Source organism: Saccopteryx leptura, chromosome 4 (genome assembly GCF_036850995.1).
Source record: "Saccopteryx leptura isolate mSacLep1 chromosome 4, mSacLep1_pri_phased_curated, whole genome shotgun sequence".
Taxonomy (NCBI): Eukaryota; Metazoa; Chordata; class Mammalia; order Chiroptera; family Emballonuridae; genus Saccopteryx; species Saccopteryx leptura.
This window is the reverse complement of record NC_089506.1, coordinates 133999146-134071234: the sequence shown is the minus strand read 5'-3', so window position 1 is coordinate 134071234 and position 72089 is coordinate 133999146. Positions and strand designations below refer to the sequence as shown.

General features: G+C 41.9%; 1 protein-coding gene and 1 long non-coding RNA gene across 2 annotated transcripts; both read right to left on the bottom strand.

The window, feature by feature from the left end:
• Positions 1 to 50137: 50137 nt before the first annotated feature.
• LOC136404464 (uncharacterized) lies at positions 50138 to 62063 on the bottom strand. The gene is made up of 3 exons (XR_010751255.1): positions 62035 to 62063; positions 51655 to 51885; positions 50138 to 50488 (listed from the first exon to the last, which is right to left on the bottom strand). It is a non-coding gene; the product is annotated as an uncharacterized lncRNA (long non-coding RNA).
• On the bottom strand, positions 53447 to 54073 carry LOC136403328 (factor in the germline alpha-like). The gene has a single exon (XM_066381966.1). The coding sequence runs from the start codon at positions 54071 to 54073 to the stop codon at positions 53447 to 53449; it is 627 nt and encodes a 208-aa protein (XP_066238063.1).
• Positions 62064 to 72089: the final 10026 nt, after the last annotated feature.

Sequence of the window (72089 nt, the reverse complement as noted above, 5' to 3'; positions counted from 1 at the left end):
CTGGACACACTGAAGACTCACTACCCTGAGGGTAAGGTACAGCAGAGAGTGGACTATGCAGAGGCTACCATAAGAAATTTGCTATATTTACAATGATTACCCTCTATTGCTCCTTCTCTGACACTGGACAAACTGGGGACTCAATTCTCTGAGAGTAAGGTACTTACTGAGGGTAAACCACGCAGAGGCTAGCATAGAGAATTCACTATATCTACCATCATTACTCTCTCTTGATCCCGCTATGACTCTGGGACACATTGGGAACTCACTTCCCTGAGAGTAAGGTACATACTGAGGGTGTATCATGCAGAGGCTAGCAAAAGGAATTCACTATATCTACAATGAATATCCACTCTTGATCCCGCTCTGACTCTGGGACACTCTGGGAACTCACTACCGTGAAAGTAAAGTACTTACTGAGGGTGGACCATGCAGAGGCTAGCTCAAAAAATTCACAATATTTACAAAAATTACCCTTTATTGATCTTGCTCTTATTCTAGGACACACTGGGGACTCACCTCCCAAGAGTAAGGTATTTATTGAGGGTGGAACACACAGTGGCTAGCATGGAAGTTCACTATATCTAAAATGATTAACCTCTCTTGATCGCTCTTTGACACTGTGACATACTGGGGACACACTTTCCTTTGAGTAAGGTACTTACTGATGGTGGACCATGCAGAGGCTAACATGGGGAAATCAGATACATCTACAATGATTACCCAATCTTGATCACGCACTGATTCTGGACACACTGGGGACTCACTTCCCTGAGAGTAAGGTACTACTGAGGCTGGACCATGCAGAGGCTAGCATAGGGAATTCACTATATTTACAATGATTACCCTCTATTGATCCAGATCTGATGCTGAAACACACTGGGACTCACCTCCCTTTGAGTAAGGTACTTACTGAGGGTGGACCATGCAGAGGCTAGCATGAAGAATTCAGTTACATCTACAATGATTCCTTTCTCTTGATCCTGTTTTGACTCTTGGATACTCTGGGTTCTCACTTTTGTGAGAGTAAGGTACCTCCTGAGAATGGACCAGTCAGAGCCTAGCCCAAGAAATTCAACTGAATCTACAATGAATACCCTCTCTTGATCCCGCTCTAAATCTGTGAAACTTTAGAGACTCACTTTTCTGAGAGTAATGTACTTACTCAGGGTGGACCATGAGGAGGGTAGCACAAGGAATTTAGTTGTACCTACAATGATTACCCTCTATTGATCCCGCTCTGATTGTGGGACACACTGGGAACACACTTCCCTGAGAGTAAGGTACTTACTGACTATGGACCATGCAGAGTCTAGCAAGGGGAATTCAACTACATCTACAATGATTCCCCACTCTTTGTCCCACTCTGACTCTGGGCACATTGGGGACTCACTTTCGTGAGAGTAAGGTACCTACTGAGGGTGGACCATGTAGAGGATAGCATGGGGAATTCAGCTACATCTAAAATGATTACCCATCCTTGATCCCACTCTGACTCTATGACACACTGGGTACTCACTTTCCTGAGATTAATGTACATACTGCTTGTGGACTATGCAGAGTCTAGATAGGGGAATTCACTATATCTTCAAAGATTGCCCTCTCTGGATCCTGCTCTGACTCTGGGACTCACTGGGTACTCCCTTCCCTGAGAGTAAGGTCCATCCTCAGGGAGGACTATGCAGAGGCTAGATTGGGGAATTCACTATAACTACAATGATTACTCTTTCTTAATCCCGCTCTGACTCTGTACACAATGGGGACTCACTTCTCTGAGAATAAGGTACTAAGTAAGAGTGGACCTTGCAGAGGCTAGCACGGGGAATTCAGCTGTATCTAAAATGATTACATTTTCTTGATCCTTATCTGACTCTGGGACAATCTGGAAGCTCACTTCTCGAAGAGTAAGGTACTTATTGAGGGTGGACCATGCAGTGGATAGCATGGGGAATTCAGTATATTTACAATGAATACCTTCTCTTGGACCTGCTCTGACTCTTGCATGCACTGGTGACTCACCTCCCTGAGAGTAAGGTACTTACTGAGGGTAGACTTTGCAGAAGCTAGAACGGGTAATTCAGCTACATTTACAAAGATCCCATCTTTTGATCATGCTGTGAATTTGGGACACACTGGGGACTCAATTGCCTGAGAGTACAGTACTTCCTGAGGGTGAAGCATGCATGCAGAGGCTGGCATGGTGAATTCAGTATATCTTCAATGATTCCCCTCTCTTGATGCCACTCTGAACCTGGGACACACTGTGAACTCACTTCCCTGACAGTAAGTTACTTAGTGAGGGTGGACCATGCAGAGTTTAGCATGAGAAATTCAGCTACATGTAAAATGATTACCCACTCTTGATCCCGCTCTGACTCTGTGACACTCTGGACACACACTTCCATGAGAGTACTTACTGAGGGTTTACTTTCATGCACAGGGTTGCATGAAGAATTCACTATATATACAATCGTTACCCTCTCTTGATTCCGCACTGAGTCTGGGACACACTAAGGACTCACTTCCTTGCGAGTAAGATACTTACTGAGTGTGGACCATACAGAGGCTAGAAGAAGGAAATCAGCTACATCTACAATGATTACCCTTTCTAGATTTTGCTCTCACTCTGGGACACACAGGGGACTAACTTCTCTGAGAGTAAGGTACTTACAGAGGGTTGACCACGCAGAGGATATCATGGGGAATTCAGCTACATCTACAATGATTATCCACTCTTGATCCCTACTCTGAATTTGGGACACACTGGGGACTCACTTCCCTGACAGAATGGTACTTCCTGACGGTAGACCATGCAGAGGCTAGCATAGGAAATTCACTATATCTAAAATGGTCACTCTCTCTTGATCGTGATCTGACTCTGGGACAACTGGAAACTCACCTGCCAGATAGTAAGGTACTTAATGAGAGTGGACCTTACAAAGGCTAGCATGAAGAATTTACTATATGTGCAAGGATACATTTTCTTGATCCAGCTCTGACTCTAGGAAACTCTGGACACTCACTTCTATGAGAGTAAGGTACTTACTGAGGGTGGACCATGCAGAGGGTTTCATGAAGAATTCACTATATATACAATAGTTACTTTCTCTTGATTCTGCCCTGAGTCTGGGATACACTGGTGACTCACTTCCTTGCGAGTAAGATACTTACTGAATGTGGACCATGCAGAGGCTAGAATAAGGAAATCAGCTACATCTATAATGATTACCATTTCTAGATTTTTCTCTCACTCTGGAACACACAGGAGACAAACTTCTCTGACAGTAAGGTACTTACTGAGGGTGGACCATACAAAGGCTATCATGTGGAACTCACTTACATCTACAATGATTGCCCTATCTTGATCTTGCTCTCACTCTATGACACACTGGCAACTCACTTCCCTGAGAGGGATGTACTTACTTAGGGTTGACATTGCAGAATCTAGCATGGGGAATTCACTATATCTAAAATGATTACCCTCTCTTGATTCTGCTAAGACTCTGGGACACTCTGGGGACTCACTTCCCTAACAGTAAGGTACTTACTGAGGGTGGGCAATGGAAAGGCTAGCATGGGAAACTCAGCTACATTTACAATGATCACCCTCTCTTGATCCCGCTCTGATTATGAAACACACTTGGGATTCACTTTTCTGAGAGCAAGGTACTTACTGAGTGTGGACCATGCAGAACCTGGCATGAGGAATTCACTATATCTACAATGATTTCCCTCTTTTTATCCCGCATTTACTCTGGGACACACTGGAAACTAACTTCCTCAGAGTAAGGTACACACTGAGGGTAAATCATGAGAAAACTAGTATGGAAAATTTACTATATATACAATGTTTACCCACTTTATCCTGCTCTGAATCTGGGAAACACTGGGGACTCACTTTTCCGAGAGTAATGTACATACTGAGGGTGGACCATGCAGAGGATAGCACGCGAATTCACTATATCTACAATGATTACCCTGTTTTGAACCCGCTCTGACCCTGGGACACACAGGGGACTCACTTTCCTGAGAGTAAGGTACATACTGAGGGTGGGCCATGCAGAGGCTATCATTGGGTATTCACTATATCTACAATCTTTACACTCTGTTGATCCTGCTCTGTCTCTGGAACACAATGGGGACTCACTTTTCTGAGAGTAAGATATTTACTGAGGGTGGACCATTTAGAGGCTAGCATGAGGAATTCAGGTACATCTACAATGATTACCCTCTCTTGTTTTTGGTCTCATTTAGGGACACAATGGCGACTCTGATCCCTGAGAGTAAGGTACATACTACAGTGTAACATGCAGAAGCTCTCATGTAGAATTCAGCTACATCTAAAATGATTACCCACCCTTTATCCTGCTCTGATTCTGGGACACACTAGGTACTCACTTCCCTGAGAGTAATGTACATCCTGAGGGTGGACTACGCAGAGGCTAGATGGGGAATTCACTATATCTACAATGATTACCCTCTCTTGATCTTGCTCTGACTCTGGGACACAATGGGAACTCAATTCCCTGAGAGTAAGGTACATACTCTGGGTGGACTATGCAGAGGCTAGATTGAGGAATACACTATATCTACAATGATTAACCTATTTTGATCCTGCTCTGACTCTGGACACACTGGGGACTCACTTCTCTGAGAATAAGGTACTTTCTGAGGGTGGACCTTGCAGAGGCTAGCACGAGGAATTCAGCTGTATCTACAATAATTACCCTTTCTTTATCTAGATCTGACACTGGGACAATCTGAGGACTCACTTCCCGAAGAGTAATGTACTTACTGAGGGTGGACAATGCAAAGGCTTGCATGGGTAATTCAAGTACATCTACAATTATTTGTCTCTTATGATCTGGCTCTGACTTTGGGACACACTGAAAACTCACCTCTCTGAGAGTATGGTACTTACAGAGGGTGGACCACACAGAGGCTATTATGGGGAATTCAGCTACATCTACAATGATTACCCACTCTTCATCCCGCTGTCAATCTGGGACACACTGGGGACTCACATCCCTGACAGTAACGTACTTCCTGAAGGTGGACAATGTAGAGCTAGCATGGGGAATTCACTATATCTACAATGATTACACTCTCTTGATCCCGTTTTGAATATGGGACACACTGGAAACTCACTTCCCTTAGAGTAAGGTACTTACTGAGGGTGGACCATGCAGAGGCTAGCACAAGATATTCAGCTGTATTTACAATGATTACTGTCTCTTGATCCTGCTCTGAATCTGGGACACTCCTAGAGACTCACTTTCTGAGACTAAGTTACTTACTGAAGGTGGACCATGCAGAAGCTAGCACAAAGAATTTAACTCTATCTAAAAAGAATGCCCTCACTTGATTCTGCTCTGACTGTGGGACACACTGGGGACTCACCTCCACAAGAGTAACGTACTTATTTAGGTGTACCATACAGAGTCTAGCATGGGGAATTCACTATATCTACAATGATAATCCTCTCTTGATCCCGCTCTGACTCTGGGACACACTCAGGACCCATTTCCCTGGAAAAGGTACTTACTGAAGTAGGACAATGCATAGGCTAACATGGGTAATTCAGCTACATCTACAAAGATTACACTCCCTTCATCTCACTCTAACTCTGGAAAATACTTGGGAATCACTTTACTTAGAGTTAGTTACTTACTGATGTGGACCCTGCAGAGGCTAGCATGAGGAATTCCCTATATCTACAATGGTTCCTCTCTCTTGATTCTGCTATGACTCTGGGACACACTTCGGACTCACTTCCTTGATAGTAATGTACATAATGAGGTGGACCATGCAGAGGCTAGCATGAGGAATTCAGTATATCTAAAATGACTACATTCTCTTGATCCCGATCTGAATCTGGGACACTCTCGAAACTCATTTCCATGAGATTAAGGTACTTACTTAGGGTGACACATGCAGAAGCATGCATGGGGAATTCACTATATCTATAATCATTACCCTCTCTTAATCCCGCTCTGACTCTGGGACACACTTGGGACTCAGTTTTCTGAGAGTAAGGTACTTACTGAGGGTGGACCGTGCAGAAGCTAGCACAAAGAATTCAGCTCTGTCTACAAGGAATACCCTTTCTTGATCCCGCTCTGACTCTGGGATGCACTGGGGACTCACCTTTAGGAGAGTATCGTACTTACTGAGGGTGGACCATGCAGAGGCTAGGATGGGAAATTCACTATATCTGCAATGATAACCCTCTCTTGATCCTGCTCTGACTCTGGGACACATTCAGGACTCACTTCCCTGGGAGTAAGGTACTTACTGAGGTTGGACCATCCATAGGCTAACACGGGTAATTCAGCTCCATCTACAAAGATTACATTCTCTTCATCTCGCTCTAATTCTGGGAAACACTGGTGAATTACTTTCTTAACAGTAAGTTACTTACTGATGTGGACCCTGCAGAGGCTTGCATGAGGAATTCAGTTACATCTACAAAAATTAAACTCTCTTGATCCCGCTCTGACTCTGGGAAACCCTGGGAACTCACTTCCCTGAAAGTAAGATACTTACTGAGGGTGGACCATGCAAAGGCTAGCATGGGGAATTCACTATATCTACAATGATTACCCTCTCTTGATCCTGCTTGGATTCAGAGATACACTGAGGACTTACATCCCTGCGTCTAAGGTACTTACTCAGTGTGGACCATGCAGAGGTTTACATGAGGAAATCTGCTACATCTACAATGATTACCTTCTCTTGATCTTGCTCTCACTCTGGGACACAGTTGGGACTCACTTCTCTGAAAGTAAGGTACTTACTAAGGGTGGACAATGCAAAGGCTAGCATGGAGAATTCAGCTACATCTATAGTGTTTACCTCTCTTGATTTTGACCTGACACTGGGACACATTGGGGACTCAATTCTCTGAGATTAAGGTACTTACTGAGAGTGTACCATGCAGAGGATAGCATGGGGAATTTAGCTACATCTTAAATGATTACCCACAATTGATCCCTCTCTGATTCTGGCACACACTGGGTACTCACTTCCTTGAGATTAAGGTACATCCTGCGGGTGGACTACGCAGAGGCTAGAATGAGGAATTCACTATATCTTCAATGATTACCCTCTCTTAATCCCGCTCTTACTCTGGGACACACTGGGTACTCACTTCCCTGAGAGTAAGGTACTTACTGAGGGTTTACCATGCAGAGGGTTGCATGAAGAATTCACTATATATACAATCATTACCCTCTGGATTCCATACTGAGTCTGGGACACACTGGTGACTCACTTCCCTGTGAGTAAGATACTTAATGAGTGTGGACCATACAGAGGCTAGTATATGGAAATCAGCTACATCTACAATGTTTACCCTCTCTTCATTTTGCCCTGACACTGGTACACACTGAGGACTCACTTGTCTGAAAGTAAGATACTTACTGATGGTGGACCATGCAGAGGAATGCATGGGGAATTCAGCTACATCTAAAATGATTACCCATCCTTGATCCCGCTCTGACTCTGGGATACACTGTGTACTCATTTCCCTGAGAGTAATGTACATCCTGAGTGTGAACTATGCAGAGTCTAGATTGGGGAATTCACTATATCTTCAATGATTACCCTCTCTTGATCCTGTTCTGACTCTGGGACACACTTGTTACTCACTTTTTTGAGAGTAAGGTACATCCTGATGATGGACTATGCAAAGGCTAGATTGGGGAATTCAATATAACTACAATGATTACCCTCTCTTGATCCCGTTCTTTATCTGGACACAATGGGGACTCAATTCTCTGAGAATAAGGTACTTACTGAGGGTGGACCCTAGCATGGGGAATTCAGTATATTTACAAAGAATACCCTCTCTTGGTCCCGCTCTGACTCTTGCATGCACTGGTGACTCACCTTCCTGAGAGTAAGGTACTTACTGAGGGTGGAAGTTGCAGAGGCTGGCACAATGAATGCAGTATATCTTCAATGATTACCCTCTCTTGATCCTGCTCTGACACTGGGACACACTAGGAACTCACTTCTGTGAGAGTAAGGTAGTTACTGATGGGTAGAACATGCAGAGACTAGCACGGGGAATTCACTATATCTACAATGATTACCCACTTTTAATCCTGCTCTGACTCTGAGACACACTGGGGACTCACTTCCCTGAGAGTAAGGTACTTGCTGAGCGTGGACCATGCAGAGGCTAGTACGGGGAATTTACTATATCTACAATGATTACCCTGTTTTGAACCCGCTCTGACCCTGGGACACACTGGGGACTCACTTTCCTGAGAGTAAGGTACTTACTGAGGGTGTACCATGCAGAGGTTTGCATGAGGAATTCACTATATTTACAATGATAACATTCTCTTGATCCCGCTCTGACTCTGGGACACTCTGATAACTCACTTACATTAGTTTAAGGTACATACTGAGGGTGGACCATGCAGAGGCTATCATTGGGTATTCACTATATTTACAATCTTTACCCTCTCTTGATCCCTCTCTGTTTCTGGAACACAATGGGGATTCACTTTCCTGAGAGTAAGATACTTACTGAGGGTGGACCATTTAGAGGCTAGCATGAGGAATTCAGGTACATCTACAATGATTACCCTCTCTTTTTTTTTTTTGGTCTCATTTAGGGACACACTAGCGACTCCCATCCCTGAGAGTAAGGTACTTCCTACGGTGGAACATGCAGAGCCTAGCATAAGGAATTCAGCTACATCTATAATGATTACCCTCTCTTGTTTTTGGTCTCATTTTGGGACATACTGGCGACTCATATTGCTGAGAGTTAGGTTCTTACAAGGGTGTACCATGCAGAGGCTAGCATGTAGAATTTAGCTAAATCTAAATTGATTACTCAGCCTTGATCCCGCTCTGACTCTGGGACACAATGGGAACTCAATTCCCTGAGAGTAAGGTACAACCTGAGGGTGGACTATGCAGAGGCTAGATTGAGGAATACATTATATCTACAATGATTAATCTATTTTGATCCTGCTCTGACTCTGGACACACTGGGGACTCACTTCTCTGAGAGTAAGGTACTTGCTGAGGGTGGACCATGCAGAGGCTAGTATGGGAAATTTACTATATCTACAATGATTACCATGTTTTGAACACACTCTACCCTGGGAAACACTGTGTACTCACTTTCCTGAGAGTAAGGTATTTACGGAAGGTGGACCATGTAGAGGCCATCATGAGGAATTCACTGTATCTACAATGATTACATTCTCTTGATCCCGCTCTGACTCTGGGACACTCTGAAAACTCACTTACATGATTTTAAGGTACATACTTAGGGTGAACCATGCAGAGGCTATCATTGTGTATTCACCATATCTACAATCTTTGCCCTCTCTTGATCCCACTCTGTCTCTGGAACACACTGAGAAATCACTTTTCTGAGAGTAAGATACTTACTGAGGGTGGACCATTTAGATGCGAGCATGAGGAATTCAGCTACATCTACAATGCTTACCCTCTCTTGATCCCGCTCTGACTCTGGGACAAAATGGGGACTCACTTCCCTGAGAGTTAGGTACTTACAGAGGGTGGACCATGCAGCGGCTAGCATGGAAAATTCATTTTATATACAATGATTACCCTCTCGTAATCCCACTCTGACTGTGGAACACACTGGGAACTCATTTTTCTTAGAGTAATGTATTTACTGAGGGTGGACCATGCAGAGGCTAGCACGGGGAATTCACTATATCTACAATTATTACCCTCTCGTGATCCCTCTATGACTCATGAACACACTGGGGACTCACTTCCCTGAGGGTTATGTACTTATTGAGTGTGGACCATGCAAAGTTTAGCATGGGGAAATCAGTCAATTTACAATGATTACCCTCTCTTGGTCCTGCTCTGTCTCTGGGACACACTGGGGACTCACCACCCTTAGAGTATGGTAATTACTGAGGGTGGCCTATGCAAAGACTAGCACGGTGAATTCACTATATCTACAATGATTACCCTTTCTTTATCCCACTTTTACTCTGGGAAAAACTGGGGACTTACTTCCCTGAGTGTAAGGTACTTAATGAGGGTGGATGATTCAGAGGCTAGCACAGGTAATTCAGCTCCATCTACAATGATTACACTCTCTTGATCTCTCTCTCACTCTGTGAAACACTGGACAATCACTTTCCTGACAATAAGGTATTACTGAGGGTTGAGCCTGCAGATGCTAGCCTGGGGAGTTCATTTAACTCTACAATGATTATCCTTTTTTGATTCCTCTCTGATGCTGTGACACACTAGGGATTTACTTCCCTGAGAGAAAGGTACTAACTAAGAGTTTATCATGAAGAGGCTAGCATGGGGAATTCACTATATCTACAATGATTACCTTCTTTTGAACCTGCTCTGACCATGGGAAACTTTGGGGACTCACTTTCATGAGAGTAAGGTACTTACTGAGAGTGGACCATGCAGAGGTTAGAATGGTGAATTCAATATATCTACAATCATTACACTCTCTTCATCATGCTCTGATTCTGGGACACACTGGGGACTCACTTACCTGAGAGTAAAATACTTACTGAGGGTGGACCATGCAGAGGCCTGAACGGGGAATTCAGCTACATCTACAATGATTACCCTTTCTTGATCCTGCTTGGACTCTGGGACACACTGGGGACTTACTTCCCTTAGAGTAAGGTAATTATTGAGTGCGGACAATGCAAAGGCTAGCATAGGGAATTCAGCTACATCTACAATGCTTACGCTCTCTTGTCTTGCTCTCACTATGGGACACACTGAGGACTCACATCCCAGAGAGTAAGGTACTTACTGAGCATGGACCATGCAGAGTCTAGCATGGGGAATTAACCTACATCTACAATGATTACCCTCTCTTTATCCTGCTCTGACTCTGGGACACTCTGGAAACTCACTACCCTGAGAGTCAGGAACTTACTGAGGGTTGAACATGAAGAGGCTTCAAGGGGGAATTCACTATATCTACAATGATTACCCTCTCTTTATTCCGCTCTGACTCTGGGACTCACTGGAGATTTACTTTTTTGAGAGTAATATACTTACTGAGAGTCGACCATTCAGAAGGTAGCACGTGTAATTCAGCTATATCTACAAAGATTACACACTTTTGATCTCGCTCTCACTCTGGGACACCCTGTTAACACACCCTTCTGAGAATAAGGTACTAACTGAGAGTGGACCATGCATAGGCTAACAAGGGAAATTCAGCTACATTTACAATGATTCCCCTGTCTTATTCCTGCTCTTTTTTTGGGACACACTGGGACTTACATCCCTGAGAGTAAGGTATTTCCTGAAGGTGGTCCAGGCAGAGGCTAGCACGGTGAATGCACCATATCTTCAATGATAACCTTCTTTTTTTCTTTTTTTTTTTCACTTATAAGTGGATTCTTTTTTTTGGGGGGGGGGTTTATTAAATTTAATGCAGTGATAAATCAGGATACATATGTTGAGAGAAAATATCTCTAGATTATTTTGACATTTGATTGTGCTGTATACCCCTCCCGCAAAGTTAAATTGTCTTCTGTCACCTTCTATCTGGTTTTCTTTGTGCCCCTCCCCTTCTTTTGATCCCTCTCTGACACTGAGACACTCTGGGGACTCACTACCCTGAGAGTAAGGTACTTACTGAGGACCATGCAAAAACTAACACGAGGAATTCCATATATCTGCAATCATTACACACTATTGATCCTGCTCTGACTCTGGGACACACCCTCCGAGTAAGATACTTACTGATTGTGGACCATGCAAAGACTAGCATGGGAAATTCAGCTACATTTACAATGATTACCCTCTCTCGATCTTGCTCTCATATTGGGACACACTGGGGACTCACTTTTATAAGAGTAGGGTTCTTACTGAGGGTGAACCATGCAGAGGCTAGCACAAGAAATTCACTATGTCTACAATAATTACCCTCTCTTGATCCTGATCTGACTCTGGGACACACTGTGGAAACACCTCACTGAGAGTAACTTACATACTGAGAGTGGACCACGCAGAGGCTATTATGGGTAATTCAGCTACATCTACAATTCAGCTACATCTACATCTACAACCACTCTTCAACCCATTCTGAATCTGAGTCACACTGGGGACTCACTGCCCTTAGAGTAAGGTACTTACTGAGGGTGGACCATGCAGAGGCTAGCACAAGATATTCAGCTGTATTTAAAATGAATACTCTCTCTTGATTCCGCTCTGAATCTGGGACACTCTAGAGACTCACTTTTCTGAGACTAAGTTACTTACTGAAGGTGGACCATGCAGAGGCTAGCACAAAGAATTTAACTCTATACAAAGAATAACCTCTCTTGATCCCGCTCTGACTCTGGGACACACTGGGGACTCACCACCACGAGAGTAACATACTTATTTAGGGTGGACCATGCAGAGGCTAGCATGGGGAATTCACTATATCTACAATGATAACCCTCTCTTGATCCCGCTCTGACTCTGGGACACACTTGGGACTCACTTCCCTGGGAGTAAGGTACTTACTGAGGTTGGACAATGCATAGGCTAGCACGGGTAATTCAGCTACATCTACAAAGACTACACTCTCTTCATCTCACTCTAACTCTGGGAAATACTGGGGAATCTCTTCCCTTACAGTAAGTTACTTACTGATGTGGACCCTGCAGAGGCTAGCATGAGGAATTCACTATATCTACAATGGTTACACACTCTTGATCCTGCTCTGACTCTGGGACACACTTGGGACTCACCTCCCAGACAGTAATGTACTTAATGAGGTAGACCATGCAGAGGATAGCATGAGGAATTTAAAATATAGACAATGATTACATTCTCTTGATCCCGATCTGAATCTGGAACACTATGAAAACTCATTTCCATGAGATTAAGGTACTTACTTAGGGTGACACATGCAGAGGCATGTATATAGGGGAATTCACTATATCTACAATAATTTTTTTCTCTTGATCCTGCTTTTACTCTGGGACACAATGGGAACTTACTTCCCTTAGAGTAAGGTACTTACTGAGGGTGGACTATGCAGAGGCTAGCACAAGATATTCAGCTGTTTTTACAATGATTATTTTCTCTTGATTCCACTCTGAATCTGGGACACTCACTTTTCTGAGACTCAGTTAACTACTGAGAGTGGACCATGCAGAGGCTAGCACAAGAATTCAGCTCTATCTACAAAGAATACCCTCTCTTGATCCCTCTCTGACTACGGGATGCACTGGAAACTCACCTTTAAGAGAGTAACGTACTTACTGAGGGTGGACCATGCAGAGGCTAGCACGGGAAATTCACTATATCTACAATGATAACCCTCCCTTGACCCCGCTCTGACTCTGGGACACACTCGGGACTCACTTCCCTAGGAGCAAGGTACTTACTCAGGTTGGATCATGCAGAGGCTAGCACGGGTAATTCAGCTACATCTACAAAGATTACACTGTCTTCATCTAGCTCTAACTCTGGGAAACACTGGGGAATCACTTCCTTGACAGTAAGTTACTTACTGATGTGGACCCTGCAGAGGCTTGCATGAGGAATTCAGTTACATCTACAATAAATAAACTCTCTTGATCCCACTCTGACTCTGAGAAACCCTGGGAACTCAATTCCTGAGAGTCAGATACTTACTGAGGGTTTACCATGCAAAAGCTAGCACGGGGAATTCACTATAACTACAATGATTACATTCTCTTGATCCCTATCTGAATCTGGGACACTCTGAAAACTCATTTCCATGAAAGCAAGTTACTTACTGAGGGTGACTCATGCAGAGGCTTCCATGGGGAATTCACTATATCTATAATCATTACCCTCACTTGATCCCGCTCTGACTCTGGGACACACTTGGGACTCAGTTTCCTGAGAGCAAGGTACTTACTGAGGGTGAACCATGCAGAGGCCATCACAGGGAATTCAGCTACATCTACAATGATTACCCTATCTTGATCCCGCTCTGATTCAGGGACACACTGAGGACTTACATCCCTGCGTCTAAGGTACTTACTCAGTGTGGACCATACAGAGCTTTACATGAGGAATTCTGCTACATCTATAATGATTACCTTCTTTTGATCTTGCTCTCACTCGGGAACACAGTTGGGACTCACTTTTCTGAAAAAAAGGTACTTACTGAGGGTGGACAATGCAAAGGCTAGCATGGAGAATTCAGCTACATCTACAGTGTTTACCTCTCTTGATTGCACCCTGACTCTGGTACACACTGGGGACTCACTTCTCTGAGATTAAGGTAGTTACTGAGAGTGTACCATGTAAAGGATAGCAAGGGGAATTCACTATATCTACAATGATTACCCATTTTAATCTCGCTCTGACTCTGAGACACACTGGAGACTCACTTTCCTGAGAGTAAGGTACTTGCTGTGGGTGGACCATGCAGAGGCTAGTATGGGTAATTTACTGTTTCCCGCTCTACACTGGGAAACACTGTGGACTCACTTCTCTGAGAATAAGGTACTAACTAAGGGTGAACCTTGCAGAAGCTAGCATGGGGAATTCAGCTGTATCTACAATGATTACATTTTCTTGATCTTGATATGACTCTGGGACAATCTGGGGACTCACTTCTCGAAGAGTAAGGTACTTATTGAGGGTGGACCATGCAGTGGCTAGCATGGGGAATTCAGTATATTTACAATGAATACCCTCTCTAGGACCCGCTCTGACTCTTGCATGCACTGGTGACTCACCTTCCTGAGAGTAAAGTACTTACTGAGGGTGGACCTTGAAGAAGCTAGCATGGGTAATTCAGCTACATTTACAAAGATCTCATCTTTTTATCCTGCTGTGACTTTGGGACACACTGGGGACTCACTTCCCTGAGAGTACGGTACTTCCTGAATGTGAACCATGCAGAGGCTGGCACGGTGAATTCAGTATATTTTCAATGATTACCCTCTCTTGATCCCGCTCTGAACCTGGGACACACTGGGAACTCACTCCCTGACAGTAAGTTACTTAGTGAGGGTGGTCCATGCAGAGTTTAGCATGAGGAATTCAACTACATGTAAAATGATTACCCACCCTTGATCCCACTCTGACTTTGGGACACTCTGGACACTCACTTCCATGAGAGTAAGGTACTTACTGAGGGTGGACCATGCAGAGGGTTGCATGAAGAATTAACTATATATACAATCATTACCCTCTCTTGATTCTGCACTGAGTCTGGGAAACACTGGGGACTCACTTCCCTGTGAGTAAGATACTTACTGAGTGTGGACCATACAGAGGCTAGAATAAGGAAATCAGCTACATCTACAATGATTACCCTTTCTAGATTTTGTTCTCACTCTGGGACACACAGGGGACTCGCTTCTCTGACAGTAAGGTACTTACTGAGGGTGGACCATGCAGAGGCTCTCATGGGGAACTCACATCTACAATTATTACCCTCTCTTGATCCTGCTCTCACTCTCTGACACACTGGCAACTCACTTCCCTGAGAGTGAGGTACATACTGAGGGTTGCCATTGCAGAGTCTAGCATGGGGAATACACTATATCTAAAATGATTACCCTCTCTTGATCCTGCTAAGTCTCTGGGACACTCTGGGAACTCACTTCCCTAAGAGTAAGATACTTACTGAGGGTGGACCATGGAAAGGCTAGCATGAGGATTTCAACTACATTTACAATGATCACCCTCTCTTGATCCTGCTCTGAATATGAACACACTTGGGATTCACTTCTGAGAGCAAGGTACTTAATGAGTGTGGACCATGCAGAAACTAGCATGGGGAGTTCACTATATCTACAATGATTACCCTCTTTTTATCCTGCTCTTACTCTGGGACACACTGGAAACTAACTTCCTCAGAGTAAGGTACTTACTGAGGGTAAATCATGAAAAGACTAGCATGAAAAATTTACTATATATACAATGATTACCCACTTTTATCCCGCTCTGAATCTGGGAAACACTGGGGACTCACTTTTCCGAGAGTAATGTACATACTTAGGGTGGACCATTCAGAGGATAGCACAGGGAATTCACTATATCTACAATGATTACCCACTTTTATTCCTGCTCTGACTCAGAGACACACTGGGGATGCACTTCCCTGAGAGTAAGGTACTGGATGATGGTGGACCATGTAGAGTCTTGCATGAGGAGTTCACTATATCTACAATGATTATATTCTCTTGATCCCGCTCTGACTCTGGGACACTCTGATAACTCACTTACATGAGATTAAGGTACATACTGAGGGTGAACCATGCAGAGGCTCTCATTGGGTATTCACTATGTCTACAATCTTTACCCTCTCTTGATCCCTCTCTGTCTCTGGAACACACTGGGGAATCACTTTTCTGAGAGTAAGATATTTACTGAGGGTGGCCCATTTAGAGCAGTGTTTCCCAACCTTCTTTTTGCCATGCCCCACCTTAACCTTTCTAAAATTTTTATGTCCCCCCCTATGTAACATACATAATTTTTAACATTAAAAAATTGATTTGTTCACTTAATAAACATAAATGATAAGTTCTAGGAAGAAATCACTATGAAATTGTTAACAAAACACAGTAAGTAAAATTTCAAAACATATAATGAAAAACAGAAATTTAAATTCCAAATAATTTTAATACAGATTTTTCTATATTAATTTATTATTTTAATTTAGTGCGATCCTTGCACTTGATGCTTGCTACACAGAGATTTTATATTAGGTTCCAATTTGGTTAGCTTTAGTCTCAAGTCTTCACGTTGTGTTATATCCAGCCGATTTCTTTTTTTTACCAGTAAATCATTTACAGCACTAAATCCACATTCAGCTAAAAATGAAGATGGAAACAGTAGCAATAGTTTTCTTGCACATTTGTTTGAATTTGGGTATTTGATTTCTCTTTCCTCACAAAGCCATGCCATCGCTCCTTTGATATTAAATAAAACTTTAACTGACTCATTATTTTGCAATTCTGCAAGTTCTTCTTGATACTGCATATTTGATATATTAGACAAATCCACTAACATTGGCTGCATCATCCATGTTGGGAAATCAATTTGTTTTAAATTATAAAATCTTTCTTTTAAATCAGCTGATAGAATATTCAAATGATTGACAATAACAAGTAAAGCGGTATCAGTTACTTCACATTTTTGGAGCCAATGAAACTGTTTAAAGTTTTTGTTGTTAATATGTTTCTGACATAACTCCATATTGGTAATGAAACCAAATATCTTTGCTTTTGCATCGACAAGAGTTTTATTTGTTCCTTGAAGTTGCTTATTTAATATATTTAGTTTTTCAAAGATATCGGCTAAATAACTCACAAATGCTTTACCATCTATTGTTAACAGATAGTTCATTTCAGGTTTGTCGCTTAAAAAATCACTAAGAGTATCCAACAGTTCCATAAATCTTTTCAAACAGTTTCCTTTAGATAGCCATCTTACTTCAGTATGAAGTAAAAGTCTCACATGGTCTTCATTTTGTTCTTTACAAAATAGCTTGAAAAGACACTCACATTTGGCACTAGCTTTAATAGCATTAACACACTTTATTACTGTATGTAATACTTCATTCAGAACAGGCGAGATGTTTTTAGCTACCAAGTTTTCCCAATGAATAACACAATGCACAAGAATCATTTCTGGATTCAAAACTTTTATCAATTTTAAGCAGCCATTTTTCTTGCCCATCATATTGAGAGCACCATCTGCAGCACAAGATGTTATATTTTTCATTGGTGTATCATTGACATCTAAGTAGTTTTTTTAGCTTATTATATATATTTTTGGAGGTAGTGGTGCTTTCTAATCTTTTACAGAACAACATTTCTTCAGCAAAATGTCCTTTATCAATATATCTTACATAAGTTACCAATACTGCCTCACTGTCTCTCAAAGTTGATTCACCCATTTGCAAGGAGAATTTTCGTGTTTTCAGCTTTTCAATAAGTTGTTTTTCAATATCCTCACTCATTTCGTCTATTCTTCTGCTAACAGGATTGTTACTGAGTGGCATAGCTTTTACATCTTTGTCAACTTTTTCAAGAACCATTTTAAGAAATGCTGATATTGACGGTTTTATTAAATTCTCTCCTATAGTGTGATTTTCTCCAATTTTAGTGATGAATAAAGAAATTTGATAACTAGCCTCAAGAACACGATTATTAGTTGAAGTATGAGCAGTAAATAGAGACTTTAATGTTGTTCTTTTTTCAAAATTTTTCTTTAAAGTTTTAAAGTAACTCAAATCTGAATTAATATGAGCACTATGTTTTGCCTTCAAATGCGCCTCAAGATGACCTCGTTTCATTGATTCGTTGGTCAAGCTTTGCTGGCATAAAAGACAAAAAGGAATCTGCTCATCGTGAACAGCGGGTATGAACCCAAATTTTAAATATTCCTCTGAATATTGACGAGTTTTTTTCTTGCTTGCACCACTCATTTTACTATGGGCTATAATAAAAATAAGAGCAATTAAAAACTAATATTAAAATATGTGTTAAAATATATTCAATGTGACATAGAGTAAACGTATACTAAAAATTCATATTTATTTAAAAGTATATAACACATTTACTACACTACCGCCACAAATCAAAAGGTATCTATATTTTTTCCACTTGACAAAATTTTCTGGAAAGTTATGCTTCTAAAATTAAAATTGTAGTGCATGCACTATTATAGCCCCAATAATATTTATAAAATATTATTGCTTTCTAGCCCCGATGCAAGAATTACTTAATAAAGAGTTTAATATTGATAAAAATAAAATCAAATACTTACCAATTATATCTATACAATATATATATATGTATATTCATTAAATCAATGAGCTTTTACAACAGTTTTGACTGACACTTATTTCAAATTAACACCAACTGAATGATGTGAAACACTACAGAAGTTGTGATGGGCCAATTAGGTGAGAATAACTGCGTTGTTTAGCGAGTTTTTAAAACATCCGGGGTTCCCCGCGGCAGACGGCACGCTCCGCCATGAACCCAGGACGAAGTTTACTTGATGACACCAATCACCCAGTTGATATTTTGGTCTTGTCAAACGAAATTATACTTAATAATTATTTACCGCAATTATTTAAGAATTGCATTTTTTGTTCAATTTGATACCGATACCTAGCATTGCATTTAAATGGCCCGGGGCGAAAGAGTTAAAGTTGTGTCAAGTCCATTTTCAAATTGCCCCCCTTAACTATTGAATTGCCCCCCTGTGGGGTGTGGGCCCCACATTGGGAAACACCGATTTAGAGGCTAGCATGAGGAATTCAGCTACATCTACAATGATTACCCTCTCTAATTTTTGGTCTCATTTTTGGACACACTGGCGACTCACATCCCTGAAAGTAAGGTACATACTAGGGTGGACCATGCAGAGCCTAGCATGGGGAATTCAGCTACATCTAAAATAATTACCCACTCTTGATCCTGCTCTGAATCTGGGGCATAACGGGGACTCACCTTTCTGAGAGTAAGGTACTTCTTGACGGTGGACCATTCAGAGGGTAGCATGGGTAATTCAATATGTTTACAATGATTACATTCTCTTGATCCCGATCTGACTCTGGGACACTCTGGAAACTCATTTCCATGAGAGTAAGGTACTTACTGAGGGTGGACCATGCAGAAGCCATCACTGGAAATTCAGCTACATCTACAATGATTAGCCTCTCTTGATCCCGCTTTGATGCTGGGACACACTGGAGACTCACCTCCCTGCAGGTAAGGTAGTTACTCAATATGGACCATACAGAGGATAGCATGTGGAATTCTGCTACATCTACAATGAATACCCTCTTCTGATCTTGCTCTGACTCTGTGACACACTTTGGACTCACCTTCCTGAGAGTAAGGTACATACTGCGGATGGACCATGCAGAGGCTAGCATGGGGAATTCACTATATCTTCAATGAATACCCTGTCTTGATCCCACTCTGAGTAGGGGAAACTCTGGGGACTCATTTCCCTTAAAGTAAGGTACTTGTTTATGGTGAACCATGCAGTGGTTAGTGTGGGAAATTCAGCTACATTTACAATGATTGCCCTCTCTTGATCCCACTCTAACACTGGGACACACTGGGGAATCACTTCTCTGAGAGTAAGGTACTTACAGAGGGTGTAACATGCAGAGAGTAACAAAAGGATTTCAGCTGTATCTACAATGATTACCCTCTCTTGATCCCGCTCTGACTCTGGGACACACTGAGGACTCACCTCCTTGAGAGTAAGGTACTTACTAAGGGTGGACCATGCAAAGGCTAGCACGAGGAATTCACTATATCTACAATGACTACCCTCTCTTGATCTCGCTCTGAATCTGGACACACTGGGGACTCACTTCTCTGAGAGTAATGTACTTACTGAGGGTTGACCATGCATAGGGTAGCATGGGGAATTCAGCCACATCTACAATGATATCCCTCTTTTGATATTGCTCTGACTCTGGGACACAGTTGAAACTAACTTCCTCAGAGTAAGTACTTACTGAGGGTAAATCATGGAAAGACTAGCATGAAAAATTTACTATATATACAATGATTACCAACTCTAGATCCCGCTCTGATTCTGGGAAATACTGGGGACTCACATCTCGGAGACTAAGGTACTTACTGAGGGTGGACCATGCAAAGGATAGCACAAGGAATTCACTATATCTACAATGATTACCCACTTTTAATCTCGCTCTGACTCTGAGACACACTGGGGACTCACTTCCCTGAGAGTAAGGTACCATGCAGAGCCTAGTACGGGGAATTTACTATATCTACAATGATTACCCTGTTTTGAACACGCTCTACCCTGGGAAACACTGTGGAATCACTTTCCTGAGAGTAACGTACTTACAGAGGGTGGACCATGTAGAGGATAGCATGATTAATTCACTATATCTACAATGAATAAATCCTGATCCCGCTCTGACTCTGGGACACTCTGATAACTCACTTACATGAGATTAAGGTACATTCTAAGGGTGAACCATGCAGAGGCTATCATTGGGTTTTCACTATATCTACAATTTTTACCCTCTCTTGATCCTGCTCTGTCTCTGGAACACACTGGGAAATCACTTTTCTGAGAGTAAGATACTTACTGAGGGTGGACCATTTAGAGGCTAGCATGAGGAATTCAGCTACATCTACAATGATTACCCTCTTTATTTTTTGGTCTCATTTTTGGACACACTGGCGACTCACATCCCTGAGAGTAAGGTACTTACTAAGGTGGACCATGCAGAGTGTAGCATGGGGTATTCAGCTATATCTACAATGATTCCCCTCTCTTGATCTCACTCTGACTCTGGGGCACACTATGTACTCACTTACCTGAGAGTAAAGAACATTCTGAGGGTGGACAATGCAGAGGCTAGATTGGGGAATTCACTATATCTACAATGATTACCCTCTCTTGATCCCGCTCTGACTCTGAAATACTCTGATAACTCAATTAAATGAGAATAAGGTTCATACTAAGGGTGGACTATGCAGAGGCTATCATTGGGTATTCACTATATCTACAATCTTTACCCTCTCTTGATCCCACTCTGTCTCTGGATCACACTGGGGACTCACATAAAACCTGTAAGTAATGCTATTGAGAACAGAGCATATCAAACTTTGGATACATTTCCCAGTTTTGTCTATATTTAAATAAAAAACAAGTATATAGGTCTGGTTTTGTCTTGCAAAACAATTATTATTATTATTATTACTATGTTGTGTTTTTCTGAAGTTAGAAGCCGGGAGGCAGACAGACTCCCACATGCGCCCGATCGGGACCCACCCAGCATGCCCACCAGGGGGTGATGCTCTGCCCATCTGGGGGGTTGCTCCATTGCTGTGGAGCCATCCTCAGTGCCCAGGCCAACTTTGCCTCAACGGAGTCTTGGCTGCAGGAGGACAAGAAAGAGATAGAGAGAAAGGAGAAGGAGAAGGGTGGAGAAGCAGATGGGCACCTATCCTGTGTGCCCTGGCTGGGAATCAAACCCAGGACCTTCACACACTGGGATGATGCTCTATCACTGAGCCAACCAGCCAGAGCTCAATCAATATTATTTTAGAGATGAATGAAACTTTATTACTTACTTCAATATGAGGACTTTAATTTCAGAAGTAACTATTTTATTGACGCATACTGACACAGAAAGTTTGTAGCATTTAACTAAAACTATGAAATATGAAAACTGGGTCTACCACATTTAATATACTATAAAGGATAATTTAAATTTTTAAAATCTCATTAATATGGTTCAAATGTAAATTGACACAGAAAAACTAAAAGTTTAAGTGCAGTTTAATGGTGCTGAGAAAGCACCATAATTCATTTGAGAAGAAACATCAGAGCACAAATGTTGATCAGGACCTAATGACCTTACACAGTAAACTAAGTATTCATTATCATGAGCAGTGAGTACATATTTAGGAGGTAGCTGGTAAATATATAAGAATGTAAGTCTGGTAAGTAGACCAATTGATAGGCATGAGCTATAGGACTGTGTAAATTTAGCCATGGACTCATGATTAATATAACATAGTAATAAACAGTGTCTTTCATCATTTAAAAACAAATTATTTAGCTTTCAATTATGAAGAAAAATAAATGGATTAAGAAAGTTCAATAATTTTAAATAAGTTGAAGTCTATGCTAAAACTTAGAACACACTCATGCCCTGTACACTGAGAAATGCAGGGCAAGGAAGATAGTCAAGTAAACAGATTTCCACCAGACAGGTGGTGGGCGCAGTGGAAAAGTGTCCACCTGGAATGCTGAAGTCCCAGGTCTGAACCCTGAGGTCGTTGGCTTGAGCAAGGGGTCACTGGCTCAGCTGGAGCCCCCCGGGTCAAGGCACACATGAGAAGCAATCAATGAAAAACTAAGGTGACACAACTATGAGTTGATGCTTCTCATCTCTCTCCCTTCCTGTCTGTCTCTCTCAATCTCTCTCTCTTTCTCTCATTAGCTAAAAAAAGAGGTACAGATATTTCCCACTGCAGAATGAACTAAAAGTGTCACATAAGAAATTCAACTGGACTTTGGAAAACTTACAAGATCACCAAATACACGAACAAGAGAAGGTGAACGCTTCCCTTTCTATGTGTTCTGAAAAACATCATGTGTCCCAAGGCTACTGTTTTATTTTATCTCAAAAAGGATAGTTGGATTAGGGGATAAAAAAAGTTCTCATTCAGATTCCCTGTTTCTTTAGTTCTGTATCTAAGAAAGTAAGTGTGACATGAGCAGTGAGCTCAGACTGGCCAGCCATGGAGGCTCTGAGTGCTGCAGCAGCCGGAGGTGGAGAGCGGCTGTGCTTCCTGCAGGGAGTCAGCCCTGACCAGGGTAAGGACGTGGGTCAGAAAGCAGAAGTCTTCCCAGTCCATGGGAAACCAGCTGAACCTGGAATTTCTCCAAGGACCTGGACAGCCGGTCCAGGGCCAGCCCAGGGAGGCTCTCCGGGTCAAGCGTCCAGGCAATGGAACGTTATCTCTAGACACTGTATCTGAGCTACTAACCATAGGCAAGTTAAAATAACAATATCAACAACCAGTTTTAATTGACTAACACTTGTGTGGAAAATGCCAGGGAGGACTTTTTAGGAAAAAGTCAGCTAGACTACTTCCTCTCCTCCTGCTGGTATTTTTCTCCCACAGAAACAGAAGTGTCTGGTGTCTTTACAGGTTCTGGTGAGACTGTATTTAGAAAAAAATACTGCTGTATTTAGAAAAAAATACAACAAATTTCAAATTCCAGTCACCACCCAAACATCTTCACACCTTTACTGGTAGCGTGAACATGGAGGAGAATGGGACACCAGGGCACAAATGTGGTCAGCGTCCTCACTGACTGCTTGCCCGGTGTCACCAAGTGCAACAGTGGCCTCTGTCCCCATCAGGGCCCATCCTGAATGCACACCATTCTCCAACAGCAGCTACCCGGCCCTGAAGTGACCACTTACTTTGACACTTCGAGGAGAAAGTCATTCAATTTCGTCTGCTTGGCAAGGCCCCGGCACAGATAATGGCGATGGATTATAACAGGGTTTTGCTTATTTAAAACTAAAACTTCCAGAATCCTTTTGACCTTATTTTATTTTAAAAGGTATAATACAATCACTTGGTTTATAATGTGATAACAGTCTCAGTGACAATCCATTTTTTCTTGCATGCTTAGATGTGCAGAGTGCTTCCCATGCACTGCCTGGCACTGACTGGCACACAGGGCAGGTGTGGGCCTGGCTTTTAGACCTGAGGCACAAGGATGTTCAGAGCCTCACTCGGGACCATCTGGGGGGGTACACTCCCCTGAACCTGATGGATTGCTACTGAAGCTCAGGCCAGATTGGCTGTTGCCACCTAAGAAAAGAGGGTGATACATTTTCATGAGCCACACACAGACATTCCACCAAGGACTTGCGCATAAGCGTGCACGAAAAACTTTCTGAGGTCACTGCACTTTTGAATATTTTGCCAAACAAAAGCATTAAATGTGGACAAGATTTCTCTTTTACATTCCTCCTTCCTTACAATGGACTGGAATGCTTCCTTGTTCCTCTTAATTTTGGATGCGAAGGAAAATAAGTGGATTAAAAAATTTCAAGTCCAGTGATTTTAACATAAATTATTTTTAGTTTAATAAAGGCCACTCTAAAATGATGAACCATTTCTAAAACTTTGCAGACAACTTCTCAAACTGTTAACTATTCTCCTTTTCTGTTATCCGTTCACTGAGTAAACATTAGCTGGGTGCCTGCCAGGTGCCAGGTGACTCTGGGCATGACATGCATCACCACTGAGGGCAGGGACAGAGACAGGGGAGAGAGAAAGGGAGGAGGACGTGGGTGGGCTGGTGGCAGTTCTTGAGAAAAGGGGAGCAGAGAGGAAAGAGGACACTGGACAGGAGTTGCTCAGGACGGCCTCACTGACAGGGCCACCTTCTAGGGCCCCAACATGTGGTGGCTGGAGGTGGGGAGGACGAGAACGAGCACAGCACATGGGTGAGCAGCCTGGATCAGGGTCCCATGTGGCTGGATGAAAAAGAGGAAGAGTAAAAAATGCCTCTATTTCCAGTGTAATCAGTCCTCTCTCTAAAAAAACTGCAAAACAAACACCCCAGAATAGTTTTTAATCATTGGTGTAAGTATCAAACATTGTTAAGCTGACGTGGTTTTAAACATCCACTCGTGTTCACTGAAGTGTATGACCAGCATCTCCCATGGGCTGGCTTTCACCTCCTGGTGGCTCAGGAAGAAGGTGTCCTTGCCCCAGTGCTGGTCCAGCTCCAGGATGCTGACCAGGTCCCCAATTGCAGTGACGATCGGCAAACAGAGGACAGACAGTATTCGCGTCCCCGACTCCAGCTTAGTGCCTCTGGGAAACCGCTTATCCTAAAAAGTAAAATGGAAAAAAAGATACAAATTTGGAAAAGGAAATGAAATAGTGAAACTACAATTTTTTTCCTGTAAGAAATCACTTAGTACTTGTAAGCAATAATGAGCAGTCTTCTCGAGGAAAAATGAAATGACCATGGCCACTGGGAACACGGTTTAAGAAAATGTTTATCTTGAGTGACACAGAACCTGTGGGCTGGTCCTGCTCAGACTGCTACCTTTGTAAGGCAAGGTTTCATCAATTCATTTATGTTTATTTCATGTGATAATAAAAGTAATTATGATGGCTAGTATAATTATTCATCGCCTGCTACTGTGCCTGAACTTTGATAAGGGCTTTGCAAGTACAACATCACAAGGGAAAATTACTCCAAATGTAGGGACTATATGAAGGAAATTACATGTAAAATGTTTCTTTTCTATTTTGAATGTTAGAATAACACAAAAGTGGGTGTTAATGATAGCCATTCTAACTGAACCTCAAAGACTCATATCAAATATACAAATCATCCAACAGTTATCAATTTTTTTATCATAAGAAATAAAATTGGTTCTTTGACTTTAATTATTTCTAGCTTAGCAAATGCTCTAAGAAGAATACAGGGAAATCAAATGAATCAATATCAAAATACCAATTCTATTTATTCAGTTTTTGCTGTCTGTGGGATGCTTTTCATGAACCTGAAATAGCACAAATCTATACTTACAATTTACAAATCCTTTGAAAGTTTGCATAGACGATAGTACACTTTCAAATGACAACTTATATGTCACCTGCCTTTAACACTTGCTTTTTAACAATGAAGTATCTGTGACACATAGCACTGTCTTGGCTCAGAGTTACAGACAGCACAATGTGGGATCTGACATAGTTGTCCACTGTGATGTGACTGTGACCACATGCTCTGTTTATTAGCCTCTGTCACATCACATACTTGTCTTTTCTCTTTGTGGTGGGAATAAGTAAGATCTGGGATCTTAACAAGTTTAAAATTATGTCACGTATCATTGCCTATATTCATACTATACAACATTTACTTTAAACACTTTTCCTTTCTTAAATAAATTAACTAGCTACCTGATTTGTTCAAGGTCATACAGATCATCAGAGGCAGAACCAAACTTAAAACCCACATTTTATGATTCTAGTTTAGTAATTTTTCAGAACACACATGGGGAGCTGAGGTCATCCGAGACCAGCCAGCTCCGACCTGGTGGCCTGTGCACATCAGACTAGTGTAAGCTGCCCGGCCAAACACAGCCCAGACCACAGACGAGTCGGGCCCATACACTCGGGCTCAGCAGGGGGGCTGCAGTGTAACACTGACATTCAGGGCATCTGTCACATGGCAATGGCTGGCTACTCACTCATCTGCATCCTGTTAGAATTTATGAAATATAAGAAGTTAGTTTGCAGGAAGATGAATATATATATTTTATGCTTAATTGTATGGGCATACATTCTACTAAAAACTACTTAATCTAGCTCTCGGGTATAGAAAGTATGGTATTCTGAGTACAAAGGAGCTTGTTTACATACAAATTTATTTATCAAACTGTATCTTGCTTTAATAAAATGGCTACATTACAACATCAGAATAAGTGGTCTTTCTAACGAAACACTTCAGGGTACACATAGCACAGCGAGTGGAAAGCCATGTACCTCAAGGATGTTCTCCACCGGCAGTGTCTTCCTGGACTTGGTCACATAGGCCGAGGTGATGGTGCCCTGGGCAATGGGACCCGCGGGGACCAGTCGTGGCTTCCCTTCCTTGACCCCAGGGGGGGGTGAACATGCACAGGCTCTGGCAAGAAGAAGGGGACACATGTCAAGGGCTGACCTGCGTGCAGCAGAGACTTCTGGGGATTGCCTGGCAGGCCCCCGAGGTCTGGGTGCTGGGGGAGAGCCCAGGACAAGAGGTGCAGGTACTTTGTGATGTGGAGACTGAGTGTCTGAGGAGAAACTCACACATTTCCCGCGCTCACAAGACACAGAACTTCAGTGAACATCTGTGCACAGGAGGGCTCTGAAAATAGCTTCCTATCTGTTCCGTACGAAACACTAAATTAAATTTAAAAAATGTAAGTGATCTTTAAGCTGAAGACAGTGCCACACTGGAACCAAACACAAGAGGCCCAAGCTTTCCACAGACTTGGCCCATGGCTCTGAAGACAGGACGGTTGCTATAGTTAAAGGGGTTTGGTTATACTTTTAATTTTCATCCAGAATCTTTCTTTCTGAAAACATTTTCTTATCTTGCAACCCAGTCATTCCCTCCCTTAACCTGGACCACCTGCAAAATATCTAGGGGTGGGGTAGAGTTCTGACATGATCTCTAAGTAAACATTTTAAAAATATGATCAGTTATTTTGACTAAATCAAATTCTATTTTTAAATAACTACCTACTAAATCAGAACTGCTTCTCTAAACAAATAATCTAGAGATCGAGGGCAACATTCTGACCTAAACTGTATTACAATTATCTACTCAATTTGAAACTGACCAGGATTCAGGTGAAGTCTCCCAGCAGCACATTTACCTCACACTGGACTGCTTTACATTAAAGGCTGAAGACCTTCAGAGGCAATTAAGCATTAGACAATCCCCTTAAGCTAAACATGTCCCTATTAACTCTCATCATTAATAAACTAATTCTAAGTGAAGACAGTGAGTTGGAGGTATTTGTGAACCTATCACTTGAGTAGTTTTCAAGCTCTGTAATGTCAAAGACCCTTTCTTTCAAATGAATTCTTACTCAACACAAGAAAGTGTGCCTTATAGCCCAGAGCTCCATCAGTCGGCTGAGAACAGGGGCCAGGAAAATGGTGTTGCCCACCTCCCACCCCTGCCACTTTAAATAAATCACCCTTTCTAGGGTAGTAACTTTGCTCCAAATATGTTTATCCACACTGCCTCTACACCAAGAATGTCGTTAAGTAGTATTTCCTGATAAGTACATGCCTGTAAAAATATATTCTAAATGGTTATTTTTTTAAATGTTCAAATACAAGTCAGGCACTTTAAAAGGATTTTAAGCATTTAACTATATATGTGATAAATGACAATGTCACCTTATTTAGTTTGAAAGAGACCAGAAATCAGAATTTCTCTTCCAAAATGCTGTGATTCTATGTACTCTGCACTGATTCCCACATTGAGTGGCTGAGGTGAGACCTCTGTTAGACATAGGATCTCACTGCCCCAACACAACTCCCGGTGCAGTAAGACCAAGGGAAAAGTAGAAAAACAAATTAAGAACAGGAAGAGAGATGATTCCAGGACAGATGTAAAGGATGTGGTGTATTTAACTTGAAGATGAGACAGAAGTGAGGATTTTCCCAAACTCCGAGCAGTTCATCACAAGGATGCCACCGGGCACGTGAGCACTGGTCCTCTCTGCACCGGAGAGGACGTGCAGGAAGTGAATTCTGGCTGAACTAAGTGTGAGGCAGCTCTGAGAGCCCCCAGGCAGGGGGGAAGGAAACCCCAGAGCACACCCCAGCCTGGCTCCTCCTCTTGCTGTTAGTACAGTTGCTGACCTTGTTGTTTGAAGGCATATGACACACACCTATTCTGGATGACACTGCTCTATGCCCATTACAGCTGGATTTAGCATCTTCAAGTTATATACTTTGCACCATAATGCAATAATGATAATATAGCTTATATATTGCTCTATTAGATCATTTAATATCATAAAACACATTGCAGGCCCTGGCCGGTTGGCTCAGTGGTAAAGCATTGGCCTGGCGTACAGGAGTCCTGGGTTTGATTCCCGACAGGGGCACACAGGAGAGGCACCCATCTGCTTTTCCACTCCTCCCCCTCTCCTTCCTCTCTGTCTCTCTCTTCCCCTCCCGCAGCCAAGGCTCCATTGGAGCAAAGTTGGCCCGGGCGCTGAGGATGGCTCTGTGGCCTCTGCCTCAGGCGCTAGAATGGCTCTGGTTGCAACACAGCGGCGCCCCAGATGGGCAGAGCATCGCCCCCTGGTGGGCATGCCGGGTGGATCCCAGATGGGCACATGTGGGGGTCTGACTGCCTCCCTGTTTCCAGCTTCAGAAAAATACAAAAAAACAAAAACAAAAAAAACCCCCACTTATTGCCTCACTACAGGGTTTCTATATAAAGAAACAGATAAGCAAATACTGGACTAGCGTATATGGAAAACTATTCTATTACACTTGCTGGAAATAAATGGTTTACAAGCCTTTTAATTACTTGACTGAATCTGAAAAACCTCTCTTTACGGATAAATAATTATCAAAAACTTAAATAACTCTTTACATTGGGAACTTTATACTTGTTTTAGTCACTAGCCCACAATTTTTTTTATTATATTTACCAAACAAAAATAAAATGAGAGCTAAGGGCAGGAGCTGACAAAACATTAGGCCATGTCACACTGGCACATGCAGGCCAGAGCCCAGGCAGGAGCATAAAATGGGGACCACTGTTAGACAGGCACCTGTCTCTGTATTTCACAGCCTCACATACTGTCATCTGCACTAACAGTTTCCTATACTATTAGAAGATTTTAAGTTTTGGAGTTTTTTTCTTTTTTTTAAGATTTTATTTATTCACTTGAGAGGAGACAGAGAGACAGAGAGAGGGAAAGAGAGAAGTGGGGAAGGAGCAAGAAGCATCAACTTCCACATGTGCCTTGACTGGGTAAGCTCAGAGATTTGAACCTGCAACCTCAGCATTCCAGGTCGAGGCTTCATTCCCTGTGTCACCACAGGTCAGGCTTTTATTTTCCACTCATAAAATCCACCTATGTAAAAGCTCCCCCCTTAGCATCTACTGCTGACTGAAGGTCAGCCACTGGTCTGAGCTGTGAGGTTTCTAACTCATGTTCACTATACTCTCTGGTTGATAGGATGACAGGCAGCTATTCCTGCAAACAGAAAAAGTCAGTAACAAACTCTGACTTTTGTGTGTGTTACAGGATGAGGAAAAAGTTGTTAAAGCTACCTTTGTTCCCTGGTACTAACCAAACAGACAGCTATGTCCTGAAAAGCCTTCTTTCTCCCGCTGCTCTAACTTCCACCGCCATCGCCATTGTATGCTGAGTCCCCAGAACACCCGCGTCTGCCTCTGAGCACCGTGCGGTCCCCTTGGGTGGCATGTCAGCCACACTGCTTTAATTCCTGTAACTTCAGAGTACTATTTCCTCTGGCAAGACAAGTCTCGCTTTGGTTCATGATTTATTTTTAGTAGACACATCCTGTGTTTTTGGTTGGCGAGGGGACGGCACTAATTTGTTAACAAACAATGGGTGCAAATTACATTCTAAAGAGGCTTTTAAAGAAAACAAGGGCCTTATTTCTCAAACTCAATAGTGACTTTTGACATAGGATTTCACTGAGGTGTTCAGATTAATAAGATAAAAACATTATACTCACTGTTTTCATAAAAAATGAATGAAAACTGCTCTTCATAAAAAAACACACAATATTTTAAAGTGTGTTAAGACTTCTCAGCAAACATTTACAGAATCTAATTTGCCCATGAAATTCAGTGTTGGACTGAGTCTTTAAAACTGATCACTGCTCTAATGTAGTATACAGACAGCTATAAAAACTTCTGTTAGCACAACCAACAATAAACTGAAAGAGAAATTAAGGACACAATCCCCTTAAATATTCCAACAAAAAGAATAAATTACCTAGGAGTAAATTTAACCAAGGAGGTAAAGGACATATACTCCAAAAATTGTAAGACATTATAAAAAGAAATCAAGGAGGATACAAGCAAGTGGAAGCATATACTGTGTTCATGGATAGGAAGAATAAAATCATTAAAATGTCTATATTACCCAGAGAATTCTATAAGTTTAATGCAATTCCTATTGAAATACCAATGGCATACTTCAAAGATACAGAACAAATATTCCAAAAATATATATGGAACCAAAAAGAACACGAATAGCCTCAGCAATCTTGAAAAGGAAGAATAAAGTGGGAGATAACACACTTCCTGATATCAAGTTATACTACAAAGCTATTGTACTCAAAACAGCTTGGTATTGGCATAAGAACAGGCATATAGATCAATGGAACAGAACAGAGAACCCAGAAATAAACCCACATCTTTATGGTCAATTGATATTTGACAAAGGAGGTAAGAGCATACAATGGAGTATAGACAGTCTCTTTAATAAATGGTGTTGGGAAAATTGAACAGGTACACACACAAAAATAAAACTAGACCACCAACTTATACCATTCACAAAAATAAACTCAAAGTGGATAAAAGACTTAAATTTAAGTTATGAAACCATAAACATCTTGAAAGAAAACATAAGGAGTAAGCTCTACAATATCTCTCATAGGAATGTTTTTTTTCCCACAGGCAAGTGAAATAAAGGACAGAATGAACAAATGGTACTATATCAAACTAAAAAGCTTTTGCACAGCGAAAGACACCATTAACAAAATAAAAAGACAACCCACACAATGGGAGAATATATTCACCAATATGTCTGATAAGGAGTTAATAACCAAAATTTATAAAGAACTTCTGAAACTCAACACCAGGAAGGTAAACAACCCAATTAAAAAATGGGCAAAGGACCTGAATAGACACTTCTTCAAAGAGGACATACAGATGGCCAATAGGCAGATGAAAAAATGCTCAGCATCACTAATCATTAGAGAAATGCAAATTAAAACCACAATGAGATACCACCTCACACCAGTCAGAATGGCACTCATTAACAAAACAACACAGAATAAGTGCTGGCGAGGATGTGGAGAAAAGGGAACCCTCCTGCACTGCTGGTGGGAATGCAGACTGGTGCAGCCACTGTGGAAAACAGTATGGACATTCCTCAAAAAATTAAAAATCGAACTGCCTTTGGACCCAGCCACCCCACTTTTAGGAATATATCCTAAGTACACCAAATCACTGATTCAAAAGAAAAAATGCACCTCCATTTTTATGGCAGCATTGTTCACAATAGCAAAAATCTGAAAACAGTCCAAATGTCCGTCAGTGGAAGAGCGAATTAAAAAGCAGTGGTACATCGAGATCTCACATATAAGTGAGATCATATAATATTTGTCTTTCTCTGCCTGGCTTATTTCACCTAACATAATAATTTCCAGGGCCATCCATGCTGTCACAAAAGGGAGACAAGATGGCACTGGAGTAGGCGGACGTTCCAACATCTACCTCCCAGAACCAAAGTGGAATACAAACAAATTTTTGGAACTATCATCTGGAAAAACCAACATTGGACTAAACTAAGAGGACTCTTCAACCAAGGAACACTGAAGAAGCCACACCGAGACTGGTAGGAAAAGCAGAAATGCAGAGAGGGCTGCCCAGCTCCCCGGAGTGAATGGCAGCAGGGAGAGACTCAAGTGGCGGGAAGTGAGTTTAGCAGAGGAGGAAGGGTCCTGAGCCCCAGGAACAAAGCCCAAGCCTGCAGCCTCAGAGCCCAGAAGAGGTGTAAGGACAGTATTTAGCTGGAAATAAGTCAGGATACTGTTTGTGAGAAAGAGTCTGATTTCTCAGACCCAAGATCCTTCTTAAAGGAACCGTGCAGAACATCTCTCTCACAAACACTCACCTGGGGCTCCTGGGGATGGAGGGAGAGGGGAGAGGACCAGAGTGACAGGAAGAGAGTATAATCTGGGAGGCACAGGGAGAAACATTTTGGGAGATAGCCACCCTAACCCCTGGGACGAGTCACTCCCCAAAGCTGAAGTGAATATTTCCCCCGGAAACAGCAATACCAGCAAAGGGAAGCAGGAGAGCAGCCAAACAAGCTCCCCTGCAGCACTCAGAGCTGAGTTGTATAGAAGGAGGGAGCTTTTGGGTCTACAGCAGTGAGTCTTAGGGTCCGAGCTGCAACTCCCCCACCCACGCGGCTGAGGGTTCGCTGGAGGGCTGGCGGCAGCGGGAGACAAAAGCGCGGTTCTGCTGGCAGGGGCAGAAGCCAGCTGGCCACCACTGGGCTCAGGTGTGAGCTCAATCTTGCCTGGCTGGGGGAAGGGGGCGTGCAAAAGTGGTCAAACTCAGCTGCTGGCAGCCTGTAATCCAGCCTGCGGGAGGGAAAAGGGCGGGAACACTGGAAAGGGTGGAGACAAGCCCCGGGGTAAGGGCAGAGGAGCACAGCCTTTCCCTGCCGGTGCAACCCAGGCTTGCGGTCTGACTTGGTAGCCAGCTCCTCCCACAGGGGTGGAGCCAAAAGCCCAGAAGAGGTGGAGTTCCGCTACTGAGCTGAGCTTGGGCACGCACTCCTGCCCGGTGGTAGAGCCAAGGCTAGCAGCCGTTCCTCGAGTGGGTTCCTCCTGCAAGGGCAGGGCAAAAGCCCAGAAACAGGCTGAGACCTGCAGCTGATCAAAAGTGCTCGCCAGTGCCCTCAGGACCGAGCATAACGTCACACACAGGGGCGGGGCAAAGGCCAAGGTCACCAATGCTTGTACATCAGAGCGTGTGATCACAGCCACTCCTGTGAAGAGAAAATGTGGAGGCAGAGAAATACAACACAAATAAACCAAGAGAAATCCCCAGAAAAGTACCTAAGTGAATCAGATATAACCAAATTACCAGATGCAGAGTTTAAAATAACGATTGTTAGGGTGCTCAAAGATATTAGAACAACCATAGATGGCCATTATGAAAACCTAAATAAAAAGATAACAAATATAAAAAAGGACATTGGAATAATAAAAAAGAATCAGTCAGAAATGACAAATACAATATCTGAAATAAAGAATAGAATGGAAGGAATTAAAAGCAGGATGGATGAAGCAGAGAATCGAATCAGCGAGCTAGAGGACACGATAAATAAAGGCATGGAAGCAGAGCAAAAAGAAAAGAAAAGAGACTCAAAAAGTCTGAGGAAACTCTAAGAGAGCTCTGTGACAACATGAAGAGAAATAACATCCACATTATAGGGGTTCCTGAAGAAGAAGAGAAAGAACAAGGGATGGAGACTTTGTTCAAACAAATCATAGCAGAAAACTTCCCCCAATTAAGGCAAGAAAACATTGCACATGTTCAGGAAGTGCAGAGAACTCCATTAAGGAGAAACCCAAAGAAACCAACACCAAGACACATCATACTTAAAATACCAAAGCTAAGTGATAAAGAGAAAATATTAAAAGCTGCTAGAGAAAAAAAGACTATCACCTACAAAGGAGCCCCCATAAGGATGACTTCTGACTTCTCAACAGAGACACTTGAGGCCAGAAGGGAATGGCAAGAAATATTCAAAGTAATGCAGCACAAGAACCTACAACCAAGACTACTTTATCCAGGAAGGCTATCATTTAAAATTGAAGGAGAAATAAAAAGCTTTACAGACAAAAAAACAAAAACAAAAACCTCAAGGAATTCACTGCAAGAAATGCTAAGGGACATGTTGTAAACAGATCAAAGGAAAAAAAGAATACAAGAAAAGAGGAATACAGTTTAAAAAAAATGGCAATAAACAATTACATGTCAGTAATAACCTTAAATGTTAATGGATTAAATGATCTGATCAAGAGACATAGGGTAGCTGCGTGGATAAAAAAACAGGACCCATACATATGCTGTCTACAAGAGACACACCTTAAATCAAAAGATGCACACAGACTAAAGATAAAAGGATGGAAAAAAATATTTCATGCAAATGGAAATGAAAAAAAAGCTGGGGTAGCAATACTTATATGAGACAAAATGGACTTTAAAACAAAGACCATAGTTAGAGATAAAGAAGGTCACTACATAATGATAAAGGGAGCAATCCAAAAAGAAGATATAACCATTATAAATATCTATGCACCTAATATAGGAGCACCTAAATATATAAAGCAGACTTTGATGGACTTAAAGGGGGAGATCAACAGCAATACTATAATAGTAGGGGATTTCAATACCCCATTAACATCATTAGATAGATCCTCAAGAAAGAAAATTAACAAAGAAACAGCAGACTTAAAGGACATATTATATCAACTCGATTTAATAGATATCTTCAGAACCTTTCATCCTAAAACAGCAGCTTATACATTCTTTTCAAGTGCTCATGAGACATTCTCTAGAATAGACCACATCTTAGGGCACAAAAGTGGTCTCAACAAATTTAAGAAGATTGAAATCATATCGAGCACTTTCTCTGATCACAATGGCATTAAACTAGAAATCAACCACAATAGAAAAATTGAAAAACATTTAAACACTTGGAAACTAAATAGCATGTTATTAAATAATGAATGGGTTAACACTGAGATCAAAGAAGAAATTAAAAAATTCCTAGAAACAAACGATAATGAGCATACATCAACTCAAAATTTATGGGACACAGCAAAAGCAGTCCTGAGAGGGAAGTATATAGCATTACAGGCATACCTCAAGAAGCTAGAAAAAGCTCAAATAAACAACTTAACCCTGCATCTAAAAGAACTAGAAAAAGAACAGCAAGTAAAGCTCAGAGCTAGTAGAAGGAAGGAAATAATAAAGATCAGAGCAGATATAAATGTCATAGAGGCTAAAGAAACAATACAGAGGATCAATGAAACCAGGAGTTGGTTCTTTGAAAAGGTAAACAAGATCGATGAACCTTTAACGAGACTCATCAAGAAAAAAAGAAAGAGGACTCAAATAAATAAAATTAGAAACGAGAGTGGAGAAATAACAACTGACACAACAGAAATACAAAATATTGTAAGAAAATACTATGAAGAATTGAACGCCAAAAAACTAAACAACCTAGATGAAATGGACAAATTCCTTGAATCATATAATCTTCCAAGAATCAATCTGGAAGAATCAGAAACCTAAACAGAACAATTACAACAAATGAGATTGAAACAGCTATCAAAATCTCCCAAAAAAGAAAAGTCCTGGGCCTGATGGCTTCACAAGTGAATTCTACCAAATATTCAAAGAAGAACTAACTCCTATCCTTCTCAAACTATTTCAAAAAATTCAAGAGGAAGGAAGACTTCCAAACTCCTTTTATGAGGCGAGCATAATTCTGATTCCAAAACCAGGCAAAGACAACACAAAGAAAGAAAATTATAGGCCAATATCCCTGGTGAACTTAGATGCAAAAATCCTCAACAAAATATTAGCGAACCGGATCCAGCAATATATGAAAAAAATCATACACCATGATCAAGTGGGATTTATTCTTGAGAGGCAAGGCTGGTACAATATTCGCAAATCTATCAATGTGATTCATCACATAAACAAAAGAAAGGAGAAAAACCACATGATAATTTCAATAGATGCATAAAAAGCATTTGATAAAATCCAGCACCCATTCATGATCAAAACTCTCAGCAAAGTGGGAATACAGGGAACATACCTCAACATGATAAAGGCCATCTATGAGAAACCCACAGCTAACATCATACTCAATGGGCAAAAATTAAAAGCAATCCCCTTAAGATCAGGAAGAAGGCAGGGGTGCCCCCTTTCACCACTCTTATTCAACATAGTTCTGGAAGTCCTAGCCACAGCAATCAGACAAGAAAAAGAAATAAAAGGCATCCAAATTGGAAAAGAAGAAGTAAAATTATCATTATTTGGAGATGATATGATATTGTACATAGAAAACCCTAAAGTCTCAGTTGAAAAACTACTAGACCTGATAAATGAATTCGGCAATGTGGTAAGATATAAAATCAATACTCAGAAATCAGAGGCATTTTTATACACTAATAATGAACTGTCAGAAATAGAAATCAAGGAATCAATCCCCGTCACCATTGCAACCAAAAAAATAAAGTACCTAGGAATAAATCTAACCAAGGAGATTAAAGACTTGTACTCAGAAAATTATAAAACATTGATAAAAGAAATCAGGGAAGATACGAATAAGTGGAGGCATATAACATTCTCATGGTTAGGAAGAATAAACATCATTAAAATGTCTATATTACCCAAAGCAATTTATAAATTCAATGCAATACCAATTAAAATACCGATGACTTACTTCAAAGATTTAGAACACATATTCCCGAAATTTATATGGAACGAAAAGAGAACACGAATAGCCTCAGCAATCTTGAAAAGGAAGAATAAAGCAGGAGGGATCACACTTCCAGATATCAAGTTATATTATAAGGCCATTGTACTCAAAACAGCATGGTACTGGCATAAGAAAAGGCACATAGATCAATGGAACAGAACAGAGAACCCAGAAATAAACCCACAGCTCTATGGACAACTGATATTTGACGAAGGAGGTAAGGAAATACAATGGAGTAAAGACAGCCTCTTCAACAAATGGTGTTGGGAAAATTGGACAGCTACCTGCAAAAAAATGAAACTAGACCACCAACTTACACCACTCACAAAAATAAACTCAAAATGGATAAAAGACTTGAATGTAAGCCGTGAAACCATAAGCATCTTAGAAGAAAACATAGGCAGTAAGCTCTCTGACATCTCTCGCAGCAATATATTTGCTGATTTGTCTCCACAGGCAAGTGAAATAAAAGACAGGATAAACAAATGGGACATTATCAAACAAAAAAGCTTCTGTACAGCTAAAGACAATAAGAACAGAATAAAAAGGCAAACTACACAATGGGAGAATATATTCGACATTGCGTCTGATAAGGGGTTAATAACCAAAATTTATAAAGAACTTGTAAAGCTTAATACCAGGAAGACAAACAATCCAATCCAAAAATGGGCAAAAGAAATGAATAGACACTTCTCAAAAGAGGACACACAGATGGCCAATAGGCATATGAAAAAATGTTCAAAATCACTAATGATTAGAAAAATGCAAATTAAAACCACAATGAGGTATCACCTCACACCAGTCAGAATGGCGCTCATCAACAAAACAACACAGAATAAGTGCTGGCGAGGATGTGGAGAAAAGGGAACCCTCCTGCACTGCTGGTGGGAATGCAGACTGGTGCATCCACTGTGGAAAACAGTATGGAGATTCCTCAAGAAATTAAAAATCTAACTGCCTTTTGACCCAGCTATACCACTGTTAGGAATATACCCCAAGAGCACCATAGCACTGTTTGAAAAGAAGAAATGCACCCCCATGTTTATGGCAGCATTGTTCACAATAGCAAAGATCTGGAAACAGCCCAAGTGTCCGTCAGAGGACGAGTGGATTAAAAAGCTTTGGTATATATATACTATGGAATACTACTCAGCCATAAGAAATGATGACATAGGATCTTTTACAACAACATGGATGGGCCTTGATAACATTATACTGAGTGAAAGAAGTAAATCAGAAAAAACTAAGAACTATATGATTCCATACATAAGTGGGACATAAAGATGAGACTCAGAAACATGGACAACAGTGTTGGGGGTACAGGGTGGGGAGAGGAGAGGGAGGGGTTTGGGGGAAGGGAGGGGCACAAAGAGCATGGCCTTTCAGCATTTGCCATATTCCCCCTTTAATCTATAGACAGACAGCAAATATTTACTAGTGGTGTTTCCACTATAAAGACTGCTGTCTTAGGGACAAATGCTGATGAACTATTTCAGCAGTTCCTCCTTCTTCAAAGACTTATATGTCAACATAGAGCTCCATGTTTCATAGGACATACTCAAGCTCACTCCATGCCCCCTGGAGCTTTAACACAAGGGAATGCCCTTTTTTTTTTCTTTTTTCCTATTTTCTTTTTTGTTGTTGTTGTTGTTGTATTTTTTCTTTTATTTATTTATTTTTTGTATTTTTCTGAGGATGGAAATGGGGAGGCAGGCAGGCAGACTCCCACATGCACCTGACCGGGATCCACCTGGCATGCCTACCAGGAAGGAATGCTATGCCCATCTGGGGTGTAGCTCTGTTACAACCAGAGCCATTCTACCGACTGGGGCAGAGGCCATAGGGCCATCCTTAGTGCCCGGGGTGGCTTTGCTCTGGTGGAGCCTTGGCTGCGGGAGGGGAAGTGAGAGACGGAGAGGAGGGAGGGGATGGAGAGGGGGAGGGGTGGAGAGGTAGATGGGTGCTTCTCCTCTGTGCTCTGGCCAGGAATCGAACCCGGGAATCCTGCACACCAGGCCAATGACTCCTACAGGTCTACCATATCATGCTTTTTACTTAAAAAAAAATAAAAATTTACATTTCTTTTGAAGGCTGAAAAAAAAAAGCAGTGGTACATATACACAATGGAATACTATGTAGTTGTGAAAAAAAAGGAAATCTTACCCTTTGTGACAACATGGATGGACCTGGAGATTATTATGCTAAGTGATCTAAGCCAGGCAGAGAAAGAAAAGAATCATATGACCTCACTTATATGTGGAATCTAATGAACAAAGTGAACTGCGGAACAAAATAGAGGCAAGGCAGGGTCACAGGTCCAGAAAGACAGCAGTCAGAGGGAAGAGGGATGAAGGGATGGGATCAGAGAAGATAAAGGGATTCATGAAACTGTATATACATAACACAGAGATATAGGTAACACGACAAAAAATCTCAGACGGAAGGGGAGAGGGAGCTTGAGGGAGCGGGCAAAGAACAGTAAAGGGTGGGTAATGGGGGACAAGGGAGTGGAGGGGGTGGGAGTTATACTGAATGGGACACTTGAAGCCATGTTAACACAATAAATTAAAATTAATAAAAATCAGAAAAAAAAGAAATAAAGTATGCATCTTTAAAAAGAGAACAAAGAAACTTCTACTAGCACAAACACTTTTCAGAGACTAGAAATAAAAAACTACAGCTGAATGCAAGGAAGTGTTTCAAAGCTTCAGTCCTAACTAGCACTGCCCTCTCCAGAGTGGAAGTTCCTGTGCTCGGGCGTGCAGCCTGACAAGTGACGCTGAGTCCCTCACTCCCACTGAAAGCTGCTCTGTGGTGACAGACCTCAGTCTGCCACCTCCAACAGCAGCAGCAGGGTGACGGTTAGCTTTCCAATTTTTCAGAGAAACTAAATGCATGAGCCAATATTTTATAGTAACCACAAACTTTCTTACATATTTCTAAATTTAAGTAATCTTATAGAGAGAAGATTGGTAATCATCATCACAGCCAGTCAGCTGGCTCAACAAGGGAATAAACCAGGACTGAAATTAGTAAAGAGCAAATTAAAAAAGAAAGATGTGGTGTAAAGCAGAACAGACTCACAGTTTATTTTAAAAACCTAATTTTATAGTGAAGTGGGAACGTGGGTCCTTGAACAGCAGTTACTTGTGTCTCACTTGGTCAACAACGGTTCTCATCTTCCTTTCCACACACAGTTCAAAGATCACTTTACTCATGAAGCTTCATTTTAATGAAAAGGCTTTACCTCATAACCAGTTAAATCTTAGAAATATTTTTTAAGATGAAAAAATGATTGAGGTGTACTATTATTTTTCCTACAGACAGCAGATGGCACTAGCTGGTAAGTGAATGGCAGACCCATGCAAATGGCATGAGCAACCAGCCCACACCAGCCCACACTCCCACCCAGAACCTGAATTAGAAAAGTAAATCTGCAGAATTCTTGAGAGTACACTTAATAAAGTTTACTGCACAACTGAAAAAGTCACACAATTATTGTAAACCACTGGCTCCAACTGGCTTCCAAAACCAACAGATGAAATGCTATCTATGCACTTACTTTATGTTTTAAATCCTTTTAAATATTGTTAGAGCCTACAAGGTCTTCCACTTTTACAAACAGCTACTATAAATAACACAAGAAAACTGCAATGGTGACTTTATGAAGTTTGTTACATATAAATTAGCTGGAGTATGTGACCAGCTACAGAAAGAGAAAAATTAAAAACATAAGTTGCATTAACAAAATCTTTTTTTTTAATAATTTTATTTTTAATGGGGTGACATCAATAAATCAGGATACATATATTCAAAGATAACAACTCCAGGTTATCTTGTCGTTCACATATGTTGGATACCCATCACCCAAAGTCAGATTGTCCTCTGTCACCGTCTATCTAGTTTTCTTTGTGCCCCTCCCCCTCCCCCTTTTGCTCTCCCTCTCCTCCCTCCCTTCATAACCACCACACTCTTATCAATGTCTCTTAGTTTTACTTTTATGTCCCATCTAATTATGGAATAATGCAGTTCCTGTTTTTTTTTGATTAACTTATTTCACTTCGTATAATGTTATCAAGATCCCACCATTTTGCTGTAAATGATCTGATGTCATCATTTCTTATGGCTGAGTAGTACTCCATAGTGTATATGTGCCACATCTTCTTTATCCAGTCATGTATTGACAGGCTTTTTGGTTGTTTCCATGTCCTGGCCACTGTGAACAATGCTGCAATGAACATGGGGCTGCATGTGTCTTTATGTATCAATGTTTCTGAGTTTTTGAGGTATATACCCAGTAGAGGGATTGCTGGGTCATAAGGTAATTTTATTTTCAGTTTTTTGAGGAACAACCATACTTTCTTTCATAATGGTTGTATTACTTTACATTCCCACCAACAGTGTATGAGGGTTCCTTTTTCTCCACAGCCTCTCCAACATTTGTTATTACCTGTCTTGTTAATAATAGGTAACCTAATAGGTGTGAGGTGGTATCTCATTGCAGTTTTGATTTGCATTTCTCTAATAACTAACGAAGATGAGCATCTTTTCATATATCTGTTGGCCATTTGTATTTCTTCCTGGGAGAAGTGTCTGTTCATGTACTCTTCCCATTTTTTTTATTGGATTGTTTGTTTGTTTGTTGTTGAATTTTATGAGTTCTTTGTATATTTTGGATATTAGGCCCTTATCTGAGCTGTTGTTTGAAAATATCATTTCCCATTTAGTTGGCTGTCTGTTTATTTTGTTATCAGTTTCTCTTGCTGAGCAAAAACTTCTTAGTCTGATGTAGTCCCATTCATTAATTTTTGCCTTCACTTCTCTTGCCTGTGGAGTCAAATTCATAAATGCTCTTTAAAACCCAGGTCCATGAGTTTAGTACCTATATCTTCTTCTATGCACTTAATTGTTTCACGTCTTATGCTTAGATCTTTGATCCACTTTGAGTTAATTTTAGTACAGGGGGACAGACTGTAGTCCAGTTTCATTCTTTTGCATGTGGCTTTCCAGTTTTCCCAGCACCATTTATTGAAGAGACTTTCTTTTCTCCATTGTGTGTTGTTGGCCCCTTTATCAAAAATTTTTGACTATATATATGTGGTTTTATTTCTGGACTTTCTATTCTGTTCCGTTGGTGTGAGTGCCTATTTTTCTACCAATACCATGCTGTTTTGATTGTCATGGCCCTATAATATAGTTTGAAGTCAGGTATTGTAATGCCCCCAGCTTCATTCTTTTTCTTTAGCATTGCTTTGGCTATTCGGGGTTTTTTATAGTTCCATATAAATCTGATGATTTTTTGCTCCATTTCTTTAAAAAATGTCATTGGAATTTTAATGGGAATTGCATTAAATTTGTATATTGCTTTGGGTAATATGGCCATCTTGATGATATTTATTCTTCCTAACCAAGAACAAGGTATATTCTTCCATTTCATTATACCTTTTTCGATTTCCCTTAAAAATGGTTTATAGTTTTCATTATATAAGTCCTTTACATTCTCTGTTACGTTTATTCCTAAGTATTTTATTTTTTTTGTTGCAATCCTGAAGGGGATTGTTCTTTTGAGTTCGTTCTCAAATGTTTCATTGTTGGCATATAGAAAGGCTATTGACTTCTGTATGTTAATTTTGTATCCTGCGACATTACTGCATTGGCTTATTGTTTCTAGCAGTCTTTTTGTGGATTCTTTGGGATTTTCAATGTATAGGATCATATCATCTGCAAAAAGTGATACCTTTACTTCTTCTTTTCTGATATGGATGCCTTTTATTTCTTTGTCTTGTCTGATTGCTGTGGCTAGAACCTCTAGTACCACATTACAGAAGAGTGTAAAGAGTGGACAACCCTGTCTTGTTCCTGATTTAAGGGGGAAAGCCTTCAGTTTAGTGCCATTTAATATGATGTTAGCTGATGGTTTATCATATATGGCCTTTATCATGTTGAGATATTTTCCTTGTATACCCATTTTGTTGAGAGTCTTAAACATAAAATTGTGTTGTATTTTATCGAAAGCCTTTTCTGCGTCTATTGATAAGATCATGTGGTTTTTGTTCTTTGTTTTGTTGATATGGTGTATTACGTTAACCCTTTTTTGTATGTTGAACCATCCTTGAGATTCTGGGATGAATCCCACTTGATCATGATGTATTAATTTTTTAATATGTTGTTGTATTCGATTTGCTAGTATTTTGTTTAGTATTTTAGCACCTGTATTCATTAGAGATATTGGTTTGTAGTTTTCTTTTTTTGTGCAGTCCTTGACTGGTTTTGGTATGAGGGTTATGGTGGCCTCATAAAATGTGTTTGGAAGTATTGCTTCTTCTTCAATTTTTTGGAAGACTTTGAGTAGAATAGAAACCAAGTCATCTTTGAATGTTTGATAAAATTCACTGGTATAGCCATCAGGGCCTGGACTTTTATTTTTGGGGAGGTTTTTAATTGTTTTTTCTATTTCTTCTCTACTAATAGGCCTGTTTAGGCTTTCTGCTTCTTCTTGACTCAGTCTAGGAAGGTTGTATTGTTCTAGGAATTTATCCATTTCTTCTAGGTTGTTGAATTTAGTGGCATAAAGTTTTTCATAGTATTCTACAATAATTCTTTGTATATCTACGGTGTCCGTGGTGATTTCTCCTCTTTCATTTTTGATTTTGTTTATATGAGTTCTTTCTCTTTTTTCCTTGGTAAGTCTTGCCAAGGGTTTGTCAATTTTGTTGATCTTTTCAAAGAACCAGCTCCTTTTTCTATTAATTTTTTCTATAGTTTTTCTGTTCTCTATTTTATTTATTTCTGCTCTGATTTTTATTATCTCCTTTCTTCGGCTGGTTTTGGGTTGTCTTTGTTCTTCTTTTTCTAGTTCTTTAAGGTGTGAAGTTAAGTGGTTCACTTGGGCTCTATCTTGTTTATTCATATATGCCTGAAGTGATATGAACTTCCCTCTTATCACTGCTTTTGCTGCATCCCATAGATTCTGATATGTTGTATTGTCATTTTCATTAGTCTGTATATATCTTTTGATCTCTGCACTTATTCCTTCCTTGACCCATTCATTTTTTAAAAGTATGTTGTTTAGTTTCCACATTTTTGTGGTATTTTTTTCCTCTTTTTTGCAGTTGAATTCTAGTTTCAAGGCTTTATGATCAGAAAATATGCTTGGTACAACTTTGATTTTTCTGAATTTGCTGATGTTGTTTTTGTGGCCCAACATATGGTCAATTCTTGAGAATGATCCATGTACACTGGAGAAAAATGTATACTCATTCACTTTGGGATGAAATGTCCTGTAGATGTCTATCATATCCAGGTGCTCTAATGTTTTGTTTAAGGCCACTCTATCTTTGTTGATTCTCTGTTTGGATGACTGATCTAGAGCCATCAGCGGTGTATTGAGGTCTCCAAGTATGATTGTATTTTTGTCAGTTTTTGTTTTAAGATCAATAAGAAGCTGTCTTATATATTTTGGTGCTCCTTGTTTTGGTGCATATATATTAAGAATTGTTATGTCTTCTTGATTCACTGTCCCCTTAGCCATTATGAAATGGCCATTTTTGTCTCTGAGTACTTTTGCTGTCTTGTAGTCAGCATTATCAGATATGAGTATTGTTATGCCTGCTTTCTTTGGATGTTATTTGCTTGGAGTATTGTTTTCCAGCCTTTCACTTTGAATTTTTTTTTATCCTTGTTACTTAGATGAGTTTCCTCTAGGCAGCATACAGTTAGATTTTATTTTTTAATCCATTCTGCTACTCTGTGCCTTTTTATTGGTGAGTTTAATCTGTTTACATTTATTGTAATTATTGACAATAGTGAGTTTCCTATTGCCATTTTATGTATTGCTTTCTGTTAGTTTTGTGTCTGGTTTGATCCTTCTCTTTCGTTTTTCTATCTTTTGTTTTTATTTGGTTGTATTCCATACATCTTTCTTCTCTTGCTATCTTTTTTATGTCATGTGCTTCTGTGGTGGTTTTTTCAATGGTGATTACCTTTAAGTAATGAAAAGGTTTCCTACCTTGTTCATTGTAGCACACTATTTTTGAATACTTTTGCACTCCATCATCCTTTGCTACTGTTAATCTCCATCCTCTCCCCCCCTTTCTTTTTGTTGTTGTCACAGTTTAAATTTGGTTTTATTGTGAACTTCTTGGAGCTTTTACTTGTGGCTTTCTTTTTTTTGTTCTTAGTATCTGATTGTAGAACTCCTTTTAGTAATTCCTGTAGTGGGGGTTTTTTGATGATAAATTCCCTCATCTTTTCTGTATCTGTGAATGTTTTTATTTCTCCTTCATATTTGAAGGATAGCTTTGATGGGTATAGTATTCGTGGCAGGAAGTTCTTCTCTTTCAGGACTTTAAATATTGGGGTTCATTCTTTTCTAGCTCGTAGAGTTTCTGCTGAGAAATCTGATGATAATCTAATGGGCCTTCCTTTATATGTTGTATTCTTCTTTTCCCTGGCTGCCTTGAGAATTTTTTCTTTGCCGTTGGTTTGTGCCAATTTCATTATGATATGCCTTGGAATAGGTTAGTTAGGGTTAAGAAAACTCAGAGTTCTGTTTGCTTCTTGAATTTGAGTCTTTAGTTCTTTCCACAGGCTTGGGAAGTTCTCATCTATTATTTATTTGAGTATGTTCTCCATTCCATTTTCTCTCTCTTCTCCCTCTGATATACCTATTATTCTTATGTTATTCTTTTTGATGGAGTCAGATAATTTTTGTAGGGCTATCTCATTTTTTAAAATTTTTGAGTCTCTTTCTTCTTCTCTCTTTTGTGCCTCAAGTTGCTTGTCTTCTATTTCACTAATCCTATCTTCTATCTGGCCTGTTCTATTAGCTAAGCTTGTTACCCCGTTTTTCAGCTCACTAATTGAGTTTTTCATCTGTGTTTGATTTGTTTTTATAGTTTCAATTTCCTTGGAAATATATTCTTTGTGTTTGTTGAGTTGTTTTCTGAGCTCCCTAAATTGCCTTTCTGTGTTTTCTTGTATATCTTGGATGATTTTTAGGATTTCTATCTTAAATTCTCTGTGATTTAGCTCCAATATATTAAATTTTTTCTCATAGATTTTTTCTCATCTAGCTGTGTTACCTCTCTCTCTTTTGTATCTATGATATTTGATTTTCTCTTCCTTAATGGCATCTGAGGGTGGTTTTTTTGGTAGTATTAATGAGATTTAATAAAGAATAAAAAATTAAAAAAATAAGCAATCAAAAAGAGTTGTTTTTTTTAAAAAATTAATAATGAAATAAAGAAAAATAAAATAAAAATTAAAAAAAAGAGGAAATTATTTTCCCCCCTCCTTTTTTTCTCTCCACTCCTCTCCCCTCTTTCTTGAGAAAATCTTGTGGTGAACTGTGAATTATATTGTACTAAATAGAACTAACAATGCCTGTAATGGAGGGCCTGAATTGGAGAGAAGTAATAAAGGGGTAAAAAAAAAGTTAAATAAATAAAAGAAAAAAAGAAAAAAAAAAGGAAGTATGGACCCACAAAAAGCAAATAAAAAAAATTGGGTGAAGAATAAATGATTTGCTTTTAGGTGTTGGTTGACTAAGAGTTATGATAAGAGAAATAAGAGGGAAACAGGAAAATGGGGGGACAAATTAAAAATTACTATTGTATTTAGTGGACCAAGAACTAGATAAAATGGAGCCAGGGATGGGAGCACTGCTAGTGTGTTAAAAAGGTGAAGTAAAAAAACCCCAAAATGCCACAAACATAAGTTTGAGTCCCAGATAAGATATTGTTTGTTATTGAGGTTTGAATGAGAGGAGACCTAAAGGAGAAAGGAAGAAACTAATATAGAGGGAGAAAAGAAAGAGAGAGAGAGAGAGAAAAAAAGAGGGAACCACTAAAAGAAGAAAAGAAAAAAGAGAAGAGAGAGAGAGAGAGAGAGTTAAGGGTTTTAGAGTGCAACCCTCATCGAGATAAAGGAAGAGGAAAGAAAAGATAATGGGAGATGTAACACTTATTGGTAGTGTAGTTCAAGGAGAGGAAAGAGCAAGTCCGGCAGAGAGTTAAATGACCAAATTGGAGGAGGAATAAAAAATGTCAAGAATGAAGATAAGAGAAACAAACAAACAAATATCATAAAATGGGATAGGCTATAAAGTCTGTGTATTATTCTTGATTTTGAGAGGTTATCTTCTTGCTTTTTCTTTTCTCTCCCTCTTCTTGGTTGGTGACCCTGTACCTCGGGTTCTGCCCCTTTGGCATGCTCAGGTAGAGGTTTTCAGTTGATAAGTCTCTATGTCGATGTCGTGTATTGTGCTTCAGTCTGGTTGGCAGTCGAGGCTCATTAGCATTTATAGGTTCCTCCAGTGAGAGAGTCCGTGTTCCTGGAGCCTTTCTCCTAGTCTTTCCTTCCTCAATTAGTAGCCTGATAATCCAGCTATGGGGTTGCTGCTGCCTCTGCCTGGATAGTAAGAGGCTCAAAGAGCTGGCAACTCTCCACTCTATTCCCACTCAGCACAGGGCTCTGGGTAAGGCTCAGTCAGTCAGAGCTGCTAGCATAATCAGGCGGGGTTTCCACCCACTCAAAGACCTCTGGCTCTGCCACTCTTTGGGATAACACGGGCGCGCAATGCCACGGCCCTTGGAGGAATCTCTTTTCCACTATCTGCGTGCGCAGATCAGGATATCTGGCCAGCAGTCTCACACTGAGTGAAACCCCCACCCGCATGGAAAAGTTTCGGCATTGGAATTGGCTCTCGCTCCGTCCCCGTGCACGGCTTTCCCAGGGCGCTGGGGCAGCCTGGAGATTCCGCTTTCGGCCCACACAGAGGCCTCTGACTCTGCCCCTCTGTGGGGTAACACGGGCGCCCACTCCTGAGGTGCTGGGAGGAACCTCTCGCTCACTCTCCGTGCGTGCCGACCAGGATATCAGGCCAGCCGCCTCACCCTCTGAGTGAATCCCCCTCCCGCACAGAAAAGTTCCAGCATTGGAATTAGTTCTCGCTTCCTCTCCATGCACAGCTTTCCCAGGGCACTGGGGCGGCCCAGAGATTCCACTTTTGGCCCACATAAAGGCCTCTGACTCTGCCTCTCTGTGGGACAACACGGGCGCACACTCTCGGGGCTTTAGAAGGAATCTCTCGCCCACTATCTGCGCGCGCTAACCCGGAGATCAGAAAAAATGGCTGCCACACTTGTCTTTCTTTGTCTAGGTTTGGTACGAGTGTTAGCTTGTATTGCCCGGGTTGCCACAGGAACAGTTTTTCCTCGGCCTGGATCTCTGTGCCACAGTCTGGTTCGGCCGTTTGTGCCGCAGCCTGGATCTATTCACCCCCTTTCCCCGCCTCAGTTTCTATATTCTCAGTTTTCAGTGAAAGCCGCCCTGTTTAGGTTAGTGAGGAATGCGGAGCATTTCTTACTCCCTATTTCCTTCGGGGTTTGATTATATATTTAGCCAATTTTTCGCTCGACCATACCTTCGGGTGTATTGCGAAACATCTGGAGGCTCCAAGGATAGGTTTTTCTGTTTGTGGTTGAAGATCTTGTTGAGTTTTGGGGGAGATTTACCAGTATCGCTTCCTACCGCGCCATTACTCTGACGTCATCTAAATTAACAAAATCTTAACCACAGAAAGGAGTTTTGTCCAACAAGCATCTCCAGAGGACCCTGGACAGCCAGGTCAGATGCTGCTCAGATCAGGACACAGACCCCTGCTTCCTTTCTGGGCTCACCATTTCTCACAGATTGCTGCTTCTTCCTAGAAGTCCTTTATTTTCCCTGCTTATCTACTGAGTGGGTGGGTTTCCAGGCTCTGCACAAAAAGGGCTGGTCATACAGGCTGCTTTTAATGTGATTCCCCAGCACCCATCCAAAGCAGGCCCCTGGGCACAGTGGCCCCTCCCTCAGCCCCCTCCACCCCCACCCCACCCCACCTCAGGACCCTCCCTGACTGCTCTTCACACCACATGCTCTGACTTAGTGTGGATTCCTCAACTCCCCCCTACTGCTTGCACATTCTTTGATGGCAGAAGTGACTCATTATTTAGTGTCATATGCTCAGTAATTTAGCAATTTTTGCTACACAGCAGTTGTTTGAAATGGTTTGCAGGATGAAAAACATTCATGACATAATATTTCAGCAATGGAGGTTAAATTAACTTTTAGAAAGATTAAGACTCATCCAAGTCACAAAGTAGCAGACTGCACTCACACAATCTAAATCCAAAATGAAACTCCTGTGAAACGCTATTCACTGGGAAGCTTTACTTCTCTTTGCAAGCTCTGAAACAGAGTTGCTCTGAAACAAGGGTTCTCTCTCCTGAGAGGCTGTGCCAGTACAATGTGCCTAGGCAGGTGAAGAACCCTATTCAAGATCATCACTGCACTCAGGCTGAGTAACTGCCTGCACTGCATCCTGAGACAGCTAGAAATGTGCCTCCACAGGCTGCAGGTGGCAGCAGGCTGTGCTCTATGTCAGGTAACCAGCAGCACAGGGTCAGGCCTGTCCCATGGCAGATGGGAACAGGCATCCCTGAGGGCCCCTCCACACCCCCCCTCACCCCACACCCCTCCCCCACCCCCACCCCCCACGAAAACATCTGAACCATGACTACCACCACTCAGGGAGCTAGACTCCTTAGTAACTCTGTCCCATAACTTTGAATCATCTTCAACAAACCTAAAAAACAATCACATTTTGAAAGTGCTGAACTTTTGTTCTCATTTTATTTTACTGCAGATTATGTACAGAAGGGACACAGACTGTCCACCATGATGAAACAACTTCTGTGCAAAACTGTAAATCTAAAAATGCCATTTGAAAAATAGCACACCACAAACAAAAACAACTGATAAGTTAAAAGATTTTATGCCTAAATGTTTCCATTTTGGTAAGATTATGGGCTGGTAATAACCACATATAGAAACCAAGTACAAGACAAGTTTCAAGTACTTAATTACAATATTATCAAGTTGTTAACATAGTATCTTTTATTACAAGCTTATGATATTTTCCTAAGTAGAGCACAAAAAAAAGCAAACAAACCCTAATTGTTGAAACTTACATTATTGCACTCGCCAAGGAAATACAGTGTGAATCCATCGGCTTTGGTGGCTGTCAGGTAACAGAGGAAGAAACACGATGAATAGAGGAGCACAGGGCAGGCTCTCCAGGGTGAGCTCCACGGGAGCCTTCTCAGTGGTCTGTGAACAAACATCACTCGAGCCACACAGCACGCAGAACAGAGTGGCAGCACACGGAACAGAGTGGCTTACTGCTTCACTCAGTTACATAGAGTATTTTCATTCACATTTATCAGCTATTGCAAATTTTAAGATGTGACCACCTTAAATAATATAGTCCTCAGTGTACTGTTTAATAACATATTTGTCAAACATTAAAATCAGTATTAAAAATATTTTTAAAATTTAGGCCCTGGCCGGTTGGCTCAGCGGTAGAGCGTCGGCCTGGCATGCAGGAGTCCTGGGTTCGATTCCCAGCCAGGGCACACAAGAGAGGTGCCCATCTGCTTCTCCACCCCTCCTCCTCTCCTTCCTCTCTGTCTCTCTCTTCCCCTCCCGCAGCCGAGGCTCCATTGGAGCAAAAGATGGCCCCGGCGCTGGGGATGGTTCCTTGGCCTCTGCCCCAGGCGCTAGAGTGGCTCTGGTGGCGATGCCTCAGATGGGCAGAGCATCGCCCCCTGGTGGGCGTGCTGGGTAGATCCGGGGTGTGCCGGGTGGATCCCGGTCGGCTGCATGCAGGAGTCTGTCTGACTGCCTCCCCATTTCCAGCTTCAGAAAAATATAAAATATATATATATATATATTTTTAAATTTGGTAATTGTATTTAATTGTTAAGGTATTAAAAGCACTGGAATTGATATTCATAATATTGAATGACCAATATAAGCACCAACCAAGAAGAATTATGTACCTGTGTGTGTCATCACTGAGAATGACATAGTTTGGCTTTTCCAAAATGACTTCAGGGCCATCTGACGGCAATGACCAGGGCGGTCAGTAGACTAAATCTTGAAGGAGTTGCCCCAACTGAAGGTGGTTTACCCCCTTCTGACCTGTGTGGCCTTTGTAAAAGGTCTGGCCTGTCTTTGCCAAAGCCTTCTTGCCAGTAAAATGGTGATAATCATATACAAAGAGACCAAATCAATTTAAGATGCTTCTTCCTTACAAATTAATGATTTCTTGTATAAATGTGATTTAATTCAATAAAACTATATAAAGAAAACCAAGTTTTAATTAGAAGACATAGTATATTCCATTTAAGCATCAGGCAGATACAGTTTTTGGCGTTCTGGTAGTTATATAATAGAATATTTTCATCTTACATTTAACCCAAGAATAGCAGTACCTGAATGATGCTCATGTGACTGGACAAGGACACCGTCTGGGCCCTTTCCTGCAGTGAGACAAGGACTCCAGGCTCCGGTGTCCACCCTAGGGGACTGTGAGGGCCTTACCCACTTGGATGATGTGGCTAAGCTTGTACAGGATCAAAGGTGATGTTGCCTCCCGTGTCCAGCTGCTGCTCTATGTAGCTACTCAGCTCCTACACCATGCCCTGCATGTTTGTGTCTTGGTACTTTGAAAAAAAAAAGAAAAAGAAAAAGAAACAGCACAATTAAATATAATAAAATAAAAGTTTCTTAGTTTGTAAAAAATGTATACTATCTACATATATGACTTGATATACTGGCCCCTGGTTATGCTTTCATAGAGCATGACTTAATATAGTCTACTATAAAAACTGATTGCAAATTAAAAATGTTATTACTTACTTAGAATTATCTTTAGACTTCATGTATGCCTATTACATTAAATATCAAATGTTACAAATTACAAATTTGTTTCTAAAGTTGTATATCTTATGTAGCAAGCAACCTGATCAGTAAACAATAGTGCAGAAGTTGGCTGAGTGAAACATTGTGAGAGGCTAGAAAAGTCACCCTTATGCACTGCCCCAGGTGAGACCAAGTTTATTACTGTCCTGTCCCCTGCACCGGTGTGGCTACCACCCAAGTCCCACCCCAATGCTCCACTAAAACAGGCCAGAGCTCATCCTATCCCCCCCACCATGTTGCCACAGTGGTCCCCCAGCAAACCCAGGCCTCAGGCATGGTCCAGGCCCCGGAAACACAGCAGGTAGACAGGGCCTGGCAAGAAGGCAGAGGCTGAGCTAGAGCGACTCTGGGTACCAGCACCACTGTGTCTTCCCCAAATGCCCTAGTTCTGACAGAAGCTTCCCTCCATCCAGCTCATCTTCCTAGGCCTCCTCTCCACAACAGTCCAAGGAGAACTTGAAAAATAAAATGCAAATTCTTTCACTGCCAGGCCTCCAAGACCCCTGGGCTTCCCAAGCACTTAGAATAACAGACAGAATGCATGGTGTCCTCCCCCACCACACAGTGGGGGGTTCTCCATCTCAGAAGCTCTCAGACATCCACTTCCCCCCTGACCAAGTGGCACCTTTCTCTGACATGGCCTGCAGCTGTTGTCTGGAGCACTGTTCTCAACAGACACATGTGGGGTGGATAAATGGAGGGAAGGATGAGGGAATGAGTTCACCATGCCAGAGTCTGCTCCACACAGGCCCTCCTCTAAACACGCTGGAGGAGGAGGGAGACTAAACTCCAGTCCTGGCGAAGCCTACATTCCAGGTATAAGAGAAGGAACAGTAACTGCACAGCATGGGAGAAGACCAGAGGCATGACACAAGGTAGGCAGCAGGGTGAAAGCGGGTTCCCTTTTCAGCAGGACCTGGGAAGGCAGGCTCAGTGATATGGGACTTACAGATGGACTTCAGGGGCACCAGACACCCTGAATGCCTGCAGCATGCCGATTGGCCCCCAGCTGTCTTGGACGAAGTGCTGAGCACCCACCAGCTCCCTCTGCCTCTGTCCTACAGAAGGACTCCAGGGCCAGCAGCCCCAGAATTGGACTGTGGAGGACGATGTGTAGGAGGTCCAGTACACACCAAAAAGCATGATGAGATCTAGCCTAACAAAGACTGGGTCTCAGGGGCTGAAACAGAGAAAAAGGGTAGCAATGGATGAAAGAAAGTTCTGGGTTTTTTTTGTTTTTTTTAAAAAAAACTACATTTATTTTTTTTCTAGAATATAGACCTGGACCAGCTTTTTCATTTTTCATACTTGGGGGAGCCGTGGACTCAGGAGTTCTTCTTCTGGGAATCTATCCAGAATCCTGGTTGGAGAGATAACTCCAATTGTAGCCATCATGCACTGGCAATAAGCGTATGCTGACTCACTGCGGCCACCATCTGCCCAGGGCCCTTCCTCCTCATTCTTCAAGCCCACACAGCTAGCATGCTGGGTGTTGTTTCTCAATAGCTCTTTAGCCAAGGATATATGTGGTTCAGAAGTATTGTTGTTATAGTTCTGATGAGCTGGGTCTTGTTTCTCAGAGTCTTTGGCTCCTTCCAAAACATCACTGAGAACTTGTATGTATTCAGTTGCACCTTTAAGGATATCAACTTTGCTAGGCTTCCTGCTTTGAGGAAGAAATGGCACCAGTGCCTTCAGTTTGGCAAAACCTTGGTTGAGATTTTTTATCCGCTGGCGCTCCTTGGCATTGGCCACGCGCCGCCGCTCCAGCACCAACTGGAGGTCCTCAGTAGACGAGTAGTGGCCGGAGGGCAGGTGCTTGAGCCGGCAAATAGCGGCCAGCTGCGGCAGTGGCCCGAACTGCTCCCGCAGCATGTCCTCCAGCACTTCAGCCGCCAGGGTGGCGAGGGAGCTGGGCACGGCGTCCATGGCGGTAGGCTCTTTTTTTAAAAAATTAAATTTAATGGAGTGACATTGGTCAATAAGAGTACACAGGTTTCAGGTGAACATATCTGTAACATCTGAACTGTTGATTGTGTTGTGTGCCCATCACCCAGAGTCAAACCACTTTCCATCATCGTATATTTGTCCCTCTTTACTCTTCGTTCCTCCAGCCCCTACTCCCTCAACCTTCTCCCCCTGGTAACCACCTCACTTTTATCTATGGCCATGGGTCTCAGTTTTATATCCCACCTATGTGTAAGATCATATAGTTCTTAGCTTTTTTTGATTTACTTATTTTACTTCATATTATGTTCTCAAGGTCCATTCATGTTGGCATAAATGGAAATATGTCATTATTTCTTATGGCTGAGTAGTATTCCATTGTATAAATGTACCACATCTTCTTTATCCTATCCTCTACTGAGGGACACTTTGATTGTTTCCATGTCTTGGCCACTGTGAATAATGCTGTGGTGAACATAGGGGTGCACGTGTCTTTGTGTGCCAGTGTTTTTAAGTTTTTTAGGTAGATTCTCAGTAGAGGGATTGCTGAGTCATATGTTAGTTCTAGCCTTAATTTTTTGAGAAACCACCATTCCATTTTCCATAATGATTTTACCAGTTAATATTCCCACCATCAGTGAATGAGGGCTCCTTTTTCTCCACAGGCTCTACAACATTTATTCACTGTCTTGTTCATAATAAATGATTTAACAGGTGTGAGGTGGTATGTCATTGTAATTTTGATTTGCATTTCCCTAATAGTTAGTGAAGATGAGCATCTTTTCATGTTTCTGTTGGCTATTTGCATGTCTTCTAAGAAGACATGCAAATCTGTTGTCTGTTCAGGTCCTCTCCTCATTTTTAATTGGATTATTTGCTTGCTTGTTGTTGAGCTTTGTGTGTTCTTCATATATTTTGGATATTAACACCTTATTGGAACTCTTTGTAAATATTATCTCATTTGGTTGGCTGCCTTTTGGTTTTGTTGTCAGTTTCTTTTTCTGTGCAGAAGCTTTTTAGTTTGATATAGTCCCATTCATTTAGTTTTGTCTTTACATCCCTTGCCTATGGGGTCAAATTCATAAAATGTTTTCTTTAGCCAAGATCCATAAGTTTAGTACCTATGTTTAGGTCTTTGATCCATTTTGAATTAATTTTTGTGCATGGGAAAATCTATAACAAGTTTCATTCTCTTGCATATCGCTTTCCAATTTTTCCAGCTCCATTTATAGAAAAAGCTTTCTTTTCTCCATTGTCAAAGATGATTTGTCCATATATATATGGTTTCATTTCTGGGCTCTTGATACTGTTCCATTGGTCTGTATGTCTGTTTTTCTGCCAATACCATTATATTTTTATTATCATAGCTCTGTAGTATAATTTGAAGTCAGGTAGTATGATACCTCTGGCTTCATTCTTTTTCCTCAGGGTTGCTTTGGCTATTTGGGTTCTTCTGTGATTCCATACAAATCTGGTGATTTTCTTTGTTATATTTATTTTAAAATTTACTTTGGAATTTTGATGGGGATTGCATTAAATTTGTGCATTACTTTGGGTAACTGAACATTTTAACTACATTAATTCTTCCAATCCATGAACATGAACTATTTTTACATTTCATTGTATCTTTCTCAATTTAATAATTTTGTATTTTTCAGTATACAAGTCCTTCACAACCTTTGTTAAGTTTATTCTTAGATATTTTTGTTATTGTTGTTACAATTGTAAAAAGAATTTTTAAAATTCATTTTCTGAAGTCCTACTGTTGGCATACAGATAGCAGTGGACTTTTGTATATTGATTTTGCATCCTGCCACTTTACTATATTTGTTTGTTTCTAATAGTTTTTTGGTGGGGTGTTCACTATGCCCGTCAGTTTGGCTGAGATCTGGTCCTGATGTGGCTGACACTGAACATCACTGAAACGCCAAAGGTCCCAGGCACATGATCCAGTCTTAGCCAGGTGGGAGTGCAGAATGGATTTATTCAGTAGGACCTGTTTACCTAGCCCCTAGGCATGTCCCATGACACATCCGTCCCTGAGGCTATGAGTTGGGTGTTCCTGAGACTGCTGGACATTGTGCAGAGCTCTGTGGTGAGGGTCCCAGCAGGTCCTCAGCCCCCTGTGGTAACTAGAGTTTTACAGACACATCTGGAAAACACATCCTCAGAACCTGGCAGGATTCCCACACTGTCGGGTCCCTACCTGCGAAAGGGGTGGGGAATCTGAGGAACAGCTCACCACACAGCACGAACAGAGAGAGGCCCTTTAATGCAGCTGTGTGCAGTGCTCAGACTGATGGCCAGCTGCTCACCATCTATTGGACAGGAAATGTCACACACAAGTGAGAACCAGAGACATTCTGGGACATGGGCACTGATCATGAGGTTTCCTTTAACCATGTCTCTGGGCTTTCGTTTTCTCAACTGTGTAACATGAATGTTGAAATGGATTCTTTTTAAACTTTTTAATACTAGCTATGATCGTCAATGAACTAGGATTTTAATTTGTGCTGTCATTTAAGCTTCAATTTCTAATCTTTAACCTCACAGTCGGGTTACTACACCCTGTTTCCTTTGATTACATAAGTATTACAAGATCAAAATGTTTTATGATAATTGCTATTCATATTAATGTAATGTTAACTCTCAAATATTGAAGGATTATCTATATAGTGGATTATTCAAACCATCATCCACTAACACTTAGATGGCACATATAAATGTGAAATCATAAGCTGATCTGTCACTCCTGAGTGCTAGTGTTCTGGGACAGGCAGAGGGAGCAGGTGGGGACAAATGTCAAGTCATGTGTCTCTAAGATGCTCTTATGAAAACAACACAATGAAAAAAGCTTACTAAGGGAACAATTCAGTTCAGTTCTATGAACCTTTAATTCTGTGGCTTGAGTATCAAAAATTTACAATAGAATATTAATGACATTGTTAAGAACTGGTATTTTCAAAACATTTTTTATTATTTAATTAAATGTATTGGGGAAACTTGGTTAAGAGCATACAGGTTTCAAGTGTACATGTCTATGATACATAATCAGTATAGTGCATCATGTGCCCACCACCCAGTCACTCTCCTCCTGTCACCATGTATTTGAGCCCCTTTACCCTTCACTGCCTTATGCCCCTCCCCTCTGGTGACCACCATGCTGTTCTCCACCTCTATGAGTTTTTGTTTTTGTTTGTGTTTGTTTGTTTTTAACTGCACAAAGTTCTTTCACTGCCTTTGTTATATGACTTCTTATAGAAGATGTTTCATTGGTCATTTAGGTTAAAATAAAACCTTAAACTGAAACAGTAATTTGATAATCCAATTTAACAATGTGTATTAAAATCCATGAAATACTCATGTCCTTTGACTCATGACCTCAGGCCTCAACATGTTTCCTCAGGAAACATTTACAGGATAAAAACTGCTAAAGACATAATCAGCCTATGAAAAATCAGAAACAATTTAAAGCTCCACACATAGAATGAGAAAGTAAAAGTCATCAGAGAGAACTCAATGGCATATTTGTAGTCAAAGATAATATTGGACAGCATAATACCATAAAAATACTTACGGCATAGTACAATGCAAAAAGCAAAAATAAAAACTATGTAAATGCGTTCATGTAAAGAAAAAACTAGAAGGAAATATTACTTACTGATATTACTGACTGGCCAGAGAGATCAAGGCCTGTTAATGAATGGATAACCCTTTCCAGAACCTCACTCACGAGCTCTGCACATCTGTCCACCAGGCCAACCCCCAGCTGCTCCCTTCTCTACCAAAGCCTCCCTCTAGCCCTGGAGGTCACTACCAATCCCTGCAATTCCTCTGTAACCTCCAAGGCCTCCGAGAGAAACAATCTGTTACTTTTCTGCCCTAACGGAAACTTTCCTGCCTTCCTGATGGGACGGCTTTCTTGACTAGAACTATCACATAACGTAAAATGAACCTGTAGGATGCATGGACATGGGTGTTAAGCAGATAATTCAGAAATGTCTTTATAAACACAGTAATAAGTAGTATACAAATATGAACAGAAGACCAGCTCTTCCAGGAAAACCAGAAATTGGAATTCCACGACCTTGCCTCACCTCACTCTAATAAACAGCCAAAGAAGAAAACGCAGAGAACATGGGCCACTCTGGCAGCCACATGCCATAAATTTCAAGGCAACTTCACCAAACAGAATACCAATGAAGCCAAAGTGAGGAGTCCTAAAGGCTTACTTAAAATTTCCTTTCCCAAGAAACGGCACTGTTGCTAAAGTAAATGATGAATACTCTGGGAAATCAATGGCAGAGGATCCCATCTCACAAGATGCGCACAGAGGCTCCCACACTCTCCAGCAGGGGGGCCCTGTGGCAGAAATACACTGAGTGGTAAGAGCAGGGAAACTGCAGGATGACTGACAGAACCAGCACCCAATCACTAACCTGCATGGACAGGTCCTCCTCTGGACCAGCTGGTTACAAGGAAAACAGGGAGATGGAACTCGGATTCCAGGAGAGCAATTCCTTCCTATCAAACCAGAGCATCCGCAGAGGTGGACATCCCCTGTGGGAAAGCCCAGTGCTCCATTCCCAAGACTGAAGTGGTGCTGTTGACTCTCGCCAGCCCTCCAACCTAGGATCTAACAGTAGAATTGTAATTGTATTTACATTCATAGTAAGCAGAGACAAAGAAATTCTAACTACAAATACCAAGCCTAACACCATTTCAGGATAAACATTAAAAAAAGAGAGATCAGCAAATGACTTCTCAACAAGTATTGCAACATTATAAAAAGAAGAAAAGCTTACCAAAAATACACAAGGTGTTAGGATTATAGCAGTACAGCCAGGGAAATCTCAATTCAGATGCTATCCAAGGATGAATTTACTACAAATTAATGGTAGCAAAGTGTCTGCTCTTCATCCTTAAAAAATTAAAGCATTAACAGCAAGAAATTCTCAGTGACTTCCTAAAAAAGACTGAAATTAAGGGAAAGCACCAAAATAAAGAAGTAAATTCAAGTTAAAAGAGCCACTGTGAATGAGTCTTTATAAATGCAGTTATAGTTTACAAATAGGAACAGAAGACCAGCTCTCAAAATTCAACCCAAAGCCCATGCGGAGGACAACAGGCCTTTCTCCTGCCCCCACCCCCATGTCCATGTGCGCTCTGTCCCCCCTACCCTGCGATACCCCCCACCCTCTGGCTCCTCCTCTAGAGGCTCCCTAGTCCCTTCAGACACCCTCTGCTCAAAGGCCAACTCATTAGCACCCTGTCTTGCGACCTTGGGTATGTAGATGAGCAGGAAGGCCATGCCCAGCCCACCTTCCTTCCTTGTCCCTTTATTCTCCTCTAGTCCTCTATGCATCACCATATCTACCACTACACACACACATGATTTTCACAGTCACTTCCACAGTACGAGAGCCAGAGCCCTACACTGCTGAGCAGCATATGTCCAGCTCCTAGAACACAAATGCTCAACATCTGTGAACAGAGTGGCAGGAGGTGGAAGACAAAGAGAGAGAGAGAGAGAGAGAGAGAGAGAGAGAAAAGGAAGAAAGGAGGGAATAAAGAAAGAAGGGGGATAAAAGGATGCGGGTCAGCTTAGAGATCTGACTCGACTTTGGGTAAAAAGCTAGCTTAGTTTACTAAGAAATCAAGAACCAGAAGTGTCCTATAATTTCTTTAAAAAGCTAATTTTCCCTTAAAGCTCTATTCCAGATCCACAGCTTCCAAGGGCTCTCTGCCACCTCCTCTCGCTGGTCCCAGAACACAGCATCCTGTAAATTCAGGTCGGAGGTGCCACCTTCTGAAATGCACTGTGACACACTTTACACGGTGCACATCTGCCCAGATCCCGGGCAGCCAAACAGGGAGACACACATCACAAGTGGGCCTGTTCGCTCCAAAAGATGGACACAGGCCTTTCTGTTCAAAGAGCACTCTCATGGGGGAGGGGCACAGCCTCTTAAGAGTTGGCACAAAAAAAAAAAGTGAGATCAATACTAACACATGACAATTAAGGAGAGGAACTTTTGTGAGCAGGATGTCAGAGAAACCCCGAGTGCCCAGGGCTGTGATGCTCAGCCTCCCACAGTGCATGCTGCTAACAACAAATGTGCTCAAACAGAACTGAAAAAGTTGCACTCACCACCTCTAGACCTTAATTCCAACTTAAAACAATGGCATACTGTTTTATAAAACAAATTCTGAGTAGTCAAATAAGCATTGATCAAGATATGGGGTAAGTTCAGAAAAAAAAATTAAGAAATCCAGGCAACTGATACTATCCAAGGTTTTCAGTACATTGATTTAGTGTTTCTCAACCAGAGATGCACTTTCTCCAAATATGGCACAAAATGCAAGAGCCTCACAAAACAACTGCAAAGGAAACTCATGTGCACCATCCTATCACGGCCTGTCATGACCCTGTGGAGAGCAGGGAAGGAGGTGCTGTCACAGCAAGAGCATATGGCCATGTCACTAACCGGTCCCCGATGTGTTGGGGCAACACTGTGCAAAACTAAAACACACAGAAATGTCTTTAATAAAAACTGGGCTCTTTGTCTAAACAACTGTTCGACCCAAATAGAAGCCGGCTTACACTTAAGGAGTGTGCTGTAGAGCAGAGTCAGTTATGACTCTGTGGCACCAAGTCTTTATACGTGGGGACACTGAAGGTGAAGGGACAGCTCCAGCAAGTGGGGAACAGGGTTGACACACAGGCAGAGGCGAGGTGTCGCAAAGAGCTCTCAGCTTTGTCGTCACACACGGGCTCCTCAGAGACCTGAGATAGCAGAGTGCCCAACATCAGCACACGGGGCCTCAGGACTCTGTCCAAGTCCATTTTCATCCTCAAGCATCGCTCTTTAGCCTCTGCTGCTCACATAAGATGCAAACATTCTTGGCTGATGCTTTTGCCCCTTGAAACACCCTGAAGCACTTGTACGTGGGGACTTTCTAACCAGAAGAAGCTCTGTCGATCTGAAGCTCACAGGAAGGTGCCCAAGGAAACCCTGAGACATGCAGGAACATTCAGAGTCTTCCAGGACAGAAGACCCTGGTCATTTTAGAGAGTTCTTCCTTCAGATAATTCATAATAAAGGAAAGTATCTGCATACATGGTGATACTAAAGCACTTCAGGTTAGGGTTTAGGACAAAGAGTGAGTGATCTGTTATATATAGAAGGCTGCATCAGATACAAGTCAGACTGGTCATTTTCCATATTTAATACACATTTAATATCTGTATCTGTGTACAGGATACATAATAAACTTACTCTGCATATGTAACTCACTACCCTGTTATAGTATAATATTAAAACTGTATGCTATCAATAAATGCTTTCAGGACTTGTGCCCATGAGCTTTTAAGTTTATTAAGTCTCTTAAACACCAAATATTTCTCTCAGACATGAGAACAATTCACTCAACAGTTCTAGAAGGACTGAAAAAAACCATGTCCTTGCTACATTAGTCACCACTGTTCTCCCAAAGAGAAGGCACAGGGATGCAGAGGCAGGGACTAGCCAGGTCACACGTGACACTGTCCCAGAGTGCTGGACAGCAATGAGGTGGCTTCTGTCATGCAGGCTGAGTGACAGTGGTCGTGTGCCAATGCTGTCTTGGTACTGCCTAACTTACAGTTTGTCACCAAAGGCTAAACTTAGTCTCCGTGTGCACTGTCAAAGCTGCCACAGTTGGAAGCTGACTCAGAAGCCCCTCTGCAGGCCAAACAAGTGCCCCTTCTACTGCTCTCAGCCAAAGACTTTCGAACAGCAACTTCCCCTCCTGCCTGAGCTCTGGATAGTGAGTGACATGGGGCGGGGCCACACAGCTCTGTCACTAGTCCCAATACTGTGACATGTCAGAGCCCTGCGGGAGCACACAGGAGGATCCATGTCCCCCATGGTGGTGGCAGAGACTGTGTCCACAGCACTTACCCTGCTGATCTCCTTAGGAGCTGTCTAATCTGGGGGAGGGAGAAGAAAAGAGAAAGACACAATTAGAACCTCAGAGCAGAGTCCAGAGCACAGAGCACGTCCTCTTCTCTCAGTCAGCAAGAGGTCCCTCTGCTACGCCTCCTCTTACACAGTCTAAGAACTTGGTTTTCAAAATCTGTCAATAAAGGCTAAACATAGTAAGTTTAGAGCTAGATGTTCAGCAGTAGGTGTTCAATAAGCAGTGCCTATGTTTTATCTTCTTTATTGATACATACTTGCTTATGTTTTTTCCTTATAATTCTACAATACACATTTGAATATCGCAGCTGACATTCCTAAGAACAAGCACGCTATAGGACAAATATTTACCATCTACACTTAAAGCACAGCACAGAAATATGCCATTTAATCTTCAACTCCTAACCCTCCATTATCTCTTAAACCTCTCTGAAGATTAATCTATTTGATTTAATCATCACAAGTTTATTAATAGATTCTAAAGCTAAAGAGGTTTGTATATTATTAATATTTTTTTAAGTTTTTTATTTTGACAGAGACAGAAAGAGAGAGACATAGAGAGGGACAGATAGGGACAGACAGACAGGAAGGGAGAGCAATGAGAAGCATCAATTCTTCTTTGTGGCTCCTTAGTCTCTTTAGTTGTTCATTGATTGTGTTCTCATATGTGCCTTGACTGGGGGGGGGAGCTCCAGCAGAACGAATCACTTCTTGCTCAAGCCCGTGACCTTGGGCTCCTGTCTATGATCCCATGCTCAAGCCAGCAGCCCTGCGCTCAAGCCAACAACCTTGCCGTTTTGAACCTGGGTTCTCTACATTCCGGTTCAGCACCATATTCACTGTGCCACTGCCTGGTCAGGTATCTTAAGTTTTATCTAAGACATTTGCTGAGCTGGTTGAGCATCCAGGTGATGAAAAGGCACGTCAGAAAAGAGCAGCTGTACAGCAGTTCCCTACTAGGCCTGCGGGAGCTAGCCCACTGAGACCCGCTGGGCTCCCCACACTCCACCACTCATCATTAAGATGTGAGTTAGTTCAAGCGAAGAAAAGCCTGAATGTCCCGACATCTGCAAACAAACACACCCTTCACTTCTTTCTCTAGGTGCTCAGTGTTTCTCAGACTCTGGTGTGCACAAAAGATTCTCTACCAGCATGGATTTGTAACAACTCTTCTACCCCCCAAAATGGGTAGTTTAAATTCTCTGAAAGAAAGAAAACTTTACCAACAGCTGACCTCTGGAATTTTTACTACATGCTCTGAATGAGAAATGCACGCTCTATCTCTTTCTCCTGCTAAGAAGTCAAGTAATCCTCTACATGAGCATCCAGTCCACTGCATTAGAGAGGAAATCCATGACCACAGTGAACCCTCCCAGAAGGGCTCCTGCCTCCTCCCCTGTATGTGGAATTCTCATTTAGTTGATCTCTTTGCCCAAGAAAATTCTAAGCACGTTAAAAAGAGTGCATTTATCTTTCGGTCTAAGGTGGGCAGCAGAGTAGAGCGGTGCACAGGAGTCAGTGCCCAGCGGCTGAGGCCACAATCTATGCTCTGCTGCCTGGAGTGGCAATCAGTGGGGGAAAGGTGACTTTCTGCCACCTTAGAAGGCTAAAGTAAAACACTACCCTAACAATACAACTGGACACTGAAAACTTTTTTTTCTACAAGGACATTTTTAAAGTAGCAGAGAGGAAATGCCCTCCCCTCCAGCACACAGTTCCTGACAGCTCACCTAGGGGAAAGCAGGTGAAGAGCCCATGGCCCGGGATGTCTATGCATGCCCGACATGTGCTCCACATGGCTCAGCAATGAAGCTCACTCTAAAATGACCGGGGACCACAGAAACGAAGGGAATTGCCATGGATACCAGATTTTGAATCATTCATGAGTAATCAATTAGCAACAGAAATGTTCACAGCAGCAGACACTAATTTTTATGCAGCATAAGAGTGCTGAAAACATTTGTTCATTCAACAAATACACATGCCAGACATTTAACCTTGTTTTCAAGGAGCTTACATTCTAGTGAGATGAATAAAATGGAAAAAACATAATTTCAGAAATAAAATATATATGCTTATCAGAGGAATTTATTTTGAAAACAAGAAACCATTTTCAATCTAAACATCATTTTAATATGTTTTAAAGCTAAGCTCATGCAAAAATAAATAAATAAATAAAACCTGGTGGCACAGTAGAAGAGCACTGGACTGGGACGCAGAGGACTCAAGTTCGAAACCCTAAGATCGCCAGCTTGAGCGTGGGCTCACCAGCTTGAGCACGGGGTTGCTGGCTTGAGCGTGGGATCATAGACATGAGCCCATGGTCACTGGCTAGAGCAAGGGGTCACTCACTCTGCTGTGGCCCCCCAGTCAAGACACATATGAGAAAGAAATCAGTGAACAACTAATGCTTCATATCTCTCTCCATTCCTGTCTGTCTCTCTTGCTATAAAACAACAACAAGAAAAAAACTTTGATTCTTATAATCCTTAAGTATTTTTATTCTTTACTGATTTTTTAATATCTCCCTACTTTTAAAATAGAGGATTTAAATAGGCTTACAATTAAAAATATATAAATACAACATGGTACAAAAATGCAACTGCTGAAAATGATGACTTTATTTTATAATTTATCATGATTTGGTTAAGTTAAAAATAAAGGAAAAGTAGAATTACTATAGAGCCTCTGCTGGCTAAAAACCATGCATTAATCTATATGTGTATACATACACATATACATTTTATACATTATACACATGCAAATTAGTTTCAATTATAAATCTTTTTTTTTTTTTTACAGAGACAGAGAGAGGGATAGACAGACAGGAATGGAGAGAGATGAGAAGCATCAATTATAAGTTTTTTGTTGTGACACCTTAGTTGTTCATTGATTGCTTTCTCATATGTGCCTTGACTGTGGGCCTTCAGCAGACCAAGTAACCCCTTGCTCGAGCCAGAGACCTTGGGTCCAAGCTGGTGAGCTTTGCTCAAACCAGATGAGCCCATGCTCAAGCTGGAGACCTCGAGAGTTTCGAACCTGGGTCCTCCACATCCCAGTCCAACGCTCTATCCACTACGCCACCACCCAGTCAGGCTATAAATCATTTTTATGTCATGTCATCTCACAAGCCTGAAGTTAAAAATGTGTGTGTTCATATACATCTTGTGCAAATGTAAATGTGTGTTAATAGCAGCTTTGGGTGGTGAGAGTATGTGATGTCCTCTTTCTTCTACTCACATTTCTAAATTTCTATAATCACAACAGATTTCAGCTTAAACATTTTGCATTTTCCCTCCTCTCACCAGACAGACACCAGAAAATAGTGTGAGCTAGTGTGGAAATGAATGAACGGCCTGTCCCATGACCTGGCCAGAGAGCCACAGATCCCTGCCCTTAGGGGGTCCAGCAGTTACTGTGTCCCCTGGGCACACCTGGAGGGGCCCTGGCTGTGCCTGCTAGACACTCCCAGGTGCTGTTCATGGACACCTGTCCCTGTGCTCCACTCTGCTGATGCCAGAGCTGACCAGCATGGCCATGGACTACAGGCTAAGGCTCCCACTGCACCTGGCTGAGTCAGGGCCAGGAGAGCAAAACCCACACCCGCAGGGGAACCAGCATGTCTGGTGTCCCTGGCAGAGAGGAAAGAAGGCAAATCATGGCTGCACTCTCAACAGAAAAACACGCCACTTCAATGCAACAGAAAAGAAACAGCATAAGCAACAACAATTAACAGAAAATGCAGTCAAATAACAAAAAAAGAACAAAGGAAACTATATTTGAAAATCCATGATATGAAAATCCAGGATAATGCATGTCTCAGTCACCAAAGTGAAGTAAAAACTTATGGGTAATGGGATTTTTACCACCCAACATAAAGGAAGCAAGCCTCGAGCTCTACAGAAACCGACTCGGCTTGCTTTTGCTTTCTGCACACAGAGGTGTTTCACAATTGGTCTTTGTTATACTGCTATTCCAGACAAGCTGACATCTGGAATTAAAAATACTGCACTTGAAGTTCTATGATTAGCATTTTAATATTATATATTAAATAAGGAATAAACTGAAAAGGTTTAATTAACTTAATAAAGAAGACATCACAATAAAGAACTACATGGTAATTTGATGCTTGTATCATAAATTAATATTCCAAACTACATTTTGCACTCCAAATTCTAGCTGTGAATTTCATAGGACCAAACTTATACCTTCAGTGGGGACCCTGTTGAAAATGTCCAGCTTCATTCTCCATATTCAAAGAACGTGTGTTAAATAGTTTCTGCTTTGGAAATTGGCCATTTCCCTGAAGTTTCAGAAATGTGGTCATTTTTACTAACTCCTGCATGACCGAGTTCTGTTCTGCCAGGGCTTGTTCTGCGGGACAGTGGGAGCCACAGGGGAACAGCAGATGCCCAGAGAGGAGGGACAGCCACTGGAAGCCAGTGCTCTGTCCTGGGGCCCCGCATCTTATTCTTCCTCGCAGGGCTGCTAAGCATCCCTAGCTGAGGAACACCTGTCTGCTCATGAGAGGAAACCCTTCATTGCTCCCCACACGACTGAGGAGCTAGCCTGCTTCCCGCATCACCATCTCTTAAGAACAGGCATGGCTTCCCTCAGCCTCCTGCAGCCATTCTGCCACTGAGGCCACCTGCAGAACTCATCTAAAGACAGTCATCTGTCTCCTAAAAACAAATCAACACACGGATATCTATCAGATACCCAAGGTGTGCAGATGCTAAAGAAGTGTCTCAGCTGTCCAATCGGACTGAAGGGAAGGACTTAACCTCCATGGCACCGGAAGCCCCGGCTGTCTGTTGTCTCGGGAGTCAGCCTAAATGGGGAGACACCAGCAGGGACGGCAGACACATGCAGAGACTTTGAGGGTGAACATTCTTCCAGATGGCACTAAGTGCCTTGCTCCCCCTCGGCACCAGCACCTTACATTTCAGAGGCTACAGAACCTTCTCCTCATTCACGGAATACATCTTCTGCATGGTACTATTTTCTAAGATGTTTTAATGCCATAGGTTTAGAATATAAATAAGTCAGTGTGCTGAGATTAGCTTATGCCCTTATTACTTCAACAGTGTTTTTTGTTGCATCCACCGGGTACGAGAACAAACATTGGAGACTTTCAGGAGTTTGGATGTTACTTTATTGACCAGTTTAACCTGTGCAGGGGCGAACTCCCAAGATGTCCGGAGACACCGTGCTCACAAGGAGCTGCAAATGGAAGCCGCACCTGGCGCTTACAGCCAGGTCCTTCTATATCCTAAGTGAGCAAGCATAATACAGAAGCAGATGTAGCAGTTTAGCTATTGGCTAGGGAGGTGGCACGCAGCATAGCAACAGGGGCTGGCATAGCAACAGGAGCCAGTTTTAGCTTAGTGGCGAATTTCAAACATAAACTTCTGATAAGGGTCTCTGACCTTCTTTGTTCTCAGGCTCACAGGGGCCATATCAGCATTCCCTGTTCCTTCAATAGTTACACTCTTGGCAGCCCCAGAATATCAGTACTCCTTGAATCTAACATTCCCCCATCTCTTTTGGGCATAAATCAAACCCTTGATTCTTTATTAGTGGGGAGACTGGTATAAGGCTGGGGCTCATGAGAATTTTCTACTTTAGCTGTAGCTATAAGCTAATTGGGTCAGGAGTCCTCCTTAGTATGTGCTGGCACGCTGATAGTGTGCCCTTAGTACTACAAGCTTTATGGACTAATTTCTTTCTGCCTTGCATTTTTCTTCTCTGTACTAACTTCTTACAACTTGCACAAACCTTCTGCAACTTACACAAACCTTCTGCAACTTACATAAACCTTCAATTTTTATGCACTTTCTTATCCAGAAATAACTGGCCTTCATAACAACTTGCTTTTCCTTTTTCTTTTCAAAAGTACCTCTACACCTTATACCTTCTATTATCAAAACCATACAATTCCTTTCTAACTAATCAAAATTCTTAATTCCTAAAAACCTTAACATTTAGTTACAATTAAGTTGACTTTCTTTTTATCCTAGTTTCCCTTTTCCTAAAGCCTGATTAAAAGAGTCCTTAGTTTTGTTTTGTTTTTTACTCTAGGCATTAGCCATGTGTGGACCAGTTAACTTTTGGTTTGTGGCCGAAACAGGGCATGCTGTCCTTCTTCTAGGTTCCTATTCTTTAATCTGTTTTCAAGTATCTTGATATTCTCTCTAATTACTCTAGAGTGGTTAGTGTAAAAACAACATTCTTCTTTTAAAATAGCACACAGTCCTCCTTGCTCAAGGAGGAGGAGGTCTAGCCCTCTCCTATTCTGAAGGGCTACCTTGCTTCTCGAGTCTATTTGCTTCTCGAGGTATATTACCTGGTTTAGGTGGACTCCATTGAAATTCACTGACTAGGGTCTCACAACCCTACTTTTTACAAAAATAATCTGAGTGAGACCCGCATATGTGACGCTGTTCGAAAGGGGGTTTGGGGCAAGCAGAGTGTGGAGTATACTATAAAGCCCTATTTTTTTTTACATTGGGGTTACACCTATTACCTAAGGTGTATGAGCTAGGCAAATCATCAGCGAGAGGGCTCCTGGCTGACAGAATGTCTCCAAGCTGCTGGTGAATCACAGAACTTGTCTTCAAAGAACTTTGATAAGTCAGCTTGGGGAGTTATGGGGTTGTTATTATCCCAGGTGTTATTCTGTGCTATAACTGTGCTATCTGCTGTCCTGATTAAAACCTATTTCTACAACTCTAGTCCCTTGCTGGGTAACCAATAAAAAGTCATCAGTCCTAAGTGGAGGAGAAGGTGAGCTTTAGAGGCTCTCTAGGGGTCCGCTTGACTTGCCATCTCCGAGATCCTTCATCAGGTGGTTGGGCCAGCTTCACGTGGGAGAGGTGGATCCAGTAGGGCTTTTCAGCTACCTTAATAGCTGTGGGTGTGCTCAGGATCACCTGGAACGGTCTATTCTACCACAGCTCAAGGTTGCCTCATCAGTGGTTGAGAATCTACACCTACTGTCTAGGCTCCGGTGGCTCCAGTAGTTGGGAGCTGTGTTCTGCATTCAATTGGGCTGATCTCTGGAGGGCCTGCACCTCGCTTCTGGTGTGTTGCAGGGCATGCAAGGACTTGAGGAAATCATGATTAGAAATCTCTAGTTCCCCTCTGGTCAATCGAGGTACAAGGGGCACAGGTTGCCCAAATAAAATTTCATAAGGGGTCCATTTATTGAGATAGGGGGTACATCTGGTTCTAAAAAGGGCGAAAGGGAGGAGCTCAACCTAGTTTTCACCAATCTCCCCTTTCAGCTTAATTATAGTTTCCTTCAGAGTCCTGTTCATTCTTTCTACCTGTCCTGAACTTTGGGGCCTATAAGTGCAATGCAATTTCCAATTAATACCTAACTTAGTGGCTAATTCTTGAGATATCCTGGATATGAATGCAGGTCCATTGTCTAATCCTAAGGCTAGGGGAATGCCATATCTAGGTATGATTTCCCTTAATAAGACTTTACAGACTGTGGAAGCAGCTTCTCCTCACGTGGGGAATGTTTCCACCTATCCTGAGAAGGTGTCTAATAATACTAATATATGCTTTTTTTTTTTTTTTTTGTATTTTTCTGAAGCTGGAAACGGGGAGAGACAGTCAGACAGACTTCCGCATGCGCCCGACCGAGATCCACCCGGCACGCCCACCAGGGGTGACGCTCTGTCCACCAGGGCGCGATGCTCTGCCCCTCCCGGGTGTCACTCTGCCGCAACCAGAGCCACTCTAGCACCTGGGGCAGAGGCCAAGGAGCCATCCCCAGCGCCTGGGCCATCTTTGCTCCAATGGAGCCTTGGCTGCGGGAGGGGAAGAGAGAGACAGAGAGGAAGGAGGGGGGTGGAGAAGCAAATGGGTGCTTCTCCTATGTGCCCTGGCTGGGAATCGAACCCGGGTCCCCCGCACGCCAGGCCAATGCTCTACCGCTGAGCCAACCAGCCAGGGCCCTAATAGATACTTATAACCTGACTTCCCAGGGGTCATCTCTGTGAAATCTATTTCCTACACTTCTCCCAGAGCTTTCCCCTGATACCTCACAAAGGGGGTAGCTTCTTATTCTGCGCATTTACTCTGGCACAGATGCTGCACCTCAAGACAATGGAGTGGACAATATACCTGGTGTTGGGCCCTACATAATACTTCCTGATAAGTTGTTCTAGCTTTTTGTCCTAGATGGGTACTAGTATGAATACTTCCTACTATTTCTCTTACTATTCCCTGGGGTAAATAGAGCTGGGAGTCAGGAAGCTCTATCTATCCCTGCTAATTTTTCTTCCCTTTTAACTGTATCCCTTCCTGCTCTTCTTCTGGGGAATATCTAGGATCCGGAAGTAGCATTGGCTTAGGCAGCAATGGAAGAAGGCTTTCTTGTGACCTAGTGGCTGCCTCTCTTGCAGCTGAGTCTGCTAGGTTGTTACCCTTTACAATAGGTGAGTCCCCTCTCTGGTGTCCTTTGCAGTGGATGATGGCAACTTTGGTAGGTAGCCAAATGGCATTTAGGAGGGCAAGAATTTTATTGCAATTTTTAATGTCTTTTCCCCCTGCTGTCAGTAAGCCTCTCTCCTTGTATATGGCTCCGTGGACATGGGCAGTGGCGAATGCATACCGGCTGTCAGTGTAGATGTTGGCAACTTTTCCCTCTGCTATCTGTAAGGCTCAGGTTAGTCCTATTAGCTCTGCCTTTTGTATAGATGTTCCTGCGGGCAGTGCTTTCTGCCACAGGGCCTTATTTTCCATGGTCACTGCTTCCCTTGCATGTCGCTGTCTATCCTTAATAAAACTGCTCCCGTCAGTAAAGAGGGTCAGGTCTGCCTTCCCGTATGCTTGATCCCTTAAGTCCCGGGCGGGAGCCAGTCACTGTGTCAAGGATTTGTTTGCAACTGTGGACCAAAGTGGAGTCGCTCGGTTCAGGGCAGCAGTTTTGAGGAACTGTACAGATGGAGGGTTCAGCAGCTGAGCCTGATGCTACGTTAGCCGCACATTAGATAGCCACCTGTCAGGAGGTGCTCGCAGCACTTGCTCTATGTAGTGTTCCTCAATGACTTTGATGTCCTGCCCTAAAGTTAATTTACTAGCCTCCTTGGCTAGTATGGAGGTGGCAGCAAGTGCCCTCAGACATGTTGGCCATCCCGAGGCTACAGGATCAAGTCTCTTGGACAGATAGGTGACAGGCCTCTTCTATGACCTAAGTTCCTGGCTCAGTACCCCTAAAGCTACCCCTCCCTTTTCTGCTATAAATAGCTGAAAATAGCTAAAAGGGTTTGGCCAGATCTGGCAGGGCCAAAGCTGGGGCAGCTGCCAGGGCATCTTTCAGTGCTTGGAATGCTTGCTTCTTCTTATCTGTCCATGTGAACTGCTCTTCCTTACCCCTGGTTAGTTCATGCAGTGGTTTAGCTAGTTCTGCAAAGCCTAATATCTACAGTCGGCAGTATCCTACTGCACCCAGGAATTCTCGTACCTGTCTCTTATTAGTAGGCTCGGGGATCTGCAAGACCATCTGAATTCGCTGGCTGGACAATGTCCTTTGCCCTCCCTGTAAGTTATATCCTAAATAACTTACAGTTTGTGTCACAATCTGGGCCTTCTTGGCAGAGACTCGATACCCCATTTGCCCGAGATCTTGAAGCAGGTCGGAGGTGGCTTCTTTACACTCTCCTTCGTCCTTGGCAGCTATGAGGATGTCATCCACATACTGGAGCAGTACGATCAATGGATGGGAGGAGTGGAAAGCCTGCAGATCTCTGCTGAGGGCTTCATTAAAAATGGTGGGGGAATTCTTAAACCATTGTGGTAGTCTAGTCCAAGTGAACTGCCCCACCAGTCTATTATCTGGGTCATTCCTTTCAAAGGCAAAGATCTCTTGGCTCTGAGGCACCAGGGGAATACAAAAGAAGGCATCCTTCAAATCCAGGACAGAATAATAGGTATGGGTTGGGGGCAATGAGCTCAGTAAGGTATACAGATTGGGCACCGTGGGATGAATAGTCTCTACCTGTGTATTCACCTCCCTCAAGTCC

What these genes read in the sequence shown, in the direction of transcription:
- LOC136403328 (XM_066381966.1), bottom strand. Translation starts at nt 54,073, where the DNA reads ATGGACGCCGTGCCCAGCTCCCTCGCCACCCTGGCGGCTGAAGTGCTG.